This window comes from Lissotriton vulgaris, chromosome 6 (genome assembly GCF_964263255.1).
Source record: "Lissotriton vulgaris chromosome 6, aLisVul1.2, whole genome shotgun sequence".
Taxonomy (NCBI): Eukaryota; Metazoa; Chordata; class Amphibia; order Caudata; family Salamandridae; genus Lissotriton; species Lissotriton vulgaris.
The window spans coordinates 1,749,315,117-1,749,387,205 of record NC_141694.1 but is presented as its reverse complement, the minus strand read 5'-3'; the positions used below and the strand labels follow the sequence as shown (position 1 = coordinate 1,749,387,205).

The following is a 72,089-nucleotide window of genomic DNA, read 5'->3' as shown; positions in this document are numbered from 1 at the left end:
GCTCATGACGAGCTCAGCTCGTCACGGCCACACCCATTCCTGTGGAACGCTCAGCACAGCAGGGGAATTATCCCCCCATGCGAGCGTTCCATGGCTAATGACGAGATGAGCTCATCATGAGCACCGGAGCGCCATGGCTCATGACGAGCTTAGCTAGTCATGACCACACCCGTTCCCGTGGAACGTTCAGCACATCAGTGGAATTATCCTCAAGTGTGAGCGTTCCACGGCTCATGACGAGCTGAGCTCGTCATGAGCACCGGAACGCCGTGGCTCATGACGAGCTCAGCTCGTCGTGAGCATTCAAGGGGTTAAAGGCTCAATCCCGCCCTGCTGTAGGATTTGGACATGACGCAATTAATGTACTCTGGCTTATAATAGAGCTAACTTGTGAGTATCGTGGCAATGGGGGTGCTCTCAGGGCTCATTTCTGCAGAAGCCCCATTAAATTACTGTAAGCAAAATAAACAGCGTCTCTCTGTACAGACGCCATTAAGGCTAAGATTCCCAGACAGCTTATGCTGTGCCAGTGAAATCGCAGGCCTTTATGCCAGCTTGTCAGCTATTGACATGTTCAGAGATAAGGGACACGTGTTGCCTATTGTGATCAGAGGTAGCCGCTTCATCTGGGGCGGGTAGAAAGAGCAGCCATTTTAGATTGGGCACAAGGTCACCATTGCAGCTTCTTTTTACAACCACCAAAAAACAAGCTCAAATGCCTATTGAAGCAACCACAATCTGTTGTCAACTAAACAATGCTACTCTAGGGAACAGAAGATACAGTTAACAATAATTCACAATTTCTTTTTAAATAGAAGACGTTGGATAAAAACACAAGTGGACAAAATAATTGGGGAGAGGCAGAGCTGATTGTCGAAGACAATAGCTGAGTTAAGATAAAGAAAAGCGGGAGAGGACATATAAAACTGTAGAAGGCAGCCATGCATGAGGGTCACCAGAAACTGCCCCTTTCTTTAGGCAGCAGAGCATGCAAGTGGGGGAGACTGTTAAGGGGATGGCTTAACTTGCCTAATTTGATGTAGGTGAATTATCTGAAATTACAGAAAAATTACACAAGATTACGTGGAACTACGTGAGGAGCGTCAACCTGCATTTAGCGCAATTTCCTTTGTAGAACATGCACCCTTGAATCCAAAAGTAATCAAGGATGCATTTTGTGCTAAGAAATTTCACTAAATGAAACACAACAGGAAAAGACGCAACTGGAAGCCACTTGTGCTCCGTTCATGTGCTCATGAATATGCACTTTTGACCAAAATATTCCAAAATACATGAACGTGCATAATTTATGGTGCAACCCCAAATTATTGTAATTAATTTAATTACTCTGGCATAATTGACATTTCGCCCTGGTCTTCTCTTAAGATAAATGCAACATATCAAATCCACCATTAGGGGTCTTATAACAGTGAATTTCCCACACTAGAATGCCCTAGAACCTTGCTGCTATCCTCAGCTCCATTTGGTTAATCTTACACAGGAACTACCCCTTGACGTCTAGAGAGGGCACGACCATTCTGCTGCTCATCGATTTATTTCCGATTGGGCACCTTCTGCCTACACTACCTGGCCTTCAGGGGACTTCACTAGAAGGCAAGTAGCACTGGCATAGTAAGGGTGTCATGGGCCCTATTGCAAGCAAGAACAATTGGTTCTCTTGCTCCCTTGGGTCAATATGAAGAGATACTCATAAGTGGGCTGTACTGGACCCCTTGCATCCTTTGGTCCCAGTGCACCGGGTCTGTGGCACTAATGACAGCCATGGCCCTGCTCCCATCGCTTTTATATCTCCATTCCTCCATCCTCTCATCCCTTCTTCCTTTCACTTCCTCTCCCTTTCCACTTCCACTCTCTTTCTCCAACCCATTCTTATCTACCTCACCAATTTCAAACTTTTGCTTCTCTTCAACGTAATATCCATTGCCCTCTCCTCTTCTGTTTCCTACACTTCTCCCTCCCCGGCCTCCCTCTCATCGTGCAATCCTCTGAGTCTCTTTCTTCCCTTTCTCTTTCATACCTGCACCTTATCTTCCATCCTCTCCACAGCCTCCCTCTCATTTTGCAGTCCTCCTAATCTCTAACCTCCCTTTCTTTTTCATAGCTCTATCTTGTCTTCCAATCTCTCCTCATCCCCCCTCTCATCTGGCAGCCCTCCTAATCTCTAACCTCCCTTTCTTTTTCATAGCCCTATCTTGTCTTCCAATCGCTCCTCAGCCTCCCTCTCATTTTGCAGTCCTCCTAATCTCTAACCTCCCTTTCTTTTTCATAGCTCTATCTTGTCTTCCAATCTCTCCTCATCCTCCCTCTCATCTGGCAGTCCTCCTAATCTCTAACCTCCCTTTCTTTTTCATAGCTCTATCTTGTCTTCCAATATCTCCCCAGCCTCCCTCTCATCGTGCAGTCCTCTCATTTTCCTCCTCATTCCTCCATTTCTGTTTCCCACCTGTATCTTGTCTTCCATTATTTCTATCTCTATCTCTGTCGTTGTAAATGTAAATGTAGTGCTTTTATATAGAGCACAAATCACCCCCGAAGGGGTCTCAAGGCGCTGTGCACATACCGCTGTGGAACCCTTCCTGGCCTTTCCCTGTGAAGTGCCCACTCCTGGGCACCCCTAAAGTGAAGCCAAGCATCCTAGCGCTGTTGGGGCCGTTGTGGAGATTAAGCAAGAGTTGCAGAGTGGGACCCATGATTAGAATAGGCACCGAGGCGAAAATGATCAGGTCCGGGGAAATTGAGCCCAAGAGCCGCCGAGGCGGGAATTGAACCCTGGTCCGGGCCAGACCTCTGTATCAGGGTCGGCCATTCTAACCATTGAGCCACACTTCCGCCCTCTCTGACGTCCTTATGTCTGGATCATCTCTCACCCCATTCTCCTTTTGCTCTTTATCACCTTTCTTGCCCTTATCTTCACACCTTCCACTGACTTTTCCCTCCTCATACTCCTGTTCACCCTCTCCTTTTATCCCCCCCTTGTCTCTCTTCTTCATATATTATTTATTATCTCCTCAACACTCAAATCTCCCCTCTCCCTCACTGTCCATGACAGTGACTCTCGCCTACAGCCTCCCCTGGAGAAGGAGTAATACGAGCTTGGCTTCAGGGGCTAGCAACAAAATTCTAAAACAGCACCGGACTTCTGTTAAATATATTGTAACTGGTGCTGGGCAGGCTGGGCCTCCCACTAGGTCCCGGTGCCACTGCACCAGCTGCACTGATAGTTAAGCCTCTGTCCAGTGGAAACTGTAACAGTGGACGAGGGTTTGGCTGTCCTCCTGCAAATGAGCTTCACTAACCACATGGAATGCACTTACCCTTCCTGTAATATCCAAATCTGCTGGGGATAGAAATACCAATGCGAAGGGGCAATGTGCGGGTTTCTGCACTCAGCACAAAACACGTCAGAGGCACTGCCCACTGCTTTGTGCCCACCTCTTCTCTTATTTAGGCATCCATATTTACCAACAAGAATTTCTAATGACTTACCCTTGTGTACATGTTTTCCATTTGTGCCTAGCATTACCCTAGCCAAGTATTGCATGTGAATCTCAGGACCAATATTAAAGAAGTGTTAGTGTCACCTATCCATATTTGTTTCAGAATCCAGACATGTTTTATGGTATGTGCAAAGTGGTTACTGGTCCAGGGCTTTAACGTTTCAGGGGGTCCCTTGATAGAGCCAGCTCTGTTCTGCAGAAAGACTTGCCCTGATCACCTTGAACAATTCTTAAACAGATGGTTTAAATACTGTCTGGGGGGTGCGTGTCTGAAAAGTTTCAGCGCTCCTTTCATCATTTCCTTGTGTTTGCTTTGTTCACCCTAAGATGGCCGGGTATGCCCAGACGTGGATCACTTGCTCACTTTGCCACTGGATTCAAGCTTGCCTGGCCGATGAGGGGTGTTACCCCGAAACTAGTCTCAGGATGCTTGTTTCCGGTCCAGGGAAGACATAGCTTGGTAGTTCGAGCCGGATTGTTCCCATGAGGCACGGGGTCAAGACTGATTTGCATATAGCTGGGTCTGAACTGAGGTGGTGAAGTGAGCTAAAGAACGATGATGGATTCAACCCAGATCTGTGACTGGGGGTGAGTGTCTGGAAAGTTTCAGTGCTCTGCCATCATCTCTTTGTGTTTGCTTTAAATACTGTCTTGAATTTATTTTTAATGTAAGTGGTTTGTGAGTCAATTACAGACATTTTGCAGAGAAATGCTTTGCTTATGATTCATACAATATTCATGAAAAAGTTTCTCTTAAAACAAAACAGGACCTCACTTATGAGAAATGGGAGGGTGTCACAGAGATTATTTGCAGTAATATCGGTGAGATGCTACTATGTTACAATATTGAAAGCCCACATCACTATCCCTGAATATTAGATTAAACAACTGTAGAATTTGGGCAAGTGTACTTGTGCACTGTCAGTGACCTAGCCAATGACGGTATAAAACAGCTGAAATTGGATCATAAATTGAAATATGTTCCGAACAGGGGCCCCCAAAATACCTTTGTATTCGGGCCCCCAAAATCCTTACGATATCCCTGCGAGAATCCTGCTTCATAGTAAGCAGTGCTGAACTCTCACTGTTTCCTATGATCGTAGCTTGGTCGCCAGATGTTTTCCTTAGAATCTTACGCAGAGCTACTGTGCTGTGTTGGGGCACGTCTGAAGTTGAAGTCGTGCCATCACCCCAGGCTGCTGTCAGCTGTTGTCATGCTTGACTTTTGCAAAGGCGTAAATGCTCAGAGTTTCCCCTATCATCCCCTTCCTTGGAAAGCAGACCATATAATGGAACAGGGCTCTGCACTGTGTATTCAAGTGTGTATACTTCCCAAAGGGGGCGGAGACAGGTGAAAGGGTTTACTTCACTGGAAAGACTGTGATGTAACTGCCAAGCACGTGGAATGTGATGGGTGTACACCTACACATATATAAATAATCCAAACAGTCACAGAGCATCAAACAGTTGGCTGAAGCGTGAGCCGGGATTACAGCATAAAGGAATACTCTGCCTGGTTCCAGCAGTTGGACTCTTCCAAGGTTGGTCTGTTTATTTCTAAGTGTCTTCTGGACTGTTTAACCTGACATGGGGTGCTTTGTTGGACATGGATGGATTGTTTCTACTAGTGATGCTTAATAATAAGCGACACAATGTATGTTTCTCATATTTACCCAACAGAGAAGTCTAGTGACAAAGATGTGACTATATTTCAGTGCTTAGTGCACTTGATTAGAGTGCAGTGTAAAACTTTTCTGGGAGTTCCTAGTTGGTGAGAATGTGAGGTTCCCCCTAGCCTGGTCTACCTGTGTTAACACAGCGCTGAGCTATTAGAGTTCATGTGAGACAATTGAGAATGCCTTCATCAATTTATTTTTTACGTTTATTTATTTTATGTATTTATTTAGAATAAGCCTTATGCATGGGCATCGGGGTGCTTTACGCATCAAGGTGCTTTATATTGTAACAGGTTATTAATTGCTAACAGGCAGGAATCTAACATAGGGATAGGTGAACTGAGCAGGGTGAATAACGGTGCTAGCAGTGTTGGCGAGGGCTTGTTGTAAGACTCTTCTGAAAGAAATGAAGGATGGGGCAAGCCTTGCAGACTCTTGAAAAGTATTGGAAAGTCTAGAATCCTAGAAGTCAAATGCTTAGTTAGATGTGTTCACTTTTTCCACTTTCTGAATATCGAATATTCCTTTGATAAGCTTCACGTGTTGTGTGAGGACTTGAGGTACAAAGTTTGTTGTTGAGTTGTGTAGGTTGCTGTCAGTGTCATTTTAAGGACATTGGGGGCCCCTGGCAAAACATATTTTGGGGGCTTCTGTATAAAACAAATTTAAAATATAGTATTCATTTTTTGCCAAGATATAGTCAAACAGTACTAAATCATATGTTAAAATGTAAAAGATTTACACAAAATCAGTTGAAATATGTCTTTCCAGGAATAACAAAAATCCGTAAAGCGGCGCTGGTTTTTAGACACAGAGTTGGAGGTAACTATAGGCAGAGAAGGAGAGAGTTATATAGGAAAATAGAATAGAAAGAGTTCCAATTGAGAGAAAGGTCAAATTTCCATTTGGGGGGACGGGTGGGCTTGGAAAGTGGGACCCTGGCCAATTGGTCCCTTTTCCTATGCCTTGGGGATATTGTGCTTTGTACACACTGCAGCAACCACTGAGGTGCTTTCTATGGCACTGTAGTCTTTGAAGACAATTCAGTGTAGAGGTCATGTGACCGCTCTTCTTGTCGCCTACAACATATGTTAATGCTGCCTGTAATTTTGCATGTCATACTGTTGATTGTCAGTTCCAGGTGCCTAGAAGCTCACATTGCTAATATGTTGTGTGATGCAGTCATCCCAGTAACAGAGAGGCTAGTATGACCATCAGTGTGAGAATATGTTGTCAAATAAAATATATATATATATTAGAGGTCTAATGTAGAGAGAATTGCAACAAATTCAATATGAATGGCACGTGCTTCTGTGTAAATTTGTAAATATTTGTCCTTTTCTATGAGTACTTGTTTGGCGCTTTAATAATGATGCGTGGCTGCTGAATAATACTCAAGAAAAGTATACTGTAATTGGAAAATTCTCGTTTTTGAGTAGCAGACAGGACACTTCACTTGTTTTTTTATATGCTTCTGGTCTGCAATATCTCAGAGTCGAAATCAGGTGCGCATGTTTAACCTGTGTAACATTCAAAATAGCAGGAGAGGATGCAATCCTCGTCAGTTGCAAATTGATATCAAATTCATGTATCCCTGGGACTCTAGCGGGATCTGCATCCCTGTGCATTAAAGGCTGGGGATGGATGTGTGTGTGGGGGTCTGTCGGCAGATACTGAATGCAAATGTAACCCGCTGTGGCGTGTACTTCCCACACGTGGGCAGGCGCCGCCATTGTTTAACCAATGGAATTCGATGAGTCACGATCTAGTTGTCAAGCAATCCCACGTGCCACGCGACGGGCCTGGCCTTTGATGGAAGTGCCAAGCAGGGCGTTCCTGAGATGTCTTCATGTTTTGGAAGGCTCGCTCCCTTTCGAAATCGATCCTTCTCATGTTTGGACCGGCAAAAAAATCAAAAGGTTTGCCGTGCCGGTATCTGCTGCAGAGAATGGATAATGCGGCTTGTTTTTCAAGCGTTAGATTGCCCGCCGTTGAGTGCCCTAGGAATGCAAATTGGCACCGGTCTGCTGTTACAATAATACAGCCATTACTGGGTGCAGGGTGTCCCTAAAGAAGGGTCGGACCAGGGCATAAATAGGCCGGGGAAACAAATTAAAAGTGCGCCCTCCCACCTCTCCCCCAATAAGCGCCCCATGTTTGCAAATTGGGACTGTTTTGTTCTTGTAAAAGACACGCTGTAAAAGTGTTTTGCAAGGTATGGAAGACTGCATGAATTTGAGCTTGCTGAAGGTTTGTTTTATAATTTCTGGGATATTAACCGTCCATAGACCATAAAACAGGCCCATAAGCAGCCAAAAAAATGACCCACACACTGTCCGTTAGACCAGCTTATGGGCCACTGCCTGATTGCCCTATAGGCCAGTCCAACTCTGCCCTAAATGCCTGGGACTCTAAAAGGAATCAAAACCTGGTGCAACTGAACCTGCTGCAGAATTGACAGCCACACCCCTGTGTGATTTACCTGATTGCGAATTATGATAATCATTAGATTAATGTTTGCCATTTTTAGTGTGTGTAAAACGATCTGGTTCATTATACACCTGAGAAGTTATCCTGATTGTGATGCATATTTGCTAGCAGAAAAAACTCCTATTGTTAGCAGTGTGCATCTTACAAGTGTCATTCATTCAAATACTTGTGATAGGGATATCAATGGTGTATATTAACAGTGACGTATATTTTCTTAGGTGCAAGGTATCCTCTACAAAGATACACCGTGATTAAGCTATTTTCTATGTATTTTTGAATGGTGCATTTGTGTTTGGGTTAGAGAGCTACATGGGTGGTTTTTGCAAGTATGTAATAATAACCTTTCACCTAGATGACTGTCCACTCCAAGCAATTTCTCGAGCTCTTTCGTTTTTGAGTCTCCACAGGGAGAAACTGGGTGTGCTCAAGTTTGCATAACTTCATTCCAACTGGAAAACGTGCCATGCCAAGCAAAGCGGCTTGGAGAGGTGTGCCAGGCAGGTGAGGGAAACCGTGCGTTCACGTTCACGAGTGATGAGTAACCACTCACTGGCAGGATCCTGCTGGTGGACCCAGCTTTTACTTCCTTCAAAGGAGCAGCAGCGATGAACCCGAGTCTCGTGATGGACGAGGCATTGCGACAGTCAGCCGGTACTGTATCAATGGGCGAGGAAAACAGGCTTGGCGACTAATCCGCCGATGTTGCATGGATCCTGAGTGTAAACCTTAGGTGCATTTCTGTGGTAGCCGAATCCACATCAGGTCTAAAGAGATCATTTCAAGAGGGGGTTCTTCCTGTGTGGTTTAGTCGATAAAGAAATGACGTCACTCCTCATCTGAACATCATGACATTGATAGACGCTACACAGGGTGGCCCATTAACAGATCCAGTCTGTGTATACTCATCATTTTTTTTAAATGATGAAGAAAAGAAAGTTGTGACAATAACAATGCGATAAAGATAGTTTATTGGAGAATATTGCAAAGATTACTCAGCTTAATATAGCTTGCAGTCACCCATCACTTTTAATGGAGGAGACACTCTTAAAACTGAGCCCAGCCTTGTTAAATGCTTCCTTATAGACACTTATGCGACTCTAATTTTTTTTAACCTTAAAATATACTATTTTATATACTGAATCATCATGAGGAGTTCTAATATATAGTGCTGGATCCCCACCCTAACCTATGGAGATGCCAGACAGTATGCTGTCCAAAACCCTTGGCTGAGGGGATTTGCTCCCCAGTCCCTCCTGCAGGCTGCTCAGAACCTGGATCTGTGCTGCAGTTTCAACAATCTAATGACTGGCACCGGGCCTGCCTCACTTTCCAGCATGGGCAAGTGGAAAAACAACTCATCTGTGTATCTTTAGACTACTGTAGGCAAGTTGTAAGGTTTTAGTGATAAGCAGACTATTTACTCTATTGCTTAGCTGTGTTTAGAGTTGAAGCGAAAGTTTGACCGCCCTATTGGTATGGGATAAGGGGGTGATAATATCTTTTTGAATAAATGAAGTAAAATGTTGGCAAACATACATGTAGCAGTTCTAAGACCCTCAAAATATTCTTATTTGTGGAGGCGCCTTAAAGTGCATGTATGAACATGTTATATTTCCTGTATTGGTTCAGTTAGTGGAAGTCATCGCCTCTACGTAGTCTGGTGTTAGTGTTGTAAAAATAGAATATGCAAGTAGATTTCTGCTTTGCAGCATGGTAATCAGAGCTGCACATGGCTGAATCAATTGATCTGCCAATCTCCTTTGCTAATCCCACCTATTGCCTGTAGAGTTTACTATCAAAGGGAACTTCACGGTCACGACCTTGACCTTATGTACTCTACTAAATTATGCAGAAACTGAGATACGACATCAATATTTAGATCTGGAGATGCATGATTAACTTTCCCAATTACTTATTAGTAAAGTCAGCAACAACAATGTAGTTTTTGTGATGTGAAAAATGATGTCACTGGTGATGTAATTGGTACCCTCATCAGCAAGGTCTTCAGCGATTAAATTATTTATGTTATTTGGGAACTTGTATGTGATGTCATACTTGGCAGCAACCTCCTAATTCTTTCGGTAAATTACAGGGTTGTGATTTCCCAATAGATTCATTTCATGACTTTTGTGACTTATAATGGTAAATCCTCCTTTTGGTTAAAGATACTTAAAAGCATCAATAACAGTTAATCAAACACATTGACAATATAGATGTATTAAGCAGATTGTGGTCACTGTGATATTCCTGTTTTCAGAGAGATATGCACATATAATCAACGTCTGAAATTAATGAGTACTTAAGTTGTATATGTTTCAGTTGTGTCACTTACAATGACATCATACAGAGAAAGGGAGCTTCTTCAGGTGATATTAGATCTGATATCTAAAAACGAATTTTACCCTGTCTCATCCCTCAGTCTCCTATCCGTAATATAACTTGGCAAGTGTCTGATATTCGTTTACAACGGGGTTGGCATCTTACACTGGCAGGCACAGAGTATTCACAAAGTTAAAATCCATCTAGTGGGAACAATGTGGTTAAAGAGAACCCCACACCTAAAAAAATTAATATTCTGATTAAAAACCATTCACTGAGCATGCAGATAGAACAGTAGACTTCGGTGACTTGATCCTCAGCTACTATAGTTTTATGATCTACCAATGAACATGCCAACAATTAATCACTTATAATTCATTCGATTTTCATAGAGCCCCGAGACCATGCCGGTCGCTGCATTTAGAGGTCATACCCTCATCTTCAAAGGCCATGCCCTAGCCAGGAACTATGCCCCTCAGAAATGATCTGAGTCCATCCCTTCAATGGACTTAGGAGAATATGCCATCTGCTGCCACTAGGACCCTGCCTATCTACTATCCATGTATCATGTACCTTCAAAGTCCAAGCCCAGCCACTTTCTGAGCCCATGCCTCTTAAAGTTTATCTCAGATCATGCCCTCAAATGTTCTCTGAGATGATGCTCTCTTTCATCTTCGGAGACAATATTCTCAAAGTTACCCTTGGACTATGCGCCAAGTCACTTGCGGAGACGACATCCTCACAGGTATCCAGAGTCATTTCTCTGTGTCACTCTCTGAGTTAATGTACTCAAAGTTCATCTGAGATAGTGCACTCTGGCATCCTCTTTAAGGTCTCCCAAGACCCTGCAATCAGCAGAGTTCCATATCTTTATAACTGTATCCTTGGTTTTCCGAGACAATGGTATCCGCAGCCATATCCATCTTATGCAATGTCCCGACAAGTCTTCAAAGACTGTGCTGTCTCCTATCCTCTAAGATCATGTCCTTATGGTCCTCCTAGATAATGCCCTCTGTTAGTTGCTGCAACTATGCCCTCAGCTGTCCTACCAGGCGATCGCCTCAGGCACCTCTTAAAACCAGCCCTTCTGCTGTCCTCTGTGATATTGTCCTCAGCCAAGGCCTGATACCATGCCTTCAAAGATACCTGAGAAAATGCCCTCAGCCATCCCCTGAAACCATGCCCGAGCCTCTAAAACATGTCCCCATTTATCATCAATGTCCACACCCCCGGCCTAGATCTGAGGTCATGTCTTCCACTTCCCTCAGCCGTCTTCTGAGACCTCCCCTTACTTCCCTCCCTGAGGCAATTCCGTCAGCCATTCAGTGAGTTATTGACCCACGCTGGTATGAGACCCTGTTTTCAATCATCCTCCAACAATCTACCCTCAGCCCCCCTTCAAATCAACACCTTCACTTGGCCTCTCAATCATTCCAGGGTAAATGATGATTATGGTTTAGTTGTCTAACAGCAAGGCATGTTATTCACAGTGCAATGAGATCACCATAAGTAACAGGAAGTGTTATATAAAAACACCTTCCTTATGTCATTCTAGAATGCCAATGTTTAAGGCCTACTTGAAGAATGTACAACATTAAGCTCTAAATAGGAAATACCCCTCCTACAGTTTTTTAAAATTTAGTTATGTCTAACTTTGGGGAAGTAGTTAGCGCCTTATGGGTCATGAATATCTAGAAGAAAAAGCTTTTAAACAGGTGTCTGGTAAACTATCCATCCATGTCAGCAAATACATTTTTTATGTAATAACTTATAGAGCCACCATTTCTCCAAGAGCACGAGGCGCACGAGAGACACAATAGAAAGGCGCGCCCGACATGGAAAGTCATTTCTCACAATACGAAGCAGCCACCGCCATTCGTTCCCTTTTCTCTTACCATGGGATGTACCCTATGGAAGGAGACTGCCAGAAAGCAAATGGCCTACTTGTTTCCAGGAATACAACCTGGTGTTCGATCCATAAGACGGACATCAAGTATTTGACTTGGTGCCCCTGCTGGTTACTCCAGGAAACAACCATTGGTTGTCCTCCTGCTTTCCAATGTACAGATTCCTTTGTAAAAGAAAGTATAACCGACAAATGTCCGCGAGTTTTCCACTAGGTGCTGCCAAGTGAGAAAGTTAAATCAACATCTCACTTTATGAGCAAAACTAGTTGGTCCTGTCCCGTGGGGGCCACGGTGTTATTTCTAGGGTGCCACCATTTCCACATAAAAGAAACTCTTAACATTTTCACTATTTTTGTGAACTACCAAAAACTACCTAAGGAAAACCGCCCAAAGCCTGCCTAACCTTAACAATGAGAGTGAAACCTTGTTAGTAGAATTTATCATGCTTTTCTATTAGAAGCAAATGTAGTCCATGTGCCACAATTCCATTAAACGCAGTAGGTTAATGTAGAAGCTCATAGTAACTGGCCAAAAGAAAATGTCCTTATGAAATATTGCTTTTTCTGTCACTTTATTGGCATTTCTACTGACAAAAATGCAGAGATAAACGTCACCAGAATCAGGTTGATTGAATCACTTATCCCCCTGCGGACTGATATCAAACACCTTTTTACCCTTAAAGAATCCATGCCATCATGTTTAAGCACCTGGGACTGGGTACGTGTGAGTGGAGGGAAGAGGGGGAGAGGGCAGCGTCATCTCCGCAGTAACCCCTCAGGGTCACCAAATATTTTGATATTTTTGAGGACGACTTCTACCTTCATACACTAACTTTTCTGCTAACATACATCAATTTATGTTAATTTAAAACTGAATGAATGCTCATCTTATAGAGCACAAACTTTGCCCAAGGGCCTCAAGGCGCTAGGGATAGAACCAGTGGCCAAGAGTGGTAGGAATAAGCCTTTCGGATACTAAAGTGCGAAGAGCCATGAAACTGCCTGTGTACCAAGGTCAGGATTTCAGGCTACCCCTTTGCCTGGCTATGACTCATTGTGCACTCATGTGCCTTAGATTATAAAATATTTAGTTGTATTTCTCCCAGCGCATGCCTTTTGACAAAGACGATTACACAGACTATATTTTTTATCATATTTTAAGAAATTGTTTTAAATGTAGTGAATGTACCGGTTTTAATTAACTATACATAATAAATTTACTTACTTAGTTGTATTTTTGGAACGTGGTATCCCTTCATATTCCCATATTTCTGTCGGTATTTTCAAGATTCATATTGAGTTCGTCAGGCATTTAAAAATGTCCTCCCTGTAGGAATGACGGTTTATTGTTATGTAGGGCATCACAGCTGCACAAATAAATCACTCACATTTACTTCTGGTTCAACTGATGTAATATCCAAACATGACACGATTAACAAATATCATTTCTGAATTATTACCAAACAGTTGGGTAATGAAGGGAGGTGAGAGCCAGTAAAGGTATGTTAAAGTGCAGGGTGGTGTTTTCTCACGCCGCCCGCACGTGCTGTAATAGTGTTGTCTTAGAGGACGTGGGTGGGAAACAGAAGACGGACTGGGCGCTCTGCGTGCACCGGCCGAGGCCCCGTTTCCTGGTAAAGGGGTGCAGGAGACGTGCCTGCCTTGGGCTGCCTGGAGTGTCTTGCCCCACTTAGCGCTGTGTCGGTGCCAGCTACTGGCGTGCCAGGGGCAGCCGGCCCGACACGTGCTGGCATTGATGACTACACAGGCCCAATTCCTCGTCACTGAGTCAGGGGCCTGCTGGGAGCTGACACGTGTCTTTCCTCGTTCGAGAAGTTTCAGCCGGAAATTATTTCTGTGAACAATTGTGTCTGTTCGATGTCGGCGCTGGAATTATGTCACTCAAGCTGAGAGTGGTGCTGCGGCCCCGCCTTTTCACAAGAGACTGACATGAATGGGGGGGGGGGGGGGGGGGGGCGTGCAGTGGGGTAGGGGACTACTTTCTCTCTTGGTGATTGCAACAAGAACGCTTTGTAAATGTGTTTTTTTTAGTCCAATGATTGGCCACGTCGAAAATAGATTTAGAAATGGCATTCTAGTTTACATGCTGTGAACATTCAGCAGAAGTGCAAGCTTCTGTCACTCAGGCAGAGCAGCAAGGCACTAGCAGTGCAAGCTTCCCGAGTGCACAGAACAGGCACTGCATGGAGTGCTGCAGGGGAACTTTCTTCACACAGGAGTGTGGCAAGAGGTAAGGGTAGGGGGCACGTGCAAGAGGAGGCAAGGGAAGGCATCACGGGGGGGGGGGGCATATGCTAAATGAGGGGTGCAGTGGGAAGAAGGAAGCAGTCAGGGGTTCAGACAGAAGAAAGGGGGCACAAGCAGAATAGGGGTGCAGGCAGAGAGAGGTGTTGGGAGTGGCGAACAGCTCCACTCCTACCACCCTACAGATCTGCTGTCAGCTGCTACTCCTGCTACTTACAGACATGCTATCCGCTGCCACTCCCACCTCTTATTGATATATTGTCAGCTGTCACTCCCACCTCTTGCAGATATGCTATCCGCTGTCACTGTTACCTCTTTACAGACATGCTAGCCACTGTCTCTCCTGCCTCTTACAGATATGCTGTCAACTGTCACTCCTATCAGTTTACAGATATGCTATCAGCTGTCACTCCTACCACTTTACAGATATTCTGTCAGCTGTCACTCCCATCTTTTACAGATATGTTGTCAGCTGTCACTCCCACCTCTTACAGATATGGTATCAGCTATTACTTCTACCAGTTTACAGATATATTGTCAGCAGTAACTCCTACCAGTTTACAGATATGCTGTCAGCTGTCACTCCTACCACTTTACAGATATGCTATCAGCTGCCACTCCTACCACTTTACAGATATGCTATCCGCTGTCACTCCTACCAGTTTACAGATATGCTAGCCGCTGTCACTCCTACTAGTTTACAGATATGCTATCCGCTGTCACTCCTACCACTTTACAGATATGCTATCCGCTGTCATTCCTACCACTTTACAGATATGCTAGCCGTTGTCACTCCTACCAGTTTACAGATATGCTATCAGCTGTCACTCCTACCAGTTTACAGATATGCTATCCGCTGTCACTCCTACCACTTTACAGATATGCTATCAGCTGTCACTCCTACCAGTTTACAGATATACTGTCAGCAGCCACTCCTACCAGTTTACAGATATGCTATCCGCTGTCACTCCTACCAGTTTACAGATATGCTAGCCGCTGTCACTCCTACCAGTTTACAGATATGCTATCCGCTGTCACTCCTACCACTTTGCAGATATGCCAGCCGCTGTCACTCCTACCAGTTTACAGATATGCTAGCCGCTGTCACTCCTACCAGTTTACAGATATGCTATCCGCTGTCACTCCTACCAGTTTACAGATATGCTAGCCGCTGTCACTCCTACCAGTTTACAGATATGCTAGCCGCTGTCACTCCTACCAGTTTACAGATATGCTATCCGCTGTCACTCCTACCACTTTGCAGATATGCTAGCTGCTGTCACTCCTATCAGTTTACAGATATGCTATCAGCTGTCACTCCTACCACTTTACAGATATTCTGTCAGCTGTCACTCCCACCTTTTACAGATATGTTGTCAGCTGTCACTCCCACCTCTTACAGATATGGTATCAGCTATTACTTCTACCAGTTTACAGATATATTGTCAGCAGTAACTCCTACCAGTTTACAGATATGCTGTCAGCTGTCACTCCCACCTCTTGTAGATATGCTGTCACTCCTACCAGTTTACAGATATGCTATCAGCTGTCACTCCTACCAGTTTACAGATATGCTAGCTGCTGTCACTCCTACCAGTTTACAGATATGCTATCAGCTGTCACTCCTACCAGTTTACAGATATGCTATCCGCTCTCACTCCTACCAGTTTACAGATATGCTATCCGCTGTCACTCCTACCACTTTACAGATATGCTATCCGCTGTCACTCCTACCAGTTTACAGATATGCTATCCGCTGTCACTCCTACCAGTTTACAGATATACTGTCAGCTGCCACTCCGACCACAGTATTGTGAGGAATATTCCTACACCGGAAGGAATGTTGCCCCCAACATAACAGCCGGTGCCAGTTACACAATCAGCAGTTACCCCACCTGCAGTTTCAAGCAGCATTTATCCTGAATGGAGGTCGCCAGCTTGGTACGGTCGTTCCAGCTTTCACTGCTGCAAAAAGTACATTGACTCATAGAGAGGGGGAAACTCACTTCTTGGACAGGGAAATGTACACACTGGGGCAGGAAACTAACTGAGACTGGTAGAGGAAGGCCAAAGAGGCTCCATAGATTATATTGGCATATAACTCTAGGACAGGCGGACAAGGGCCTGGTCGCAGAAATGCAGACCAGTACTGGGAGAGGAAGACACCAGCACACACACTAGAACAGGCAGTTTGTAAGCGCGCTCAATGACGAGCCCTCTCTACCGAGGGCACATCACCTCTACACAGGGAAACCCACATGCGGCAAACCACAGCCTACCCAAAGATTCACTCAACAGTGCAAAGATGTCATTTAAATAGCGAATGTTTGAAATCTGTAACACAACATACTCTTCACAAAAGGGAGGTTCGACTGGGCCTTTTGTGAGGAAATGCCGAGTTGGTCAGCAGGCCATAGAGACCCTTTTGTTTTGGAAACATCCAAACACAAAAAATCAGATATAGAGCAGAACACTACACTCAACATTGAAGGCATTAGCAGGAAATTGACTTTAATATTTCTGCAAAGAAGACCCATTGGTGGGAACAGGTCCTGTCACCAGACAAAGGTTGTCTTACAGGAATTTCAAGGAGCACAGAGCTCACCCCCATGAGCCTCTGGTCTTATAAATTGATACTAATGCTGAATTCACACACATCTATCCCATCAGCCCTTTGGTGAGCTGCTTTGACGGTAGGAATGTGATTGGGTGATAAACTGTCAGGGTGTGGCGTGTTGCTGTACGACTCATGCCCTGTCACGCCTTCATCTTAGCATGAACCATTACTCGTGCTGGCTTGTATTTGTGCCAGCTGTTGTTGTGTCTGTAGTCATTAAGGCGAAGAGTGTCTGCCCTGCTGCATCAGATAGAGGTTCGCTCTACAATCACAGCGGGTGATTGCTGGTCCTAGCTTCACATAGCTGGTTATTGGTGCTGTGTGAGGAGCTGAAGGACAGAACACTTCTTCAAGCATTAGGAAATACAAATCTCTTTTGCCCTGAGCCCATGTCAAGAGATGCCAGAGGGCATAAACAGCGAATTAACAGTAGAATGCCGCTTACTCTTTTCCAGAGACTTCGAAAAAAGGACTATATTCTGACAGTGCCTGGGCGGGCGGCTCACCTGCCCTCAAAGTCCTACTTCACCATGCCGTTCAGGGGCTTCAGGAGCGCCGACAAGAAGGCCAAGCAGCTGGTGAGGACTGGGACCTTCCGCAAACCGCGAAAGCTGCTCAGTCAAGACTACCGAACCCTACTTGAAGTGTGCGTGCGCACCAAGAAACTCTTTGTGGATGAGACGTTCCCCGCTGAGCTCCGCTCCATTGGATTTGGGGATCTCCTGAAGAAGATGCCGGCGAACATTCAGTGGAAAAGGCCACATGTAAGTCAATGGGGGGGTGATCCAAGTGGGGGGATAGAGTCAATGTGTTGTGCATGTCCCTGGTGTCACAGGTTACAGATCCAGCAGCAAGCCCTGATGTCTCAGTGAATTGTACTCTTTCTCTCTCTTATTGTCATTGAATAGATTCACAACCTTTGTGATGGCTTTGCAATTGAATGTCTTTTCTTGATTTAATAATGGATACAACAAATGGGCCTAGTGTATAGAAAAGCAATCTATCTATCTATCTATCTATCTATCTATCTATCTATCTATCTATCTATCTATCTATCTATCTATCTATCTATCTATCTATCTGTCTGTCTGTCTGTCTGTCTGTCTGTCTGTCTGTCTGTCTGTCTGTCTGTCTGTCTGTCTGTCTGTCTGTCTGTCTGTCTATCTATCTATCTATCTGTCTGTCTGTCTGTCTGTCTGTCTGTCTGTCATCTGTCTATCTATCTATCTATCTATCTATCTATCTATCTGTCTGTCTGTCTGTCTGTCTGTCTGTCTGTCTGTCTGTCTGTCTATCTATCTTTCTATCTATCTATCTATCTATCTGTCTGTCTGTCTGTCTGTCTATCATCTGTCTATCTATCTATCTATCTATCTATCTATCTATCTATCTATCTATCTATCTATCTATCTATCTATCTGTCTGTCTGTCTGTCTGTCTGTCTGTCTGTCTGTCTGTCTGTCTGTCTGTCTATCTTTCTATCTATCTTTCTATCAATCCATCTAAACGGTCTGTCTATCTGTCTAATCTACAGATCCATCCACCCACTCATCCATCCATCCCACACACTAACACACATACCCTCACACAAACTTGCTGTGTCTTTATCTATATAGTCACCGTCCCTAACAATCCATCTGTTACTGTATCTGTGATTTTACTTTAAACGCGCCTTTCCCCAGGTTCTTTAGGCCCCTTAAACCTTGGGTTTTCGATGTGTATGCCTTGATGTTTACTTCCCCGGCTCCACGTGCCCAGCGCCGTCACTGGCTTGCTCACGTTTGTATCTAGATGCCAATTACAGCTGGTATGAGGCGTCGCCACTTCCTGCCGCTGGTTAAGTGATACATTGCATTGTGCTGTTTCATAGCTTTGGGACTCAGAAATATGAGCCTGGCGGGCCGGCATGAAGCTGGCTGTGGAGAAAAAGTCAAGCCGTGTGCCGTTTGAGTGGGGGCGTCAGTGTGATCGGGGCGCACGGGGAGTGTGGTGGTCCTTGAAGAGTGGACACCTGCTCTAGTGGTCACTGGTCTTAGAAGAGAGGCAGGCGCTCTGGCTTCCTGGCTCGGCCCCTGTCAAGGTGTGTGATTCACTGCACTGTGAAGAAAGCGCTGCGTGGTGTTAACGCTTTGGCAATATGGTGTGATGTAAGGGGGAGATACGCTGTCTAAGAAGTACGGCAATGGCACGTGGCGTTGTCAAGGGTGCAGTGTGACATTGTTCAGAAGTAAGGCGCTGACGGCTGTAATATTAGGAGGTGTCATGGTGGTTGAGGAATAACTAGGGTTTGGAGCCTATGGATTAATGATCTAGGGCTAGGCTCTGTAATGTGGCGTGGCTTCGCTGTGTAGGCACTAGGAAGGGGTATGGTCTAGTGTTTAAGGTATGGTGCCCTCGTGTGTTACACAATATCACACAGTCACCCTTCCTTGACAAGCTGATCTCACATGGTCTGGCAAAGCAGTGTCTTGTGGTTGAGGCACTCAGAAAGCGTTCGTTGTTAATCATTTATGAATATCAATCACTACCTACCGTGCGTTGACGTCAGGGGTGTAATGCAGGCGCATGCAGCCCCTGTGGGAGCAGCGGACCCCCAACCCTTTACAATGCTCCCCCATTCAGGCCGAGGCCGGTGATTCTCTGAGAATTTGGAGGCTCAGGACCCCTCATCATATTCTGTAGGGAGGGGGCAGCAGCTTTTGTTATGCCGCCGTTAGACAGCATGCAGTATGTAAATGCAGTCACTGGCTCGCCGTGCTTTTATGAACAAACGCCCTCACGCTCACGTTCGGCGCATCTGAGGCGCACGCTGCTTCCGCCAGCGCACATGAGCTATTGAGACATCCGTGCATTTCACCCTCCGGCCACTAGATGCTGCTGCAGCATCGTATTTTAATGCTATTAATGGAGCCATCGTTGCTGTTTAACTATTTGGCAAGGAAGCGGAGAGGTGTCTAGCTCAACATAATAAATACGAGAACAATTACATTTTGTCAGCAGAGCTTTTATTGAAAAGGCACTAAGCTGTTAATTAAAGCAAATTGGACTCCTCCTACATCATTTACAGGTGACCCATTTTTGAAATGGGATTTTTGAGATTGTTGCTATCAGCCAATTAATTCTTCGGCCTTCACACGGAGCTGCTTGTTTTTCACTACTGCACGGTCTAATAAGTGTTTCTCACCTGGAATAAGGGAGCGCAAATAAACACTGTTAGAGAGAGGGACAATGGTAGTGATTATTTTGAGCAGACCTATGATTGATTGGGTGTGAAGAGTAGCTTCAGGATTCAGGAAAAAGGTCTGCAGTGCACACATGGTGTAATGTGATTGAGCAGTCCGCCATTTTGTCTTAGCCCATCCATTCATCCAGGGGGAGGGGGTTACTACAGTCCTGGGAGCTGCAGCAGAGACCTAGGCCCAGATTCACTATGATTTTGGAAGGGGGGTGCATCATTTTTTTTGTTGAGCAGCCCAGACGCAAATTCATTTTTCACATTTACTAAGCAATTCAATGTCACTTTGTGTGGTTTGGTAAATACAGAGGGGCAGATTTACAAGGCCCTTGCGCCTCTTTTGCGCCGCCGTTGCGTCACTTTTGTGACGCAGCGGCGGCGCAAAAGATGTGCCATGGTGCAGGGTAATAACAACGTGAAGCATCTGGGAGAGTCCTCACGTTGTAAAGCCCTGCGCCATAAGGAGGCGTTCCTACGCAGGAACGCCTCCTGCACAGGAACGCCTCCTACATGTGGCTGAGTGAAATCTCCAAGATTTTACTCCGTCACTTTTAGGCCAATGCTGCGTCAAAACACTGTGCCTGCTTGAAGCAGGCGTAAGGCTTGAGGCAGGATTGAAAGAATAGGCCCCCCAGAGCATTGCTGGAGCTGCGTCGCGCTTGCGACGCAACTCCAGCAATGCGCTGCCTTTACTGCACAGATGCGTGATGCATCTGTGCCGTTTTTGTCCCATGGTGCGCTGCATTGTAAATGTGGCGCACTAGGGGTGGCGGAGCTGCGGCGCACAATTACTGGCGCATCCCTGCTAATTTTCAGGGATGCGCCAGTAATTAAAAATCTGCCCCAGAGTAAAGCAGGGCAGTGCATAGTGCTGCGTTGCGTTACCATGCCCCAGATAGGCATTACATGGGTAATTACATTGTATTTCTTCTCGTTAATTCCTCTTTCAATGTCTGCTGCATTGTACAGCACACATAGATAGAGGAATATGTCTCTAAGGATTATTTTTGTCAGGGAGGTGTCCTTTCATGCAACACATCAATACTGCCTGCAACGTAGGCACCCTTGCACAACTGTGCAAGAGTGCCTCCGTTGGTGCCACGAGGCACACTGTGCACCAGCGCCAGCAGAGAGAAGAAATGCTCCATGTCTTTGAAAATGGAGTATTTCTACTCGCTCCCTTTCATGCAACGCAGCACAGAAGCTCGCATCTTCCGACCTAAACTAACTATACACACGTGGCATTCTGCCATCCTCCCCGCCACATGCTGGGCCTCTCATCTGGCTTATGCTTGCCTGCATTCCATTGAGCCATCTTTGCTTTTTTCCACTTTTAAACCTTTTATGTCTTATGCATATGCTTGCAAGAAGAATACGCAGAAAGAACTATGGCATGCTTATCAAGGTCAGACCTATTGTATTTGCAAATGCTTGTTTGGCTAGCTTCCAGATATGGCTGAAGCCATTTACAATGCAGGCAAGCATACGTTTGCAAGGGACAATAAGTGATAAATGTTCTCCTGTTTAGGCGGCTGGGCATATGTGACCCATTGCCTCACGCTTTATACTGTAGAAGGCGGAAATAAAACATGAATGACACTGGAAAATAGAGAGGGCCTCTGTGTAGGATATATATGCATGCATTTTTATTATGATTTTTTTAAAACATGACGCTGGCGCAAGAGCAAGACCTGTGTCTATGCAGACGTGAAAAGGATACTTGTCAGACATAAATGGTTTTTACTACAATGTGTTATTCTCTACCATGAGTGCAAAGAATGACACTGTAGTAAACTCCATTCAAGGGATGCATAGTGGGGGATGAAGGTGCAGTTTGCCTTGAAAGCTTGTGGCCATTCACAAACTCCTATCCTACCCTTTCCCACTCTGGAAATTGTCAGAGTTTTACTGTGGCCAAGGGGAAGAGGTTTCTCCATTGGAAACATGTTTTTCCTGTGGTGAAGAAAGACACATTATAACATTGTGCATTTGCATATCAGGCTCTGTTTGTACAGGGTGTAGTTGTCCACTCTGCAGTTATGTATGGGGAAATAGCAGTCTTTGAAAAAACACATGGCTGGAAAGACGAAAAATGTCCATGCTTTTAGTCACCCTTCATCTTGAGCATCACACGTTAAAAGCAGAAAGTGAACTATTGAGTGAATCAAAGACATTGTTTATTCCATTCCACCTGCCCCCCACCTGACATCTCTCCCTCTTTCCCTTCCGCAGGAGCTCGAGAAGAACCCGCAGTTCTATGCCACAAACGCGAGCAGGTTCGATCTCCACCAAGGGCTCTCAGGTATGTCAGCTGTGGGAGGGCTGTGATGTGTGTGCAGTTCTGAGAGGCCCGTGAGCTGGCACTTAGCAGAAAGGCAGGGCGGGGACTCCAGCTCACTGCTTGTGAATAAAGAGCTCAGCGGAAATTGCAACACTCAGCAGTTAAGAGCCGCCTGAGCCCGTGACTGCACCGAGAAGCATGCACCAATTAACCCTGCTCTCGTGTTCGGCAGTCACTTGTCTTTGCCATTCACTTTCCCATTTTACAGGAAATAATTGAAAAATAATATCCTGCTTGCATAAGTCTCACAGGGCACGGCTTCAGATTTGTAGTGGCAGCAGACACACAGTCACGAGCCACGTTTCTGCACTTTGTGCCCATTTACCTCAACACTTGTTCCCCCTGTCCCTTCTGCAAATATGTAAAAGCATAGACAGGCCGGCCAGATGCAGAGTGATTGTGTGTGGGGCATGTAATGGACACATGTTCGCTACACAGAAGTCAGTGCATCTAAAGCCAGCGCAGAACCATATGGTGGTGTATGTGTGATCTTGAACAAACACACTTTGCTGTTGTAAAGCCAGATTGTGTGATCCCTGACAGCAGGGCAGGAACTGGAATGTTACATTCTTTCAGCAAAAATGCACGCACCACCGCACTTCTGTAGGTTATCAGCCGCCCTTCCCATCACAAGACCTGCTGCCTGCAGCCTGCCCTGTCCTGGAGGCAGCCACTTCAATGCAGCACCAAAGACTTTATAGCAAAACGACACATAAGGTAACAAGACATAGCAGCACACCATAGCTTGACATAGCAGGGCATTGCAGCATTTCAAAGCATAGTATGCCATGGCATGACAGAGCATAGCACAGCATGCAGTTCAGAGCATAACACCACAGTATAATATAACATAATGAAATATAAAAATACATTAATCTCAAGTCAATCCTGACCATAAATCAATGTTTGAATGCTGTTGTACCATTATCTTTCACAGAAAACTGCTGGTTTTTGGCTGCTCTTGCATCGCTGACGTTTCATAAAGACATCCTGGCCAACGTTGTGCCTCAGAATCAAAGCTTCGACAAAAACTATGCTGGCATCTTCCACTTCCGGGTGAGTGTCTTTGGAGAGTGATGAACAGACATGATGATGGGTAGTCTAGGCTCAGAATGACACTGGTTTCCTGATGTACTAGGGTACCAAAGAGAGCACAAAAAGAATGTTTCTTTCTCTATGCCATGATGATCATTGGCAGAGATGCCCCAGTATGGCTGCCCCCAGACCCTTTTGAAAAGGCCCTTCCATGAATTCTAGGAAAGTGTAGAATAGGCAGGGAAATAATTCAACACTGTTTCCCTAAGAGTTTCAGGCAAGAGAACATCACAACAAGAAGATCGTCTGACATAAAGATCGCGTCCTAAATACTACAAAAATATTGTTTCATTTGAGATAATAATAGAAAATCTACATCCAATGGGACGATATTTTTGTACACAATATTTAGATGTCAGGTGATTTTTCTGACTGTGATATTCTGACATGCCACCTCGATGGCGTCATTTCCTGATTAGTCAGTTGCCAGAAGGGTTGGTAGCACTTGCTGAGCCGGATTAGAACAGTGTTACTCTAACATTTCTCCAGATCCGAACAGACAACAGCCCTGTGTTTCCTGTGGTCCAAGAAGCTCAGCCCACTCTTTGGATGAAACCCAGCAGTTTTGGAACCTGATTCCCTGGCCCTTCTGGCTTCAGTGCCGCAAACTCCATTTTCTTAGAAAGCAGAACCCCCCTCACGCCCCCCCCTCCTCCCCAGTTCAGTATACTTGGCCATGCTGCTATAAGGTAAAATTGAATCCAAGACCAAAATGTTGCACTTGAATTGTAAATCATGGTAATGTACTATATTCACTGCCAAGTCCAGGTGCACTTCGCTATGGCCACTAGGAACACCTCACTCCTGCCTCCTTCGAGCTAGGTTAATTACTTCCACTTTGTGAACCTGACGATGACGTCCAGATACAGGAGGCAGCACAAAAGCATTTTAGGGAGTGGACAGACCTACTTGTCAGACAAGCACCACATTCTGACTGCGTCATCGGGGGTCATGTGATTCAAATCTATTACACTCCGACCTGCAAAACATGAAACCTGAGCCCCTCACCCTACGACTTAATTTGGATCCTATAATATAAAAAATGTATTCTAGTCTGTGATTGGTTGATGCTTAAAGCCAATCAGATACATGACCAGCATACTGCTATGAGCTCTGCTTCAGACTATGCCAGGTGGATACACAGTTCTGACCTGTTTCTCTCTCCATTCTATATTGTCGTTTCCCAGTTCTGGCGTTTTGGAGAGTGGGTGGATGTGGTGGTCGACGACCAGCTGCCAGTCACCGAGGACGGGAGGCTGATCTTCGTTTCTTCCATTCACAAGAACTTGTTTTGGGGAGCGCTCCTCGAGAAAGCCTACGCCAAGTAAGTGCACCCCAGTGTCTACAAATAACAGATTGGTCAGAAGAAATGTATAGGATTTAGACATGAGCAGTCACACAGCAGCGGTGAGAAATATATCTAGAACAGTGGGTATCTCAAAAATAGTTTTGGGCATTTTATGTTTTCGGATTCTGCAATTAAGGAATGTGTCTTCCCAGGAATGAGCAAATGATAGGAAGAGGTAGAAAAAATAAAGAGTGAAGGAAAGATAAGCAAAAAGAGGCAGACCATGATAGTATGAGTGAAAGAGAAATAGCCAGAGAGTGACAGAAAAAGAGAACTGGAGAGAAAAAGAGAAAGCTTCAACTGTAGAGCAACTGAAATGGGAAGGGAGGGAGGGAAAATATGTAAGAGAGAGCGAGAGAAAGACAGAAAGAACAAGAAAGAGAGAGAGGCAGATGGAGAGAGAGAGACATGATGAGAAAGGATCGAGAGATAGGTGGGAGAGCACAAGAGGTGCATAGAGGGAGATGGATAGACAGAGGGAGGCGAGAAATACAGAAAATGTAAGAGAGAGGGCCATAGAAAGAGAAACAGAGATATTGAGGAGGAGAGATGGCTTTAGGGAAAAACCAAATGTTGATGTTCTGCTTCATGGTTCTGTGGGATGCTTTGCGTGTGTACCTGTGTCTTACATGCCTACCCGTGTTCATCACACTTCTATTCACACTCTTTTCTTGCATCTTTCCTCCTCAGGGTCTGCGGCTCCTATGAGGACATGCAGATCGGCCAGGTGTCTGAAGCCCTGGTGGACTTCACGGGTGGCGTCAACCTCTCCATCAAGCTGGAAGACTCCCCGCCCGGCCTGTGGGACATCCTGGTCCGCGCGGCCTACAGCGGCTCGCTCATGGGCTGCCAGACGCTCTCAGGGGTAAGGAACATCTGGTTGGCCTGGCAACCAATGGAAATGAATGATGCATCCACTGTCCTGGTCAGTGCAACTACCACTGAAGCCTCCAAGAGGTCAAAATACAAAGATCCCGTTGGGGTTTCAGAACCAACAAATATGTAAACAATCTCCATCGAAATATATTTAATATTAGGTTCCTGATGCACATGCGCCATGTATAGAATAAAAGCCTGACTGGTTTGCACTAGTCAGAGGGTTGACAAGCCCAGCCTAAGAAGTAATAGATGGTAAAGTGCAGGTCTGTGCAGTATTAAGGGTTTTATAGAGGGCAGGTCTGCTTCGTGTCCTTGAAGCTTGCACCCAGGGGTAGTCTCAGGGAACCTCTTAGTGATGGCACCAAACTGAAATTAAAGGCTAGATAGGCTGCCTGAATTTCATTGGACGGGGAGCACCCCAGAGGCAAAATGTTATTAGGATGTAATTGGACCACTCATAGTTGTACATTTACATTTACCAAAATCAGGGATGTTTGCCCAGGAACCACCTGGGTGAGGCACGTTTTCACCTGTTTTATTAATATCACTGTATTTCAGACACATATTTCCCTCCCAGAAGTAGCAGTGTATACACATATCCCTAAATCTGAAATGCCTGTGATTCCATTTATAAGTTCTTTTTGGCTTGGGGACGCCATCTTGTATCTGCTCTTCGGCTAAAAATTCCTGGCACAGATTTTGTAATGGGCCTCTGTGCCTTTAAGACAATCCTCACGTTTCCTACGAAGATACATTAGATGACGAATGCCGCAGGCATCTGGAACGATTATGCTAGCACGCTGCTCTTTGTTTTCAGCAGGCACACCTATAATTAATGACTGCTCACTGCATGTGCAGTGGGTGGAGCTATTACCTCATCTACAATGGCACAATGACGCGCTAGCGCACTATATACGGGATAACACTAAACCAGCACAAAACTCCCTATAGCAGATTTTAGTGTTGCCCAAAGAAAGCCTTCTATATAATATACAAATATAGCACCGATGCCATAAAGAAGTCAAGATTTGGGGGCGTCAGAGCGTTGCTATGTTTCACCCGAAAGCAGCAATGTGTGCAGGTATATCGAAATTTGTTTAACCTAATGATCAAAACACAAGGAAAAGCTCTGTGTAAACAGGGTATCATTGAAACACACCCACGATCAGCTTTAATAATTTCAAATGCAGGTATAGAATAATTTCAGACTGTAAAGACAGTATCACTTTGAGGGTGTCTGACACAGAATGCAGATGTCTGCCATTGCTGTTCTATCTAAAGTGAATCAAGGGTGTTCAGATGTGTCAAAACTCGGAGTGGGTTAAGGAATATTGCTGATACACACAAAACATCCCTTTGCCTGAGTCCAGCATGCTGCTGTCTGCTGCCCTCTGCTGGTGACGCCTTGCAGCTGCTATCTTACTTCATCTTACGGACCTGTGGACCTTGGGCTAAGTTTATGTATCATCCCCCAAAAGCTGTTGTGGTATCACACATTGTGTAATGTTGAAGAGCGATTTGGCCCCACGTGTAGAGAACAATGCAGATGACTGGCTATGTTTTGTGCATGTGGTGACATGTTTTTCATATGTCCCTTCCCTCTCTCACTCCAGGAAGAAAGGATTCTAGAGAATGGACTGGTGGCGGGCCACGCGTACACTCTCACCGGCATCCGAAAGGTAAGTCCACCGAGACCACCTACCTTGTTTTGTTACACAACTTAAACATCAAACACAGTTGTACCACCTGCTTTAGTAACAACACCAATGACAGGCAGCGGCCCGGCAAAGGTCGACATTCCCTTGATAAAACCTCAAGAATAGGAGAAATCCCCACACATTTTGTAAGTCAGAATAACATCTAAATTACAAAAAAAGATTTTGTACATTTCAGCGTCTGCAATTTTGAGTTTATTTATTGGAGTTATTAAGAAAGATCAAAGGAGGGGTGGGGAAACAGTAATAATTGGGAGAGGTGTGGCGCAGCAGCCAGAGTGTCTGACTCGGGAGCGCAGGGCTCGTGGCTCGATCGCCAGCGGCAGCTCAGCTCAGCATCCTGTGACTCTGGGCAATAGCTCACTTAATCTCCCCAATGGCCCCCAGTGCCTTGAAACCCTTGAGGGGATGATATGTTCACACTCTAGCCTCTTTAGTGCGTTAGACGGCACCCGACCGTCTGACGTCACGGTGGGCGTGTGCAGAAGATGGCTGGGGGCCGTCTGTTTCCGCACGCGTGGAATTCTTCCGCACAGCAGCAGAATTCGCGCCGCAGCGAAGCGATTACAAATAGCAATTATTATTAATATTAAAAGGAGTAGGGGAGCACTGGGGCCTCTCTTCTTCTGAGGACTTACGTTACAGTTTGCTTACCATCATTTAAAGGGGATATTCAGTGTACAGAACAAAACAGTTGTCTTCTCCCGATCCTGCTTCTCTAACAATCCTCAACAAGTGGTATTCTAGAATGTTTCTTTGTTTGATGATGTCAGCTGGGGTTTTGAGATATATTATGACGCCATTCGATGAATTCCCCATTAACAGAAACCAACTACATAGGCTGTTAAATATGTAAGAGCACCCTGGAACAAGAACAGCTGCTTCAAACTCTTGTCATGTATCTAGTTAAATTGTGTTTCATTCGAAAGTTCGTAGATGCTTCCTTTGTTAAAGTATTACCTTTTTAATAAATATATCTGCGTCACATTTTACAGGTGAGCAGCAAAAGCGGGTCAGAACTTCTAGTCCGGCTGCGGAATCCATGGGGCAAGATCGAATGGAAAGGAGACTGGAGTGACTGGTGAGTCTATACATATCCCAGAATACAATGCCAACGCACACTTGTGTATCCATGACACTGACCGGGCAGGCTGAAGACTGCCTCCATGGGCATCACTCCTTATATGGAGACACGTCCTGGGTGTTCATGTAGGGTGGTCAGTACGCCCCGCGCAGCTTTTTAGCATATGTGCCAAAGTGATGGGGAGCATAACCTGGTGTCCCGCCACCCTTACTGTAGAAATCTGAAGAGCAGTCAAAAGATTCTTGTTGAGCGAGAAATAATTCCTCAGGTGGTAAAACCGTGTGAGAGCAGCCGAAAACTGGCATTGGTGTGTGCATGTGTGCATGCATGTGTATAAGGGTACACTCAAGCATGTGTATTCAATATAGATATATATATATATATATATATATATATATGTATATATATATATATATATATATATATATATATATATATATATATATATATATATATATATATAGAGAGAGAGAGAGAGAGAGCGAAAGCTATGAAGCTGACCAATACCTTTCCAGATAACTGCATCGCTTTACAATATTTATGTTTTCCTTCTAGTTCCTCGAAATGGGATCAGCTGAGTTTAAAGGAGAGGGTTCTACTGCGGCGAACCAGAGAAGATGGCGAATTTTGGTGAGTGAATCGTAGCTAACACTATTGTTCAAAACATGGCAGGTGCTGCTTCACATTTACACCCACAGTGTACTTGCGCGGGGTGTGCAGCCGTAACTCCTCCTTTAATACAATACATCCTGTTTTAGTTACAAACAACATTCGTTTTCCTAAATTTCTTACATTCGTCCCTCTCTGCAAAACCACTATTTATGATGTCTCAATATGGCATCCAGAAAGCACCTCAACTCTTCCAAATTGCATTCTGTAGGAGTGCAGTGCAACAGTGGAGTGTAGCAGTGGTACGCTGTAGTTGTGTTTATACGTGATTGATACTCATTTATTTATTGAGCGTAAAGAACATCGAAACAATTACATTTTCCGTAAATTGAGATATAAGCTCCTTTTATCCTGCAGTGACTTCTGCAACTGTAATCAGATGATACAGATCTCTGAAATTGTCCCATTTTGGTGTTCCTCACAGGATGTCACTGGAAGACTTCAAGACTCATTTTGTAGAGTTGGTCATTTGCAAATTGACTCCGGATCTGATGAGCTTAGAGAACGGCAAGAAGTGGACGCTCTCCATGCAGACCGGCAGCTGGGTCTCCGGAGAGTCGGCGGGAGGACGGATGAGCTTCAGAGGTACTTATTGTTACTTGCCTGCTAGCGACAGTGTTGCATGGCTTTGAGTCGACCTACATAAAGGTGACATGTTCGAGCCATTAAAAGAGTCTAGTGAGTCTTATGATTCTTTGTCCATGGTTCACGGGAAGGGCCAGTTTCAATCTTTTGTAAGCCGCAATGCAGGAGTTATATGTGGATTGGGATCCAGACTTCCTAAAAGTCAGAGCAAATGAGACTGTAAGAGTTATGGATACTGGATCTTCATTAATATGACCCATCATTCCTAAGTGGATTTTCAGAACATCCATTATAATATTGAACTCATTTTATGTAAATTAGTCCTTCACTAAATCATTCTCCGCACAAAAAACATAATAACTATTGTCAAACACAAAGTCAACCTTTGAAATAGGGTTAGAACTGCCCAAAGTGTCCTTCTGCGTTATTAAATTATGCTATCTTATTTTCAGAAACATTTTCGAAGAATCCACAATTCCGACTGAAAATTAAGGCAGGCGATTCCTTGGAAAAGTTCAAGAATACCTGCAATGTGCTGGTGTCTCTCCTTCAGAAACAAACCCACAAGCACCGCAACCAGTCTCCTCCGCTGTACATTGGATTCTCTGTGTTCAAGGTGGGTGGAACCTTTAAATATATACATAAAAAATCAGAGCGCATAATCTAAACAGCATAAGGGGTAAAGTGCATGCAACAAGGGTAAAGTGCATTCTTAGATCAGTTGGCTCCTCTAAGTGTGATTGGTTATGGGTACCGGACGTAATGCTGCTTCATAGTTTTTAAAAATATTCCTTAACAGTTACCATGTTCAGCCCTGGATCGCCGTAATACCTGCAGTAGCTAATCTGAATATTTTGATATCCAAATAAATATTGCTTAGTCGAACAATCTAATAACACAACAGCAATATTTGACGATTGAAATTATGAAATATCTTTCTATTTTAAAAAAAAGAAGGTTTTCGTATTTTTTTTTTTAGGGTTCGTAAATGTGGGATAAGATTTATCAGAAACGAAAGTGCTGTTTTTATGTTGTTCTTCAAAGTTCATAGTTTAACACATGTTTTTTCTATTTTTTCTGTAGGTGCCACATGAGGTGAGTGTTTTCATCTGGATGTTTCTTGTGCCCAAGACCTGCAGTATTGTGCCTGGTATTGTGACAAAAAAATGTGTGATTGCAAGTGAAGCTTGTTTGACATTGAGAGTGGCATAACAATCTCATACTTTATTATGACCCATTTGGAGGTTTAAGAGATCATTTATGAAATTAATTCTCTGCCTTTATTATAAATTACGTAATTTAATTATTGCTTACCTCAAAAACCTTGATGGACTAAACAAATCCCAAATTTCCCCTCATTCTTACCACTTTATAAGTCATTACAGAAACCATGTCAAACCTCAGTGAATAAGGTATAATCCTTGATAATATTTTGCACAATAAAAGGCCGATTACTTACTGGTAATCTTCATTACTCTACATAAAGTTCAGGTCTTCCTCATTAGGACCTTTATTCATCGAGGTAATGCCTCACCTCGTTAATTAAAGACAGTGATGAGGAGATTGACAAGGCGTTAATGTCGATTAAATTGGCATGCATTGAAGTGAATAGCAAACCACGCAGAAATAATTCTTATGTCCATTTCAGAGGATTAAAGTGTTCACAAATTTTTTAAAATGTAGGACTTTGAACGGCTGAAGTACCAGAAAAATCCTGAGTGTTGATTTGAATTCATAATGTGTATGAAGAAATCCATATGTTCAAATACTTTCATCACTGAGTTCAGGGTTTCAACCATGGCCAGACATTCAAAAGATGTCTTTTTGTGTAAAAGTCCACCCGTTTCCCATTCAAAGGCCAGCCCCTGATTACCCTCACGGGTGACAAGAAGCGCTCTACAAATCTACTGACTGATTGATACAAAACTAGCTGGTTCTCAGAGCACCTGCAATAATGTGAAAATCAATAAAGTGCATTGCAGCAGTAATTGAATAGCATTGAAATGCGCCACCAATGCTGTATTCACACATGGGATGCTCGTTAGACACTTTTGGGAAATGTGCAGAGCGTGGCCTGAGCCCATTTTCAATTTTACCTCTATCCTATATATTTGTAGTAATTAGTATAGGTCGCAGGTGAGGTGCAAAAATCATAGGCGTCTGTAATGTAACGGATGCGGCTTATCACGCAATGAATTAGTGCGCTTGGGTTACCGGGAGGTCATCTCCAGGACTACCAGTCTTATTGAACACTAACTGTAATTAGAACCGAAGGATATCAATGTGGCTGTGAAAAAGAGCACATCTTCATATTGACTGACACTGCATAATCTATAGCAACATTAGAGAAGGTAGTATTCCTAGAAGCTGCAAGGGAAAGGAGCAATGGCGTCAGAGAACTGATATTTTACTCACAATCGACCTTTCTTCATGTGGAAAAAAGTGTTCATACATATTCAGTAAGCTTTCGTTCACAGTTTCAGTCATGACGCGATTGCCTGTTAGGACTGTATCGAAAGTTGAACATGATAATGTGTGTATCAGGCTGCGAAGAATCGTTGGTTGACTTAAATGTTTATGTTTGTATCTCTTTTTTTTTGTTTCTCTTCTCCCCCACCACCAGTACCAAAATGAGAAATCAAAGCTCCCCAAGAAGTTCTTTGACACACAGTCTCCAGTCAACATGAAGTGTGTCTTCATAAATGAGCGTGAAGTGACCCAGGATTTCCGTCTGACACCGGGTGACTACGTCATTGTTCCATCTACCGCTGACCCGGGCCAGGAGTGCGAGTTCATCTTGCGCGTCTTCTCCCGGAAGCACACGCTCTAGTAAGGCCCCGTTCCTCCTTCCTTGACATTTCAGTCTTTTGTAATACATTGCTTGAGTCACATTTACTGTATCCCATCACCTGTAAGTCTTCCCTCCGAAATGTATATGTTGCTCAAAACCCATTGCAAACTCCTGTTTGTTGTGGTTTCTGTGCACACCTCACATCTCTTCATTATACAAGGAGCTTCATTCAAGCCTGACTATTCAGGCACATAAAGAATCCCTCATTTGCATAGTGGTGTTTCTCATCCAAATGAGGGAAGACCTAATGTAACATGCACATGCCACTTTCCAGAACAAGGGTTGGAGGTTGTATTTCTGTAGAATACCATGTAACAGATGATGATTCTTCTTCTTCTTCTTCTTCTTCTTCTTCTTCTTCTTCTTCTTCTTCTTCTTCTTCTTCTTCTTCTTCTTCTTCTTCTTCTTCTTCTCCTTCTTCTTCTTCTTCGTCTTCTTCTTCTTCTTCTTCTTCTTCTTCTTCTTCTTCTTCTTCTTCCCTCTGCCAAGTGAACATCTCCCTAAATGGCGAATTCTGTTTTGCTGGGGTCACAAGGTTAGGTAGATGGCTAATTGAGAAAAGGAAGGGGCCTTCAGTCCAAACATTTTTAAATTAAGTATTAAGGCATATTTGCTAAGTTGGAAACAAAAATACTATAAGTGATGTAAAAAAACCTCAAACAATGTAGCACATCTGCAATGATTAGAAGAACAAAGTTACAGAGTGTCCTCGTGCATTTCTTTCTCTGTTGAATTTCTGCTTAGAAAGAGAACAAAAGATATCATTAAAATGATGAACTGAATAAACACATATGTGATCTAAACCTTTATTACAAATTGTAAAGGGGTCACCGTGAAGAGTTGTAACGTTTTGTTTATTCTTTTCAGTGCGCATGGGGACCAGATTCTGTGTCAAAAGGTAAGCTTTCCCTCAAACCTCATAAATTGAATGTGTGTCCCAACAAGTTGTGAATGTCAATGAGGAGAACAAAATGCTGTAGAATTAGATCGAATTAAAGCAATTGTATCTATTAGCTAATTCTACAATCAATAACCTGTATTGCCAATCTGTGCTTTGTTGCTTTAAAAACTGGAGCACATTAGATTTGCATTTAATGATCACATGAGTTGTTCCCACCCATGATCTAATGTCTATCTTTTCTTTCCATGAAGGAAATTTTTGACAAACAGGATGAGAAGATTTGGGAACATTACATTGTAGATTTCTTCCAGAATGTAAGTGACTAAAACATGATTCTCCCTCTAAATGCCTTTTGTTTTTTGTGATAATACTACACCGTTAATAGAATGATACAATACTGAACAACTCCTATATAGGATAGAAGACTCAAATTTACTACAGTGCTTTTTCTAGAGTAACACTAATCCTCAATGCTGCCACATTATAATCCTCATACAAATAGACACTGAGCTGGGGCAATGAGATTTGCCTGCATATTGTCTGTGTAATACACTTTATGTTTTTTGGTCCAATAATCATTTTCTACCTTCTGAAAACTTTGAGACCATTCTAGTGTAGAGCCTGCTGTAGCGGGCTCTACCGGCCATTTAATGGCCCCCTCCAGCATTAAAGGCCCGAGCCGAAGGACAGAGCCTTTAACAGGGGAGCGGGCCTTTAATGGCCGGTAGAGACCACAATGGGGGCTCTAAGACTATTAGAACATTCCTCTCCTAGATGACAGAAGGTTCTAATTTGTAAAACGAAGATCTCACAGAGCCCGAGGGAGTTGAAATCCCCTCGGGCTCCATGAGGCCTTTGTTAAACTTTGGAATGCTGATGCTCCGGGATTCTACTGTCAGAAGAAGCCCGGAGCACTCTATTGTTTTCAATGGAGCACTCAATTTTCCATTGTTCAAATTATTGTTCAATTATGTGAAAAGGAGAGGGACAGCAGAGTCCTCATTTAGATTAAGCCATCACTAATTTTTACTCCATCTTTGTGTCCGACTATAAATACAAAATCAAGGACACATGTAAAACTAAGAACTGTCCTGCATATAAACAACTTGAAATTTCATTTTCTAAAATTTTACTAAAGCTAAATGTATGTCTTAGGAGTTTGTTTTAGGGTGGCAATAGAAGTAGCAAATACAAACTAGAATGTTTCATTACAATTTTTTAAAAGATAGTATTTTCCCCCCTTCATTTAGCATCCAGAAATCAACATTGGACAACTACAGACACTCCTGAACAAAAAGAACTGGTCAAGTGAGTATCCTAAGAGCAAGTTTTTTGTACTGTTTATATGCACCATTATAAGCCATTCATTACTCCCTTGCATGGATGTCTGTGCTTTGTAACTAGGGTATCACAATAAAGATACAAATATCTTACACTCCAGATACCTTTATTGCACAAAGGCCATAGTATAATACTTGCAGAAACAAGAGGTAACAGTGTATTACTCCTAAAAAGATGTAATGCAGAATGCATTAAAGGTTATACTTAAAATGCAACATAAAACAATACATTTGAATTTTCCAAGCCTCATATTTGCATCTGGGACTTAAAGGTGGAATTATTATTCAATTGATGAACAGTGTATAATCATACACAGACTGTATAGTGAATGTAGTGTTGGTGCAGAAATAAAAGAATGTCAGACCATCTGCTCTAAATAGGGCAATCAGATGAATGTTTTAACACCAATAGCCCTTAATCTGTCAGGCTGTCAATGTAGGTTTTTGACGGCTGAGCCTGTGGAGGCAGCACCATCGAAAACCTTATGGTCTGCCCGACCGGGTGGAATGAGGGTTTGACGGACAGGCTAGTCTTCAATATTTGTGGCAAAGCACCCTATCTGCCAAACTCTAAATTGGACATTATGATTTCAATTATTATTTCAATATAGACAACGTTACTTGGTTGTTCAAATTGTAATATTTAATGGAAGGTTTGCACTTCGAGGTTATATTTATTTCTAATAAAATGTATTTAATAAAAAATAGACAAATAAAAGGAGGCACAGTGCCCTGAGTGAGCCACAAGAAGTATGATACTTTTATCAGCAAATGGAATACATCTTAGAAATTATTATGATAGTGACACAATAGCCAGGTTTCCTAGGTTTTTTATCTTAATGATGGCCTGCTTGTCTTGCTTACTGTGCTCTGAACTGAAAGTATAATTTTTAATACAGAGTGTTAGAGCAAAGGTGCACACAGAAATTCAAACTGCATATTATTATTTAATGTTTATGTTAAGAAAGGCAATTAGTTAGATGTAAGGAGAAATATGGAACCATAGCATTTAATAATCTTTAATCTTTTTTGTTCCCCCAGATTCAAGACAGACCCCAGTGAAATTTAGCCTGGATGGTTGCAAAGTAATCATGGCACAACTGGATGTATCCTTTCATTATATGTGGAATACATTTCTGAAATGATCTGAATAAGTATATTGCCAAAATATCGTGGCCTAAATATCATCTCACAAAATTATTATGTCCTAAATATTGTTTACAAAATTATTGCCCCTTTAGAGTTAATACATAGAAAATCTATATTTAATGGATCAATATTTTTGCAAAAGATATTTAAGCCATGATATTTATAATAGATAATGCATTTGTTATCAATATTCCGACAATCAACCATTTGAGTATTTACATATTTAAACGATTTTCAGCAATTAGCAATACATAAAGCAAATTTATGTTGAAAAACTACTTCTATACCAAGAAGCAAAATTCATTCTCACTTTATATTTAGCAAATTCTGCCGATAAAGTATTTAGCTGTATCAGTGTTGTTGCTGCAGTATCTTTCTTAACTAATTGCTTAGCTTGATACGTCTGGCACCTTAAGTTTGCAAGAATTCCGGAGTCTGTGGAAGCGGTTGATTACCTATCAGGTATGTAGGTTTCATTTTATGGATAGTTGATTAAGGATGGGGAGTCTAGTGTGGTCTGTTTAAACCACACTGACATTATTACCAGAACAACAGCCACTAATTTGGGCAGTAGGGATGTAATACCACCCCTATGTAAATACTCCTCACAAATAATCAATGTCACCTGGTACTCATGTTGTCAAGTCAATTGATTACCTGAGAGGAACATGATTGCATTGATCCCATCTGGGCAACTGGAAAAATTGGATTGAAAATAAGGGTGGTGAGGAGAAGCCCACTAACTCAAGCAGAAATATGTGTATTTCTCTCAAAAATGGCATTGTGACTAGTGAAATGGCTGCAATCACATATCCTTCTACAATGCATCATTATATGTTCAAATTTAGTTTGTGAGTTTCTAAAAATCTTAATAATTCAAAGGCTGTATTGCAAATCTAAAAAGTCAGAACCAAATGTCATTTTCAGCCTTGTTTTTGATTCTGTCACAAATAGCACTTGGACTGTGATGCTGAACATGTGATTTATTCTTGGTATAACCTACCCATTCTGACTCTTGAATTTTGTTAATGAGAACAACCACTGGCTATTTCACATTCTGACATGCAGGAGAGGGAGCAGGGAGATAAAACCGCTACATGTGGGCATGGGTTTTTCCGAGGTGCTGTTACTGGGTGCAAAAAACACAACTCTCAGACTGAGGCTGAACACTGTATCCAAGTCACAAACAGTACCACCACCTAGTATTCCAATTTTAAGACTCAAATAAAACAGGTCCTATTGAATTAGTGCCTGATATGTGGCCATGCAAGATACACTGTATGTGAAGCACTAACCTTTAAATGTCTTTCTAATTACAGGAAATGTTTCAGAAAAGAGACGTCAACAAATCTGGACACATTAACTTGAAAGACCTGCAGGCTATTGCTGAGACAAAAGGTAGTTACCAATTTTATATTTCCTGATTTTTAATATTGAGTAAAACAAAAATGTTGCAAATATATTCTAATGGCAATATAAATACTTCAAAAAAACTTGGCTGCTCGACCAGGTCTCGATTGAACTCTGAATAGATTATTCCATATAATGGCCCTGTTGCAGCTTGAATACAGTACCCCCTCATTGTGTATAGGATATGGCTTGCTGAATAACTATGTGAAAAGATGGTGAGATGGGTCTAGTAAAAGATCTGGGCCACCTTGTATCCTGCTGCAAATTCTAAAAATCTGTGAGAGCAGAGACAGAGAAACAGGGGCAAATAGTTAATTATAATTTTCAGCCATAGGATTGACATGTGTCTTCTTTTTAAATGCTCTGTAAATAGGTCTAAAGGGCACCCATCAGCACTGGTAAAAGTGTTGGAAAATAGAACTATCAAATTGCAGAGAAAATGAGGATAAAGTTAAAAATGGTGCAAGTATGGGGTACCAACTCCTTTTCTTTAGTTGAGCTTGTTTACTGTTCAGAAAACCATGCGGGGTCAAAACATATAACTCATTCTGGAGTTCTCAGAATCATGAAAACTGTTGTACTTGCAAAGGTGCTTTATAGATTGTTTCTTCAGTCTGTCAGCGTTATTCTTTTTGGGTGGGCTTAAAATCAGCGAGCAGAGCTGTTAGGTATATGCTCAAATCATGGTACTCCTGACTCAGCCTTTCATTCTTTCAAGGTTGCTAAAATCAGTACTGTTAAGTTAGGTGGTAATGGCAGCTGTGTTAAAGCACTAAGACAAGCATCATGTTATGCTTTACACTAAATGGAAAGTTATTATTATTATTATGTATTTCCTAGTGCACTATCAATAAATTCATCTTTTCTGTTTTGTCACAAGGAATAAAACTTAGCAATCGGTTCTCTAATTTGATGGCCACAAGATACGGCGATTCCTCTCTAAAACTGACCTTTGAGAATTTTGTCTGTTTCATGCTGCGGCTGGAGATCAATGGAGGTAAGGAAAAAACTTTACTTTTGCAAAATATCTAACTATCAAAATAAAGACTAGGCTTTGTAGATCAGTAGCACATATATAACAATAGGCTTGTATTTAACGCCATGGATTAACACACCTACATACCTGTTATCAATATCTAAAACAAACTCCTGCCCCACTGGCAAACTTGACCGGTGGATTCTTCAATGGTATATGAGTTAAGATATTGAACCAAATTAAAAAATATATATTTTCTTGGATTTTATTTAGAAAAAAAAATACAGATGCCTGTTTTGCAAATTGTGTAAGGGATAAAAAATGCCTATTTTTAATTTGAAGTGAAGTTGTATGCCGCAATGCTGCCTTTGATCTAGGGAAAAATATAATAGCTCATTTTCATGAAAAAAGCTCAGCTTTTTCACTAGTTATTGGATTGTGATTGTTTGCATTCACGATTCACATTAGATCTCCAAATATTATCACAACTCATCTACCAAACGTGTCTGGATTGCAGATGGTTGGAGTGAAGTGGACACTTCACTCCAACCAGAGATAATCTTAGGGTATAATATTAATAATTATTGCTCCATTCTAGGCAGATAGGATTGCTAAAGCACTCTCTAAGATCTCAAGCACTTTTCAGGAATACATTGACCTCTGTCCCTTATGCTTAGCATTCGTCTTCTACGAGTAAACTAAGCTTTCTGCTTCACTTTGTTGGCGTATTGGGGTCCGTACTTTGAATCCATCCCATGCTCACTTTTTAAGGGGTGTTGCCATAAAAGAGGTTCTTTGGAAGTAGGGGTTGAACTTAATTTTGATGCATGTAGAGAAGTTTGGTAAAGGAACCCACACTATAGATTCTCTACGGATCTCTATGCTGGGCCCTATACACAAAGATTGGTGTATGAGTAGGTGAGAGGTAACTATAGCAATACTCCTGGAGTATTTCTCCCTTACACATAGAATTCATGAGTACTACACAACAAAGGCACAGTTAAATGTATGTTCCAATTTCTTCTGTGGCCTCCCTATTCTCATTCTTCCTTTTGAAATTTACCACTTTAAAAGAAAGAGTCCATGGGTCCAAGATGAAGTGACCGCAGATAACGTGCGCTGAATGCCAATGCCCATTGCACCCTCCCTATAAAAAGAAAACCAAACAACTTACCAGTAGATTTAATGTTCTTTTTCTAGGGGGGAGGTGCATGCGGTCATCTTCACAGAGGCAGTACCGGGGTATATATCTTGCATCAATCCCACGAACTCCTGCCCGGCACCCTCTCTTCCCCGCCAGAGTAGAATGGGTGGGAGATGAAGTCCAACAGAGGCTGGAGCGACAGGCCTGGAGGAGGCATTCCTGCCTTGTAATGAGGCAAGTAAACCTTTTTAAGACTCATCAGCAGCAGCAGATTTCAAAGATTGGAGTGCTCCATTTTGAATCTGATTGGCAGTTGAGCCGCAAACATTCCATTGCATGGGATGTCATGGTCACTGTTGCATGGGATGCCAGGGTCACTGTATCACCGAGTGATGGATTGGTTTCTGGGACTGGAGTCAAGGGGGAGGGCCTGACACCCTATCTGACACTCTATCTTTTCTAAGGTGGAATTCCCCCCATTTCTCAAATGTGAACCACAAAAGTGAACATAGAGAGAACTTGCTGTTTGGCAGTGCGGATATGATTGACACGCATTCACTGTTTGGATAATAACCTTTCTGCATGGGCTCTGCTTTCTAAACCCACTAACGCTTCACTGTTTTCAATCTTTGCAGAAGTGTTTCACAACTTAAGTAGAGATGGAAAAGGGATTTACCTTCAAGAGTCTGAGGTAAGCTACATTTCTTTATTGCTGTATAAATAACTGCTGACATAAAGCCATCCACCAGCACTGGGGTCCAGGGGGAATATGCAGCAATATGTAGAGCTCTTGGAAAACATATTTCTAGCCTTGCTTGGAGACGGCAATTCAGCATATGTCCCCTGACAATAACAGCACAGATTCACAGCATCTACCGATAGCAAATTAAAGGCTGGACTGGGGAGCAATTCCTTTAGATATAAAGTGCTGATTTTGAAAATATTATGGAAATGAATTTGAAAAAAATACTTCTGCGTTACAAAGTAATGGTGTCTGTCTATCTATCTATCTATCTATCTATCTATCTATCTATCTATCTATCTATCTATCTATCTATCTATCTATCTATCTATCTATCTATCTATCTATCTATCTATCTGTCTGTCTGTCTGTCTGTCTGTCTGTCTGTCTGTCTGTCTGTCTGTCTGTCTGTCTGTCTGTCTGTCTATCTATCTATCGATCTGTTTATCAGTCTGTCTGTCGGACTGTCTCTGTCCTCCATCGATTGGTCCCATCCTCTTCACACTCTTGCCTTCTTTCATCCCACCCACTCTCAATTTCGTTCCCCACTTTTTAATTTCTCTCCAATTTGACTTTATTTCTTCCGTTTCTGCCTGTTCTCCTTTCTTCTCACCCCTTGCTTTATTCATACTGTGCCACCTTCCTTTTATTCTTCCTTCTTCCCAGCCTGTCTCCCTTCCTTCTCTCTTTACGTCTTGCCTCTTTTCATTTCTTCCTCCTGCCTCTCATCATTCTTACCCTCCCCTCTTTCCCTTTTACCCATATCATATCATAGCACTTTTACACATTCTATGCCTTCACCATGCATGCATTTACGTTGTAAAGGCATGCGTGGTAAAGTCATATGCAGAGTGAAAGTTTGCGGGGTAATGGTAATGCGGAGCAATTGCATTTGCGTTGTGAAAAATGCGGATTGATGGTATGCGGAATAACGTCATATATTCACCTTCCTTCTCATCATCCCTTCCATCCTCCTTCCCTTCTTATTTGTCTATATTTCTTCCTGCCATGCACATGTGTCTCGCTCATTCATTCTGATACAAATGGTCTACGCTGACACCATTTCGTGGGAGAACGCACAGTACAGCACTTGCCTAAATGTCTTGTATTTGTTTCGCTTGCTATTAACTTTTTGCTTTCCCAAGCATCCACCACCATAGAATTGCACACAATATTTCTATCTATGATCAGCTTCTTCTTTCATGTGTCCCAACCAACCAGTGTGATCTTCTTCTTTGCAGTGGATGATGCTCACGCTCTACTCCTAAAGGATGATCATGGACGACTCTTGCAGAATTCGGATGACCGTAGGCAATCTTTGGATATTTACCTCACACGGAATATTGGGCGGTGAATGATTGGACACAAGGCAGTGATGCAGCCCTGCCATGCAGGCCCTAATATTCCGCACTTAGCTGTTTTTACAGCAATTCTACACTCTCGACTGAAGAAGAAAGTGGCTTTATTTATTTGAGGCGTATTTCGTAATTTATATTGCGTGTCCTAAGGCATTTCATGAGCATGTACGTTGCACAAAGACTTCTGCGAATTAATCTGACAATCTGGAGAATTAAAGATATGGAGATAGAATTTTCAAGTGGAACGCCTTCACAAACCGCTGCAACCAATGGCACAGGTAACAGTCACTACAAGCTGCTGAAGTGCATACTTTTTAAACGTAAAGTGCCAAGAATCTGAATAGCTTTTTTTGCTCAATTGACCTAGTGAAACTGTTGTTTATAACCTTGCCAGTGTAACATATTGAGTCCTTTGGCCAATACTCCATCGATTCTTCTGGCCGGCCCTAATTTCACCATTGATGCTCCCCATGCAACTTTTTAGCACCAGATGGCAATTAATTAAATAGTTGATGTCAAATGATCTGTTCCCTCATTGATTTTGGGTCATTCCAATATAAGCAATCAATCCAGTCTAATGGTACTAGACTTTCTACTAGGCCAGAGATCCTCAAGAGATGTGTGGAGGAACACTCTTCAGGTCCTGCACTCCTATTAGGGAGCCTGATTTCTGCTCTAAGAATGCAGTTTAGCATGTAGTACTGGACAAATCATGGCAAATATTTGTGCTCTAAAGTCTCACTTATTGCAAGCACCTTTTAATAGCTGGGTGCCAAACCTCTGAAATTGATTTTGCAGAAACATTTCTAAAAGACTGTACAATATCAAAATGTAGAGATATGTTTACTTGGCCTGCTGGTTTTACTTTAGATAAATCCAGAAAATATTTAATTACTGAAGTAACCTACATAATTTCACAGAGTTAATGTTGCCATTTCTTTTTCAAAGGGCTACATTTGCCGGTTCTACTCCCAGGAAGGATATCAAAGACTTACGCAGTCTTCTGCAGCTTTTTCTGGACAGCAGATCTGACCTTGTAAGGAGTTCAATAAAACCATGCTGGTATCTAAGATAGTGAATTGGAGGTTAAAGGACTGATCGGAGAGATGATTGGACACACCACGTCTCAGTACCAGCTAGAAGCAGCGATCGCCACTTGTTCGCAGCTCCATCACACACCAAGATTGTCACCGAAAACCAACTGTGTTTACATTCTCCTATATTTGTTATGTTTAATATAATTTAATTGAAGGAATTCTCCTGTGATATGAAAGCACTGTGATATGATAGTGTGTACCTGATGCTTGCTAAATGCTGTTTACCTCAAACAGAGTACCACTGATAATTGTAAGGATTGTATGATGTACTAGTGGCAATGTCCCATTGTGCCTAGAGAAGTTTTGTGTTAATGGGATTGTTCTTTGCTGCAGTGTCACAAGTTGTTGCGATGAAGTTCTACAAACTAGTGACACATGCACAATATATAGCGGTTCTAAGTGTTACTATTACCCAGTGCCTATTTTGTATCGCTCACAAATGTCCCTTTGTCTGACCACACAAACTGTAGGGACAAATGTATAAGGATCCTGCTTAGATAAAAGTGTACACAACTAGAACGAACATTTTTGCAAATTTGAATTGTTAAGTGTCGCTAAAAATCTCTGAATTAGAGATTGTCCGCCTCGAACATTTTGCATCGCGCACTATATATCCGCTAATGGGAAATACACACAATGCAGTATTGTATATTTTAGGTTTTTGTCGAATGCCCTGGAACTAATATATTAGGTATTAGGGGTCTAAGTATTCTGTTGCTGCTGGTTGGTAACTTGTTAATTCTGTAGTCTATTTTGGTTATTGTTTAGTGGTTATGCAACTGCAGAGCCATTAAGGCTGATCATATATAACATAGTAGAATATTATGAAAGTAGATATTTATTTTTATTCCATAAAAATGTGATATTTGTTTTACGCTGCATGTAATACAGCAGCCTTAGAGCTTATTGAATGTCAAAAAGAGCCAAATATTTCCCTGTTTTGTATTGTAATAAAATATGTTTTCTATATCTGTTGACTCGTGCACCTCCATTCTTTCAAACCTGTGAAATGCCATTAGATTCCCAACTTTAAAATGGTTTTATGTGTTTGGAACAGCATGAACTGTATATGAATCCCATTCGAGAGTGTTTTTTTAAAAGAATGCTGATTTGGAAATAAAATCTTTCAAATCGAAGGTCATAAAAGATTATAGCACTGTAACCACTAGAGCACATTTATCACATTAGCATCACACTATTATGATTGTTATTGTTTGTGTCCCTGTGAAGCTCTTGGCTGTCGTTGGTGGGAAGTCTGCACTATTTTCTTAATATCTGACCAGCGTCAGATTGGTAAGTCGGGCACTCGGGCAATGACCGAGGAGCTGGTATCCTAGTTGGAGCTATGGGACTTTTTTGGGCAGCCTGGGGGCTGTCTGTGCTGTTTGGATGCCGCCAGCGGCCCAGTGGGTGCCTGAGTGGCCTTTCTAGTGGCTGATGGGCGGAGGTGTCACCCCTTTCTGTCGCTGGGCTGACCCATTAATGTATGCAGGCTGAGTGGGGGCTTGAGCAGACGTGGTTTCACTTACATTCATGTGTGGTTCAGTAGTGGGAACACATTTCTTTTTATCTAAGTGAAATTAAGAAAACATCCGCAAATGTGGGCCACGTTTTGTTAGCGTGCCCAGGCCTATTTTTGATCTCAATCCAACCCTGTATCTGGCTATTTTAGGGATATGGCAGAACTGTGAGAAATTGAGTTGTTGGTTGAGGGGCGGGGAAACCCTTCTCAAGCCACAGCCACAATCCTTGTCTTGGTGAAACATAAAAAGTCACTAAATTATCATGTGCCTAACACTCTGGTAGCTTGGCACAAAAGCAGTGAGGCTTAACTTAGAGGCAATGTATAAAGTATTTATGCAGCACTTAAACAGTAATAAGTTAAAACACAAAAAACTCACTCGAATTTAAAAAAAATAGAGTACACTGTAAAAAAATTATTTGACACCAAAATGACAAAAATCAAATCAGTAGAATTGGAGATATGCAAATTAACCCCTTCGCTGTGGCCGCGATTTTACCTCTGTGCGGTAAACAAAAGAACAGGGCGGGGCCGTGACGAACCCCAGCCGTCATCCGCACACGCCCACCGCGGGGCGTGACGGCTGGGGTTCGTCACCAGCATGGGAGGGGTTAAAAGATTTAAGGTAAGCATAGTGCCCAAAAGAACAAAGTGCCACGCAAAGTTAAGACCGCATGAAAGTCACAAGTTCAGGCCAACTGCAATTGAGCATGTGCCGGACACAGGGATGAGGTTAGTCCCGCTGAAAAAGTTACCTTCCAAAGTCCAGCACATAGAGTTCTGTTTACGGTGGAGGAAGCCGCAAGGAGCACGGAGAGGGTGGCGGATGGTCGTCACTGTAGCACGAAGGGCTGGTCGGACGTTGTGGTTGATCGCAAGCCACGACAAAGTAACAAGCAATGGGCGGAGTTTCAACACCCATATGGATTACCAGATGCCTCGGAGTGACAGCGCATGCGCGCTGCCTAGCGAGACCTAAAATCTATAATTTTGGTGATATTTAAAAACAGGCAATTTTTTAAAATATATTTGGCTAATGTATGATCTTTAAGGATATTTGAATGACATGGGTGACAATTTGTTAATTTTAAAACATGCTAGTCAAAAGTGAACATAATATAATAAAAGATATTGGAGCAATCACTTTAAACACATTCATCATTATAGGATATCATTTAAATATGGCTACACAGCTTAGTTGACCCACTAAGCAATGGTAGGCTAAAATATGTGTAAACTAGTAAATTCAAAATGACACTACATAGTGGAGCTGATAATTGCCAAAACTACCATTACAAATATAAGCAGTATCAATGGTTCTCGGTTTCACTGCCAGTGTACCAAGGTCTGCATATTAATGCACACCTTGTAGGTTTTGAAAATGCATTATATGTATATTGTTAAACAATCACATTAATAAAAGCCAGTACCATTTACAATGCCAATAGCTCACACTAGTGTAAATGCAATGCAATAGATGTCGCATTTAACATTTTTTTAGCTATTGCCATTTAAAATTATAAATTAATTTTATTTATGTTCTACAAAACAAAAAAACAATGTCATTTAGAATGTCAATAGCTCACCATAATGTCAGTGCGAGACCTATTGCATTGTAAATGCTTTTTATACCTGGGGCCCCATTTGAATAGGGAGAAGCTTCTGCAGCTTTCACCCTACAGAGGTGTCTGGAATTATCTGCCTCACTGCTCTAGTTCTAGTCTGTCTAGCGTCACAAAAGGCTAATGTGAAGTCCTTTGTGAGAATGCTGAGACAGTACCTTTGAAGAGCACGCGTGGTAGGTGACAGCTCTGCCTCCCCATTAGGTCAAGATGGCTCATCCTGCCAGCACCCAGACCCTGTATTGTAATACTGTCTAGGAGGAATACACTAAGGCCAACTGCCAGCTACACCTAGTCTTGTGACCCAGGATACATGCTGCAGGAACCAAGTGGTTAGGACAAGAAAATGGCAATTTTCTAAAGTGGCATTTTCAGAATTGTGACTTAAAATCCAACTTTAACTTTAAAGAGGTTTTTAAATTATGATTCCTCAGACATGAAACACAACATACTTACGGGTTCCCACACAAAAATGATCACTTTATTAAATGTAATAGTCTAACCCTACGTTATTCTATGGTAGAGGTGGGCCTCACAGCAGTGAAAAACAAATGTAGGAGTAATTCATTAGCAAGACGTGTGAAACCTGAAGTACAAGTCCAACTTTTGTAATACAACATACCCTGCTCTCCGAGCTGTTAAGTCCTACTTTAGGGGTGACTTACATGCAATAAAAAGAGTGTTTAAGGCCTAGTAAAAGGTTTATTTTGCCAGGTCGAAATCGCAGTTTAAAATTGCACACAGGCTGTAATGGCAGGCCTGAAACAGATTTTAGAGGGCTACTTAAGTGAGAGGCACAAAAAGTGTTGCAGGCCCACTAGTGGCATTTAATTTACAGATTTTGGGTACCTGTAATACCATTGTAGTAGGAACATACTAGTAAATTAAATGTGCCCATTGGTTGTAAGTCAGTTTTACCATGTTTAAGGGAGAGAGCACAACCACTTTAGCACTGGTTAGCAGTGGTAAAGCGTGCAGAGTCCTAAAGACCAACAAAAACAAATTCAGCGAAATAGGAGAAGAGAAGGCAACAAGTTTGGGGGTGACCTGCAGAGAAGGCCAGATCCAACAAGAACCATATAGGTGCTGATACTCTTAAAGGTAGTTCAATGTGACCTCACTATTTGGGTAACTGATGGATAAAAGGAGGGAAATCTTTGTGTCAGGATTTATCATGTGCTTTGGAATATGTATTCACATTTCTAAATAAAAACACAGCAAAAGCCTTGATAATAAACAAGGTAAAGAATGTAAATAAACACTATGAGAAAATGAACAGAGAGCCAAACCCATCCTCCAAAATCCTTCTTCGACCACATTTAGACTGAGGTATCCATGGTCTTCCTTAATGGGAACTCCACCAAACAACACATTTGCAAAACTCCCAGTTGTGGCCACCACTCTCAATTGCAGCTCTACGTCACTAAGTTAGCCTAAGTGGTTTTCTCTGCTTCACTAATTCTGTGCAAGATCACTTGACATCCAAGTGGACTCGCATCTGACCTTACAGTCCCTCAACAACAAAAAGCACAAAAACCTCAATACCAATGCAACTTCCTCAAGACCACAAAACACGTTTTACCTCTCCCAACTTCAAGATGGTATGGAGGCTCTAGCATACATATATAACACTGCTTTGTTGGGTAGCCAACTACATGCTGCTGGCTAATCAAAGGAGTAAGAGAGCTGGACCACTTCCAGGATTGGGTTACAACCCTAATCAGTCACAGAGGTGTGATACCAATAAACCAGACTATCTAGCAAAAAATTGCAATTTGGGGATGATCACACATCACTTACACATACCCTGGCTAGAGCAGGGTTTATAAATTTCACAAGGTTGACAGACCTGGACAAATGTTCTTCATCCATGCACGAGACCATTGAGATTTCCATCTGCCGCTCGCACTGGTTCCAATGCTCCTGCAATTGAAAAGAGAATACAAGTTTCACTTGTACAACGATGCCTGTCGCTCTTTCCCTAAAGCCTTTTAAATCCTTCCCATCATGTATCAACAGGCCTTCTTATAAATCCTCCACGCTGCAAACGTCTCATGCATTGTTTTGTAGCTCCACCGGGCCATTAATGAATATAAACATTGTATACTTGCACAAACAGGTGTGGCTTGTGCACTAATGTGTTCAAATTCATAATGCTAAATTAGGTACCTGGCTCTTCTATGAAAAGTACTCCTTGACTCCTTGGCGCTTGGTCCAATCCCTTGACATATATATGCATAGAAAAGTGGATATAAAGATTAATACCCATCCATGCTATCTACTCATACACTGCATTGAAATAGTTATAGGGGTGTAATCAAATGCCTCTTTTTGTATGGTCACTGCCAAGTTTTTGACTAATGCTGCTGGTTTTTCAACTTAGAGAGTGCACTGAGGCCTGTTAATTAGATCACAGTGCCAGTGTCCTGACCCTAAAATGTGTATGTGGACTTGTCTTATTCCAGACTGGCATAGGCTAACTTACATGTAAACATCTAGTATATAGCTCCCAGGGTACCCAGGGCAGGTAAGTTAGAGGATCACTCCAGGGACTGCAGCATTGAGTGTGCTACACTGGATGTGACCCACGTAAAACCTACCTCTTAGTCTGCCACTGAAGACTGGATGAGCAGTTTTCAACTGCAAGCCCGCCCATGGCGCCGCCAACAGTGGTAAAGCCAAACCACTCCCGGTAATGTGTGTAAGTCACCCCTATGGCAGGCCTATTAAACTCTAAGGAAGGGTGCATAATGTTTCACTGGCAGAACATGCACTTTACATGTTCTGACAGTAAAAACGTTTTTACTGTGGGTCTCCCCATTGGCAAATACAGGGTAATATGCTAATTCCTGAACAGTAACCCCAAAGTTGATACTGCAGGGTATCAAACAACTCAGAACATTAGGCCCGACTGGATTCTCCAGTTGAAATCAATGCAATGTGTTGTGTGCAACTTTTACAATGTTGGCACTTCTTTTCCTTCAATCTCATGTTCCCTTAACAGATTCACAAGGAGCTTTAACCCGAGAGCTTTCTGCCCTCCTAGGGGTCTGTGCTAATGACTCCCAGGAAAGGAGGCAATTGGGGCCTGCACTGGAAAGTAACCTTTTTTGACATGATAACCCCCGCTTTTTGCATGGAATTCGATACAATTTTGACAGAAAGTGCACTGGTTCCTGCTAACCAGATCCCCAGTGCCAGATATCTTTTCCTTAACTTTACAATTGTTTCCTGAATTGGGAAAACCTTTAGCTCCCCCTGCAAGTCCCTAGTAACTGGTACCCCTGGTACCTAGGTCATGAGGTACTAAAGAGGTTCCCTAAGTTTGCAGCATGCATTGTGCCACCCTAAGGGGTCCCCCACCAAACCCATGCAGACTGCCATTGCATTCTGCGTGTCTTGAGGCAGACAAAAGTGAAAACACAATATGGCACAAAGCCCTGTGTGCCATGCCTCCAGACACGGCATGCAGTATAGGTAAGTCCCTCCTTCATCATACGTGAGCCTCCAGGCTCTCTCTAGACCCTTACATCTGCTTTTTTTCAGCCTGAAGTTCCTCAGAAGACCATGGGGAGGATGATGAATCCTAACTGGATGGGTAATTTTAGATAGAAGGGCAATGTTCAGTGAATCCTGAAGCCAGGTGTCAATCCTGAGCTAATCATGATCGGCTACTTGAGCTAACTTGGGCATCGCATTCCTCAATTGGTAGTTGAGAGCTGAGATGTTCAGCCCCAACCAGGCCCTGGTGTTAAGCTGTGGTCTGCCCTTCTCTCTATGTGGAACTGGGCAGAATTAGGTACAGCATAGAGATCTGACCACAATAGGGGCACAGTAGGAGCAGTAGCAAGATTTTTTTAATTCGAAAAGATCGAATCCAGGAGGTGGCCTGCTTTATGGGTTTGGGTAGAATTAAGATACAAGTTCAGTGCTAAGTCCTCAATCATGTTCTAACCAGGGCTGCAAAGACTATCCTCTGGATGGACATTCAAGTCTCCTAAGAGAGTAAAAGTAGCAGATTTGAGAACAAGGGCAGAGTGTGCACCAATATCCTGCATATCCCAGAGGGTGGTATATTAAGACACTGGATATGGTAAATTTAGGAGTAAGTTCCAGCGAGAAGGTGACAGCTTCACAGGCTGCTATGGATACTGCCTGTATTCTGCATTTGTATATGTTTTTTAACATAATAGCAATCCCCCTCCTGGTTTGTTAGGCCTATTGCTCCTCAGCATAGAATAGTCTTGAGGTAGGGCAGCTATAACATCAGGCGTAGAGGCCTCATGGAGCCAGTTTTAGTAAGGAACATGGCATTCAAGTCATGATCCACCACAAAGTCATAAAAATATTGCTGATGACTAGGTAAAGATAGAACATTGAGGCTGTAAAAGAGGAACATGCTATTGGACCCAGAGGGGGATGATGGGACCTCACAGCTAGCTGGCAAATCTACAGAGGGTCCATAGCCTGTAGTGAGTAGCACCTGATTAGCTTGTCGGTGGAGTGAAATATAGCTGCCGGTGCATGTTTGTGCACTCTTAGATGAATCAAGTGAAGCTCGACAGGGTTCTGGGCAGATGGGTCAGAGTGCTCTCAGTTGTTTGTCAGAGAAAGTCCAAAAGGACCAGGTTCCCTGGCCCCTGGACCTGTTCGGGCACGGATGGGTGCAGATGGGCTTGCCTTTGGTGGACATTTGACGTGCCAGTGGCGAGCCCACTGCGCACGTCCGCTGCATGTCCGTGCTAAATAAGGTGGGGGAGAGGAGATAGACTAGCCCACTATTAGTGCATCATTGCTTAGTCTGGAATGTGCACCTGGTGATCAAATATTACACACTACTGGTATTCACCAAGTGCGCAAAATGACCCAAATTGTGCTTGAGAGGGAATGAAGACCACATTAAAAATGCACCTAAAGGACTCCTATTCAGAGCTAGTAAATACCATCCTGCTATTCCTCAAGTCTCCACACTTGCTCAGTATCCCAGCCACCGTTTTAAGACAACTTTACTCTCCACCTACAAAGTTGTGGCCTGCGATAGGTGTTTTACAAAAAGAACTATTGATGGACAGAATGCAGAACAATGTCATACATTCACCCCTCTTCAGCCAGGATAGCTTGATTCCAGCTCGAACTGTCAAGCCAGGTCCTCCATGGACGAGAAACAACCATCCTAGGACCGGTTTCGGGGTTTCACCTTTCTTCAGCCAGGATAGCTTGATTCCAGTGGCATGGAGAGCACAGGCCCCACGTCCGAGCATACCCGTCCCACTCGGGGTGACAAATGCAAAAAGAATGTGCACCTGGTAAATAAATATTACACACTATTGGTATTTACCAGGTGTGCAAAATGACCCAAATTGTGCTTGAGAGGGAATGAAGACCACATTAAAAATGCAACCAGAGGACTCAGAGGGCCCGATTCACAGAATGAACTTAAGACTCAATCCTAAACTTACTACTGTTTTGGTATTCACAGATTGCACTTACTACTTTTGGTATTCACAGAATGAACTTACTACTTTTGGTATTCACAGAATGAACTTACTCATTTCGGTATTCACAGAAGTTAGGACTCCTAACTTTAGGACTCCTAAATGCCTTCTGTGAATACCGAAAGTCTTAAAATTAGGATTTTTCTCAATTTAGTAGTAGTAAAGTTAGGACTTCTAACTTTAGGACTCCTAAATGCCTTCTGTGAATAACGAAAGTCCTAAAATTACGATTTTTCTCAATTTAGTAGTGGTAAAGTTAGGAATACTAACTTTGGGATGCCTAAATGCCTTCTGTGAATACCGAAAATCTTAAAATTAGGATTTTTCTCAATTTAGTAGTAGTAAAGTTAGGACTCCTAACTTTACTACTACTAAATTGAGAAACATCCTAATTTTAAGTCTTTCGGTATTCACAGAAGGCATTTAGGAGTCCAAAAGTTAGTAGTCCTACCTTCTGTGAATACCGAAATGAGTAAGTTCATTCTGTGAATACCAAAAGTAGTAAGTGCATTCTGTGAATGCCAAAAGTAGTAAGTTCATTCCGTGAATACCAAAAGTAGTAAGTGCAATCTGTGAATACCAAAACAGTAGTAAGTTTAGGATTGAGTCTTAAATTCATTCTGTGAATCGGGCCCAATGCTAGTAAATTCCATCCTACTATTCCTAGAGTCTCCACACTTGCTCAGTTTCTCAGCCACCGTTTTACGACTACTTTACTCTCCACCTACAAAGTTGTGGCCTGTGATAGGTGTTTTAAGCAGGAAATGTCAAAGGAGGTTTGCCCCGATAGCCCCTTTGGCCTGACAATGCCTACCTTAGAACCGACCTCAATTTAAAATCACTTCATGTTCTGAAAACATTTTAAAAGGTGTCTGGGTACAACTGCACCTATCCAGCTAAAAATAAAATAGTTTAAAATATTAGTGTTCTAATCTCTTCATTGAGGTCACTCAAAAAAGCTTCTATTAGGGTAATCGCCTGCAATAAAAAGGCATCATAGCGTAACAAAAAATAATTCTACATAACAGCAGTACAAAAAATATGTTTTCAAAATTTCGGGAAGAGGGACTCTAATGGGCTCATTGTGAGTCTTCTGGATTTGCCTGCAAGTAGGTATGTTTTTTCATAAGCACTTTTAATTACCACTTTTATAAGACTTTCTTCAGAATGAGGAATAACACGTGGCATTAGAGTTTGTGCACCTGATAATTGCTTTTTTTTCTCCAGTTTTATATAGCGTGAACTCGACCCAAGGTATTGGAGCTCTTTACATGAGCACCAGTTACATTACATGAGGACACATTCTTTTTTTGGGAAGCACGAGCAGGGCAGGACTGGCCGTAGCGGGCACAGGGCTTTTCACCCTTGGGCCGGAGGGGTGGGGAACAATTTTGTGGCCGCAGGCCGGTTATGGTACTGCAGCTCAGTTTTGCAGCAATGCTGCAATATCAGCTCCCTGTAACAAAGCGGGAGTGGTGCTTGTTCACAGCAACGCCAACCCCTCACCCCATCTCCCCCCACTCTTAGGGCCGGCCGAGAAGCTATCTGCCAGGGCTGGATTCTGTTCCCAGTCCGGCCCTGGGCATGAGGAGATTAAGGGCCTCCTTTATAAATGAATTGCCAAAGGTCAGCACTGCACGTCTTCTTGCTGTGCTGCCCTATGCCAAAGTGAAAGGGCAGGAATGCCCCATATCTATGAAATACGGTGCATTCCACTCCTTTCCCCCGCGCTGGTGCACAGTTGGCTGCCTGACCCAACATAGGCACGCTTACACCATGCTGCAAAGGTGCCTCCGTTGCAGGCAGGATTGTTTTTGTGCAAGAAGAGCATCTTCCTGCACAAAAACAATCCCAAGAGGGGGTTTCCTCTTTCTATGTGTGCTGCATTCTACAGCACACATGGAAAGAGGAAACAAGCATTGGCATAGCCAATAGGTCTCGCCTTTGGGACCTTATAAGTGTTTAGCCATGCGACAGTTAATGTTGTTGCAGTAAGGATATTGTGCTGCATAACTAAATACTTATAAGGTTCGAAAGGTGAGAACTATTGGCTATGCCAATGCTTGTTGTATATTTGCCACTGGAATGGTGCTGGGGGCCACGTACATTCACTTTAACTAAGATTACAACCAGTACGCTTTTAAAGGACTGGGGTTAGCGAAAAACTTTTGATTTTACAAAAACTAAATGTATAGCACACTTTCAGTCAACCCTCTTTGTCCATTTCTCTGTTGGTGTGTCATTTACATTTTTCTTTCACCACCTCAGCATGGGGTAGAGGGTAGGACCACTTCCGTCACTGAGTGTGATGGCATTCTGCCCTTTGACAAAGAGCACATCCATACATTAAGCAGATCCTTTAAGTGCCAATGGCAACCACTAGCAAATGGATGCTTTTTGAGACCCCAAAAATATTTTGGGTGTCAGCCTGTTTTCTTTTTTTTTTTTTAAGATTGAGTGCCCAGCTGCTTCGTCTGCAATCAGAGTTTGGAAAAACAATGACGAAGCATAGCAAGCATTGACAAAGGAAAAATGTTGATGGCCAATGACAGACATGTTGGCTTTGTCATAGCTTGTTTAATGTAGAATGGGATATCGTGTCTCCTACTGCACCGGCAGGAAGTGTGATCAGGACTACATCTGGTAACCCAAGGCACTGTGCTCACCTTTAGACAGTTTCTCTTAATGATAAAATCCAGTATCCCTTGTGGGAGTGGTGTTCCCTTCTCAACCAGTTCTGGAGTCTCGTCCTACTGGCGTGGCACACACACACAGCACTGGTATTCTCAAACAAAAGGTGCAAAAGTTATACAAGGCCGCTGCTGCAAATGGTCGGGAACACAATGTGCATGGCTTAAAATCAGACCCAGTGGCATTAGCTATCTGAGCAAGACAAAGTCGGATTGAAACAGAAACAAAAAAGAATAAAAGATTGACGTCAAAGTTAAACATTTGGAGCTCCGAGAGGTAGCCTTCAAACGCAGCTTCACCATTCTTGTAAATTGTTTGATTCTGGGAAAAGAACTTTATTTTCCTGTTGATCAGTACTTGGAGCAGATTTTGTTTGCGATGTGCACGATAAAAGTGTGCTCACTCATATGCCCCGTTTTATTTTATTCCTGCACCGTATGTTATTCTACACAACTTCAGTGCTGATTGCTCCAATTAATTGTGCTGCGAGTTCAGTTGCACCAGTGCCCGTGACAGTGATTGGCCCGCTGCTCCTCAATAGTGCCTTTCATTTACTGTTAAACCGGGGCGTCGGAAGACCCACTTTCCTTGTGTAAATTGACAACTGTTGTTCCTCTGGTTTCAAGTACTGCTGCATGGCAAAAGGATCGCTACTGAAAGTGATGATATACATGGAGAAGTGTGGCTCACCGGTTAGAGGAGGCAGTCCCTGATGCAGAGGTCAAACCCAGGACCAGGGTTCAATCCCCGACGCGGCAGGGCCTTGAGCTCAAAATGTCCACGGGCTCGATAATTCTCGCCTCAGTGCCTACTCGAATCGTGGGTTCACACTCTGCAACTCTGGGCAATAGCTTGCTTAATCTCCACTACGGCCCCACTGCGATGGGATGCCTGGTCTTCACCGTGCGGATGCCCAGCAGGGGTAATCTCGCAGGGAAAGGCCAGGACGGGTTCCCAAAGCAAGTGCCTTGAGACCTTACGGTGAAAGGCGTTGTAGCATCGGGCTAAAAATAACCACAGACACTGGATATGGTTTACTGGATCTTTATTCCACACGTCCAGCATACACCCTGTTCCTACTCTAACTGTCCTGGTTCCTGTTCCCGGCTCTTCCCGTTCCTGCTCCTCCCTTTAACTCCACCCCCAACCACTAGACTGCATCACACAATACTACATCTCCCCCTTTCTTAACAAAATGAGCTTAATGTCCTCAGCGTTCGCAATTCTTCAATCCACCACACGGGTCGGCGGACAGCCTGTTCTTCAAGCCTCAGCAGTGTCGAATCGGTGGTGGGCTTGGCTTTGGTCAATCTTTCGTTGTCTTAATCAGGGCATCTTTGACCACGTTGCGTGTGAACTGTTTACTCTCACATTCCGCAGTCATCATATTTCCTTCCTGTGGTGTGACTGCTGTTGGTTCAGATGCTCGATCTCTTTCATGAGTGGATAATGTTCTGGTCCTCTTCAGAGTACCTGCATCTACTTTTACTTCCTTTTGTCTTGTCCGGTCGAGGGCAACACTGCCCTCCAATTCAGGGTCATATATACCAGACAGTACGGTACTATCTGACGAGACTGTCTTGGTTTGGTTCGGTAACTCATTCGCAGCCTTGGGTTGTCTGGCGAACTCGTGGGCTATCTGTGCAGAGGCATGTTTCTCTCTCATCCGATGATGATCTCTCTCTACTGACACGTCCGGTTTTCCTTGCGGAGTGACTGGCTGGTCCCTTCCCATCCGGTGGCTAAGGTCCACTGTCTCTGTTTTCCTTTTGTAGGTCCTTTGAGTCAGCCTCGCGGACCCCTTCAGGGGTGACGGTGTATGATCTATGTCTGGATATACTTGTGACTGACATGACAGGTTGTCTTGTGGAGTGACTGAGTATTCAGAGACCTTAGTGTGTGACATGTTGCCCTTGACGGGAAGGATGTCCTTTGGTTCCATGGTGTGTTCTGGTGATTGACGCCATGGCTGTCGTCGGGACCATGACTCGGTCGACTCACGGGATTGAACAGACGTGCTTTCTGAGTCAGAGAAGTCTTTTGTCGACTTCCAGGATCGGGCAGACGCGCTCCCTGAATCAGAGGAGTTCCTGGCCATACCCCTTTTAAAGGATCGGACAGACGCGCTCTCTGAACCAGAGGAGTTCCTGGCCACACCCCTTTTAAAGCGTTCCTTTGAGAGTGTATCGAGTAATGGATTTCTGAAATGAGTAGGCCGTGACACGTTGTTCTTTGACTCAGGGTTGTCTTTAAGACGCTTCTCTGGGCGCCTTCGTCGACTTGTCTTTGACGTAGTTTCATTTGAGAAGTTGTTCAACAACCACGTGCTTGTTCTTTGTGTTTGATCTCGAGGTTTTTCATCTTTGCCTTTCTCACACATCAACGACTTCTTCTCTGTTTCTCCGTTGTCCCGGGTGCCATGGATGCGTTGGTCTTTTCCTGCTTATTGTTGGGGAGGATCAGTTTGTCTTATGCAAACTATTTCTTCTTCCCACTTATTTGGTGCTCGGACACCCATGATACGGGTGTGATGTGTTCTCCTGCTGGATGTTCCCTCAGATTCATCTTCACAACTTGGCGAAGAGTGTTCCTGCGCCGACTTCCAGTTTTGACCATTTTGATCTCTTCTTCTTACTCTCTTGTTGTGCAGGTTGCCATCTTGTCCAGGGGTGCGATCTGTCCCACTTGACGCTCCCTCCTCGTCAGACTTTGAATGACACCTTGAGGGTGAAGAACTCCTTGAGGTTGTCCTTTGACTGATTGACTCGGAGTACTCCTTGTCACTTTGTCTCTCCCGTTGTCTTTTCACTGGTCTGCCTTCCCTCTCTCTCCTTTTTGTTTTGTGTATTTTCCGAGTTTCATCAGTCCAGGCATTTTGATATTTTGCCTTCAGAGGCGGGTCCTTTGATCTGTCTCTTGCCTTGACGTGTATTCCAATTTCAGCCTTCCTAATGATTTCTTCTAACGACCAATTCCCTCGCAGGATCTCGAGCTTTGTGTCGGGGTTTGCGCAGCCTTCAATTATCCGGAGTCGAACTGCGTCCTCATTCGTAAAGGTGTTGAAATGGCAGCCTTGTACCAGGTTTTGCAACCAAATGATGAAAGTTGGCAATGGTTCGCTTGGTTCCTGCCGAGCTGTGTTGAAAACGATGCGATCATGATCCACCTCTGTTTGTGCGGAGATACGGGCACATAGCTTCTCTTGGAGTCTTTCATAGATTTCTGTGTCTTCTTTGGAAAATGTTTTGATTGGGCATCGGCCCTCAGGACCCACCAAATGGAGGGGCAGCATTAGACATTTTCTCTCTCTTTGTTTACCCATGGCGTCCAGGAAGTCACCCAATGTTGCCAGCCATTGGTTCCGTTTGAAACACAGACTCCAAGTATCCGTTTGCACCCCTGGGGGTGGTACTTCAATGCAGGGATTGAACCGTTGTGCTACTTCTTCCCCCGCCATGAGAGGAGGATTCTAATAGATTATGTTTGCAAGGCACGGGCTGTTCACTCGTCTTCTCGTCTTCTTAGCTGATCCTCTTTAGTCGAGGCCTTTGTTCTGGTCATTTGCTGGGACGTTGATAATCTTTGCAACCATCACAGTATGTGCCAGTGAATCAAACTTAGATTTCGTGCGTTCTGAAGTGTCCACCACCCAGCTGCACTGTGCTGGACACAGGGCTCCTTCTCTTTCGAGTCGCATGCTAGTGGCAGGTGGTTACCGACTCTTCCGCAGTGATGCTGGGCACGTTTGACATCTTTGTTCCTCGGGCGTTCCCTGTACACTAGCGCAAGTCCTCCAGTCACTTCAGTGTGTGTTGTGCTTGTTTCTGGGACTGTCTTTCGCAGTCTTGCCCTCTTCTGAACCTCGTGCGGTTCTGTCTAGCAGCTCCTCTCCTTTTTACGCTCTTCGGTATGTGTTCACCATCACCTTTACCCATTGCTTGCGTTTGATTATGCTTGTTTGCTTCTTCTCCCCAGCGCTTGTTTATGTTTCCTTATTACGCCCCTTGCGTTTGCTTGGGCTTGTTTTCTTATTATACTCCTTGCATTTGCTCATGATTATTGGTGTCCACTTGTCGTTTTTACCTGGCCCTCACATGCGTCTGTGCTTGTTTCTTTTCCTCACTTGCGTTGGCCAATGTTTGTTGCATCACCTTTGTAGGTGTTCGTGCTGGTTTGCTGTTTCTCGCCAATGCTTGTTTATTTGCTTTCCCAATGCTTGTTTGTTTCTTTTCGCCACTGCTTGTTGGTTTCTACTCGCCAATGCTTATTTGTTGGCTCTTGACAGTGCTTGTTTCTTTCTATTAGCCAATGCTTGTTTATTTGCTCTTATCAATGCTTGTTTGTTCTTCGCCAATGCTTGTTTGTTCTTCGCCAATGCTTGTTTGGTCTTCGCCAATGCTTGTTTCTATTATGTTCGCCAATGCTTGTTGCCAAACTCAGCTCGCCTGACCTTAAAATGGCCGCTTTCAGTTTGCACAGGGAGGATGTCCCAAAAGCTGCCTGACTCAAAGACGGCCGCCGTAGTTGTCTGCAGGCACTACGTTCTCTCTCTGCACTCGACCTGATTCTTCACACAGGACTCACAGGCAGTTGCTTCCAGGGTCAGCACACTCCAGATTTGGTTCCCTTTGGTCTTTGCTACTGTCAGGTGAGGTTGGGGTGGGCTCCCGCCTTACTTTGCAGGGTCCCGCACTTCTCCGGCAACAGCGTGCCAAAGCTCACGCATCGGGCGTGAGATTTCCCGACGTCGGATGGCACTTGCGCTCCGACTTCAGCGCACTCAGCAGCGCTCACCAGTAGATCATCGGGGAGCAGCGTCCTCCACCCTGGGGCACTTTTCCTTCGCTCTGGAGGCTTGGCAGAGTCGGAGTGGGCTCCCGACTTCTGTGCACGCAGCGCTCACCAGGTTTGCACGCTTCCCGCGTGAGTTGCGTTTCGGCGCGAACAGCGTCTCTTCCTTCGAGCGGTTTGGCGCTCGGTGTTTCGGCTCTCTCTTGGCTCCCTCTTAGTCTCTGGAGGGTAGGGTCACCTGCTGCTGGCCTCGGTCCTCATACGGCAGCTCCGTTTCACGCGGCAGCGTTCTCCTCACCTCGAGGCTGTTTGGGACAGGGTTCTCTCATCAGGAGTTCTCTCAGGGGGTTCTACGAATCGTGGGCTTGCTTGATCCCACCCTCGTCGCCAGTTGTAGCATCGGGCTACAAATAACCACAGACACTGGTTATGGTTTACTGGATCTTTATTCCACATGTCCAGCATACACCCTGTCCCTACTCTAACTGTCCTAAATCCTGTTCCCGGCTCCTCCCGTTCCTGCTCCTCCCTTTAACTCCACCCCCAACCACTAGACTGCATCACACAATACTACAGGCACTATATAAGAACGTATGATTTACTATTTATTCACGATTTACACACAAAATAATTGATAATAGATCAACAACAGAGCTAGTGTTTCCACTCCTCCTTTACTGTAGATTATGCAACAGGTGCAGCACCGCTCAAGACCAGCAGAGGGAACTGCCTCACCTTAGAATGTGTGGCTGGAGCTAAAAATGAAAACAAAGGTCATAGGCCAGATGTAGGTCGCTCAATAACAGTCGGTAACGGTCGAAATTACCTAATTTTGTCCGTTACTGACTGGTATTAGGCTACTGAGATGTAGGTGGCCTAAATTGCAAATTCAGTAATTTACCAATTCGGTATTTTAAGGAATCAGTAAATTCACGATTCCTTAAAATATCGAATCGGTAAATTACCGAATTTGCAATGTAGGGGGCACTCAAATGAATGCTTTTCCCATTTTAGGATTCGTTATAACTATAAGTTGGTGGTAAATAACGAATATCTTTGAAAATGCAAATCTGTGCATTTTCAACTGTGCCATGTGGCAGACCATATATGCCCTTAGGGCATGTATGTGAGCCATATCTGAACACAAGCACGATTCAGGGGTGCAACAGGGTGTCAAAGTGACACCCTTGCACCCTTGAATGTTTCCCCCATTTTACCAAATCGGTATTTACTGATTCAGTAATTGCCATTCATTCCTATGGGCCTCCCGGACCATAGGAATGAATGGCAATTACCGAATCGGTAAAAACCGATTCGGTAATGTTTACCGATTTTTTTGCTACATAGCATTTACCGATTCTAAAATACAGAATTGGTAAAATTCGGTATTTTAGAATCCGTAAATGTACTTTACCTACTTCTGGCCCTTAGTTTACTGCAGAATTTTCAATTGTTTTTCGTTAGCTGGAGCCTTCATCACCGCCGCCTTTCTCGAGTTCTCATCCTGCTTCCTTGAAAGCACTACTTCTGTTCACAGCTATATATGTACTACTATTCATAGCCCTGAAGTTTAACCTCATAGCTGCTATTACACATTCCTCCTAAGTGCTGCGCTGTCCATTAGAACTAGTGCTGAATGGACGTTCAATGGTCGTGCGCAGCACTGGGGAGGTAGCGCTGCTGACGACCATTGGCCGTCAGCAGCACTTAAGGGGTTAAAGCATCAGCCGAACTATAGTATACATTTAAAAACAAAAACAAGCGCGTGCACTGAAATTCAAACAAGCACTGCAGGCTTTAAACAGAGAGCACGTCATGGAACTGGAATAAAAAAAGGTGCCCGCGAGAGAGGCGCTTAATTACCCATGGCAACAAAGAAAAGGCAGATGGCGGCTCTGCGCGCGATTGTGCGAGTAATTGCAAGCTTGAGGCCAGCAAAAGCCTGGGTAGCACTTTGAAAGCCCACTAACTAAATGTCTTACCTGACCAGCGCATGCGCTGGCTCTAGCGAGACCTAAAAACGAGGAGAAATACAAATATTTTTCCTCGTTACACCAGCTCTGGGGAGGTGTAAGGTTTTGGCTCTGCCCAGCTTTATGTGATTAATTAAATCTGGGACAGCTTCAAAATCCATTGGTGTTGCGTGGGAACACCCGCCGCAACGCCCATAGATGCCATGCAGCAACTTTAGCCGCCTTGCCTTACTCCATATCTATGAGGCCATGCACAGTCACGCAGGGTGGCTTTGTGTTGCCTCATAGATATGATTGAAAGACTTTGCCGCCAGAGTGTTAAAAATAGGGAGGATCCAACGGCACAACGCCTCTCATAAATAAGCCCCTAAGTGGTTTGCCCAGAATCACCGGATGTTGAGCCTACGCCAAGACTCGAACCTGGCCTAGTGACAAAGTCTGCAGCTCTGGCTGTTATGCCACATCCCTTTCCTGCAGATTTTACGTACTTCTTTACATATTTCATCGCAATCTTTACCCCATGCACATTTTTACATTTGTTTTCTGGCCAAAGCTTCATGAGGAAAATTCTCGGACGTGTGGAAATTTCGCACATCTTGTAATGACGATTCATGCACAAAACTCTAATGACACTGGAGGAGGCTTTACCGGGCACCTGAGAACGAGTGCCTAGCACCGGACTCTCGAGGTCCTGAGCCGGACTGAGGTGTCTCTCGTAGAGTTAAACACACGCAATTACAGAAAACACGGCACGGACGGCGAGAGAGAGAGACAGAACATTAATATGCGCAGTAACACTCTGGAATTTCCCTGCCTGAGATGTGAGCTCGGAGTAACACGCCCACCACGAATGACAGGCAGCGGAAAGCGCTCCCTTTGAACAAGGATAACGTGGAGAGAAATATGTCTGCTGTCTGTGAAGGTTAATGAGCTGATGCTGAACATGTGTCTGGAATTAAAGTTGGTGCCTGGTACTCCGAGCTATAAAACTGTCAAGGAATGTTGTGCACAAAATGTAATGCTTACACCTGAAACACTCAGGCCTCCACAAAAAAATCCCTCCAGCAATTCTTTTTACCCCAGTGAGGTACCACACTCCGAACATACAGTGCTGAATAATAAAAAAGAAAAAATGAAAAACAATTTTGGGGGCAAATGTTTTTCTTATAGTCATAGCCAGCCATACTTATGTTGCCTGAATGCCGGGTTTCCCAATATTAAGGATGCCTAATTTTGATTCCACCTCATGCCTCTTTCATTGAACCTACCTACACTCCCTTTCTCTTTATCACTCTCTTGCAGGCTCTTTTTCTCTCTCTTCCTTTTCTCCTTTTTACTGTTTTGCTCTTTTCTCCTCCTCCTTCCTACTCCCTTTTCTTCCCTTCACTTTTTTGTTTTCAGTCAAACCAGTGGCGTAGCTAGGGCTTTTTTTGGCTCCCAGGGCGATCCCTTAGTATGCACCCGCGGCCGGTAGTAGGTGTATCTGCAGGGCGGCGACGTGGGGAGGGGGTGGGGCAGGGTGGGGGGTAGTAATTTATGGATTACAGACCTTAACCCCTTAGCTGCGGCGGCAATTCTGCCGCAGCGCTAAGGGGGAGGGGGGGCCGAGCGGCGCTCGCATGCTCGTGACGGAGCCGCTCCGTCACGAGCCGCGATTGAGCTGTGCTCATGACGAAGTGGTTCCGTCATGGCCCCGCCCGCTCAATAGAACGCGCCGCGCAGGCGCAAAATCAGCGTCGCGCAGGCGCGGCGGCCGGGCCATGACGGAACCGCTCCGTCATGAGCACAGCTCAACCGCGGCTCATGGCGGAGTGGCTCCGTCATGAGCATGGAAGAGGTTAACAGGTAAGTAAACATATAAAGAAATAAAACACATTTCGTTGTGTGCACTGCATCGCATTTGGTGATGCAGTGCGCGCAACGAAATTCGTTTTATTTATTTATATGTTTACTTACCTGTTAAGGTCCGTAATCCATAGATTACTACCACCCACCCTGCCCCTCCCCACGTCACCGCTCTGCAGATACACCTACTACCGGCCACGGCTGTTAGTATGCCTCCCAGTGCCCGTAAGAGTGGGGGGTGGGGGCGGCATTTAGCGATGCCGACAAGGGAGACCAAAGAAAAAACGAAACTTACCTGGCGCTCGTGTCTCGCCGCGGCCCCCCAACTAAGTGACACCCGGGGCAGACACCCCCCCCCCACCCCAGCTACACCACTGAGTCAAAGCCTCATCATGAAAAATAAGTCCTGGCCCCATAAAACAAGTGGTGAAGCACACCACTTGCATAACATAAACACTACACACACATCGAACTCTAAAAATGTGGTCTTGATTTCCGAAAGCACACATTCCCCCTCCATTAAAGACATCAGCATCTAGAAAATCTGCACTCTCGCGCTTCCGACAACAAAACAGTATTTGGTGATTCTTACACCTCCAAGTAAAGCTATTGTCCCTGTCACAGAACTGTAAGCTTTGCTTTTGAAAAGCACTGAAAAATGTCAAGGGTCATTGAATTACATTTTGCATAAACCGCAAATTACCAATGCTATAATGCTGGCAGTAACCATAGATTGCTCTACTAGTGGTGAAATGGTGGCATTGTAGTCCTCTGATGGGTTTCCGTCCACCTGGGTGGGCCGCGCTTCTAATTTTAACTCCCAAAGGATTATGTGTCCCTCCATGCAAAATAAAAATGAAAACAACAAAAAAACAGCTGAACATAATTACACCAAACTTAGGGCATTATTAGACGTTGGCAGATCTGGTCCTGCCATTGCTTTTTCAACTGTATTCCCACCTGCCGACTTGGTGGTCCGCTCGCTGTATTTAGATGTTGGTGGGTCTCTGGAGGGAAGACGTCGGAGTCCTGTCTGCCGCCTGAATAGGGTTCCTGTGTAGACGGCGCCAGAGGCCGAAGCGGTGTCAGAGGGAGTCCCACCAAGCATACCGTCATACTGATTATGATATGCCTGTCCATCAAGTCAACTGTGGTGTAAAAACCTCCAAACTCTTGTTGGTGGAATGGAAGAAAAAGAGGTGAACACATACCTTTTTCCAGTTTCACACTTCTATTTCCGTCTTGAAGCCCATTGTCTCAGCAACCCCGTTGTAGCTGGAATTTAAGGTAGGCTTCTGTGTCACTCATCTCCCTATAAATCATGTATTAACCTCTTCCATGCTCAGGACGAGCTAAGCTAAGCTCGTCATGAGGCACGGTGCTCCGTTGCTCATGACTCAGCTCGTCATGAGCTGAGGAACGATCGCATGCGGGGATAATTCCCCTGCTCTGCTGAGCGTTCCATGGAAACTGGTGTGGTCATGATGAGCTTAGCTCGTCATGAGCACACGAGCACTGAGCCTCATGACGAGCTGAGCTCGTCATGAGCAACAGGGCGCTGTGCGCGCCACCCGCCCCAGCACAGCAGGGGAATCACCCCCGGACGGAAGGGGTTAACATTTGCTATTGCAGTGGGTATTTTTACATTGCTCTCACATGCAAATTTTTATGTGTCATGCAAAAGTGTTCATCTTACAACTTATCACAGTAAAATGAACACACCTATATTGACACACAAAAAATATTTATTTGGTGGTGGTAGTTCTTGTGGTGCCTGTGGTTGTTCATTCAATAGTGTGTGCATGTTGTTGGTGTGCAATGCTGCATGTAAATAAAGGCCATGACACATTATCTACACATACTTGATGACACATTCACAACATATATGTGTAGCAAGATCATGATGAGTAGTACTTACCTGTCTCCACACCAACATGGCCTCACTCTGTCAGGACTCCGCCAGCACAATGGCAACATCTCAATCAGCCTGGCGCAAGCCCGCCGGCCAAATGGTGACAGAGTGCTGTTAGCCAGCAGAGAAGACCACCGCTGCGGCAGGGACCTGTCTATTGCTGCAGCATCTAAATATGGCGGTGGGGCCGCTGTCAGCTCGACGGAGTACTTGGAGCTACCTCCGTGGTGGTACATCTGTAGTACCGCCCAGATTTAAATCTGGCTTTTAGTATGAATGTAGACCTTCAATCAATGAAATGCCTTTGCTTGACTTGATGTAAATCGTTTCAGCCTTTTTTGATAAATTATTGCTTAAAAGTGTTCCGCTGCCTTTGGGCAGCTTGGGACGGCCGCCCAAAGGGGTTCGTCTCCAAGCCTGGACGTAGGCCAGCCCTGGCTGCTAACCCTCCTGCACACTGCTGAAGACCATGATGACCCTGAGCAGCAGGAGTTGACTGCCACACTGGGTTGGGCACGCCTTGTGGCCAACCCCTACTGCACACATCCAAATGCCGGGCGTAGCTGGGGTTGGCTACCTGAGGCGGGCTATCAGCCTTACACATGGACGTAATTTGGGAGTAGTCAAGGGTCGCAGTTACGCACTCTAGGTAGCCCGCTGCTACTCCTGGCACACTCTTTGCAGAGGGTTTACCCCCTCTGAGGCCAGGGGTCACGAAGGAAGTTCAGGAGTAGCAGGGAGCACGCTAGAGGTCACAGCTGTGACCCCTGATTGCTCCCAAATGATGCCCATGGCCCTACAGTCAACCTCTGCGGTGCCATTACTCGTATACAGTGGGGATTGGCTGCCCGCAGAAGGATGGGCGCAGTGTCTGTCCGCAGACCTGCTTTGTGGCCCGCTGCACACAGCTTTCAGCCTTGTGCAGAGGGTTATAGCACCTGCAACAGACACTTGGTGGGTAGCCAATCTCCGCTGCTTCCAGCTTTTGACTCTTTGCAGCAGGGGCTGACCATATACCTATATCTTGTGCCCACCCTTCTGAAGACAATGATCACATGCTGCACATGCCGCTTTCTTTCTTACTTAAAAAAATGTTTTTAGGGTTTTAGGAGCCCATGTGGGATATAGTCCAATACATTTGGACCATCAAGCAGAAAACAACCAATCATTTTCAGTTTTTGGTAAACACCTCACCCACTTGTAATCATGGCCAACATTTGCTTCCAAGCACATAATGCTAATCCCTTTTTACTGTATTTTCTCAGGATTTAGAGCCACAGTCCCAACGAGCCCTAAACTTTTTGATAAGGCAGTAAAGTTTCCTTAAAGACCATAGGTAGTCCACGAAGAGCTAAAATGACGAATAAAATATTCTCAATACATTTTTAGTCTGAGCAAAAACGTTATATTTGTTCACTTTGAGACCCAAAAGCAATGGAATTGATAATAATACATGTTTAGTGAACTATTCCAGAAACAGCATTGCAGAATCAAAATGGCGCTCATTAATTCCATATACCCTCTCTTCCTTTGTGTAATAACTGGTGTTGCTCCTATTGGTAAGCAAAGAACTGCGACAGAAGGTGGTGGGGTATATGTACATGAAAATGTCGCAGCGTGGTGTAACGCCAAATTTGGCAACGCCGCACTCTGACATTTTCAAAACGCAGGGAAGCGCTGTATTTACAAAAATACGGCTGGCGCTAAAAAAGCTGCCTAGTGCCAACACAGGCACCCTTCCACCATGTTGCAAAGGTGCCATCGCTGCAGGGGCGATTGCTTATGTGCAAGAAGCATCACCTTCCTGCACATAAATAATTTTTTTAAGGCGATTTGCTGTTTCTATGCGTGCTGCATAATGCAGCACACATAGAAAGAGCAAAATTAATAATTAATAATTCCACTCGTATCACTATCCTAAGACCAGATTTTACCTGGCTTTAGTTTTAGGCGCTGAACCATCCTTATAAATATGGGGCAGCCTCAAAAAGCAATGGGTGTGGTGGGATGCCCACTGCAACATCCATTACCCGCCTTGTGCTGCAGCAGACTGCTACGGAAAGGGCCTATTTACAAGCAAGGTGACATTAAGCCACGTTGAGTGATTTAACACCACCTTGTAAACACGGGGTATGGAGCAACGACACCGAAGAATCAAAAAAAGTGATGCTCCTGTGGCGTTAGGGGCTTGTAAATATGCCCCAAGGTATGAGAAGGACAGTGATTTGAGCTTGAATACTAGTGCCCCCAGAGCAATAACTGGTAATAATCACATCAGATAAAACCCGACTCACCGGATTGGGAATTGTTGAGAGCAGTAAAACGTACGTATTTCGATTCTTTTCTCTTTAATGGGGAATAACTGGTAGATTTTGGTGTTTAAAAATCTGCTTGCCCTGGTATTAAGTTGGTCTTGTTTCACTCACTAAAATTCATCAGGTTTGATCTGCCGAAACTTAAAAGAGTACGGGATCTTAATCAACTAGAATTACTAGGAGTGATATACATCACACAGCTTCCAACCCCTGCACAAACAGGCATTTGCACTGAAGCCAGAATTTTCAAAAGACATTTGTAATCAGGATTCACCTGATAAAATATTACTATTAAAACAGAGGGGAAGGACAAAGATGTGATAAACACCATAAATCATAGCAAAAGAATCACAGATGCCAAGCATACCTATTTGACCCTTAGCTTACACAGACAAGGGGAACATTACTGTATTTTTTGGGGTGCTTTGCTTCCAAATAAAGAGACTGCTTATTACCTGTTTGGTTTGTGCTTTTGATGAAGTGCTATGAAGTATTGGTTTTATTCACCATCCGTTGAAATGGTTGTATGTCAGAATATTGATTATAGATATATATCGTGCTACAAGAATATTGTGGCAAAAATGTCAACAACCAAAATATTGTGAAGGTAAGTGTATATTGGTAAGTACGATTTACTACTGTTAATTATACATTTACGTCCCTTCAAGTCATATGTAGCCAAGGTACTTGTTTGTGGAGTTAAGTATAATAATAACTGTGACCTTCTCGTTGGTGATATACAATTTGGGGCCGATTCACAGAACTGAAATGAGACAAATTTCTAAACTAACTACTTTTGGCATTTTCAGAAGGCATTTAGTAGTAGTAAAGTTAGTAGGGGCGTGGCTTGGACGCCGATCGGGATGGCGGCGTGAGCTCGCAGCTCCGCGCGGAATCCCGCTATTTCTCCTGTTTTTTGGGACCCTAGGCGACCCGGAGACGACGCTCCTGCCCTCTGAAGTGTAAGGGGACAGCTGGGCGTAATCGGAGAGTCGCTGGGGGACTGCTGGCCCCGAGGAGATCGAGAGAAGAGGCGGCCGAGGTGTAGCCCAGGGTGTGAAGAAAATGGCGGCGAGGTGGTCGGACGGTCCCGAACTTCAGCCCTGAGTCCGGATGTCGCCAAGTAGCAAGGGACCCTGCACCCGGCTGCCCGACACACTGAGATTGGCGGCGCGATATCCTGAGACCAGGGGACGCTGACCCGTTTCACCCAGAAGATCGGGGGCCCTCGTTGGCCGCCGCCCTAAGACTCATCCTTCCCCCCGCAGGCCACAGGGGGGTGACGGGACGGAGCCCGTCTGCCTGGCCATTGATCCTGAGAACGTCGGCGGGGACATAGCACTGCCCGGTGCCCGGTGGCCGGCACGGACCCACGGGCGTACTCGCAGCACGGGTGACCGGACTTGTGACGCAGCGCCCTGACATGGCGGCGATCGGAGGGCCGATGCCCGGGAGCCGCGAGGGGGACTCGGCGACATCGACTCAGCTGAGTGAGAGTCCCTTCCTGGAGCTTGATCAGGAACAGCGGCTGAACCGGCGTTTGGATGCCATCCTTGAGGCGATCACCTCCACTAAGGAGGCATTGCACAATGACATTGCCCAAGTTGCCACGGGCCTGGGGCTGCTACGCGCGGATCACGCGAAGCTGGCGGATCGGGTCAAGGATCATGACCAACTGTTGCTGGACCTGAAGCCATCGGTGGTGACCGCGGAGCACAGGATCACGGACATTTTGGCCCGACTGGACACACTGGAGCGGAGGGCGGAGGATGCCGAAGGCCGCAATAGGCGGAACAACGTGCGGGTCGTAGGCCTGTCGGAACGGATTGAGGGGGAGGATGCGGTGGCCTACATGGAGAACTGGTTTCGCACTGTGGTGGCGCCGGAGGGGCTTACTCCATTCTTCACTCTGGAGCGAGCTCACCGGGTGCCCGCTCGCCCGCCGGGGCTTGGCCGCCCCCCCCGACCGATGGTGGTGCGGCTCCTCCACTACAAGGACCGAGATCTCCTCATCCAGCGGGCCAGGATGTCGGGCCCTTATGAGGTGGAGAACAGCAAGGTAACAATCTTCCCGGATTATACGCAGGCGGTCCAGAAGGACAGGGCATCGTTCCTTGCTGTGAAGAAGGAGCTCAGGGAGGAAGGCATCCAGTACTCCTTGCTCTACCCGGCCAAGCTGCGGATTATTATGGATGGCTCCACGCACTTTTTCCAGACTCCGGACGAAGTTTGGCAATGGCTTGAGTCGTATAGAGCGGGGACGGACAGATCGCACCAAAGTCGGCGAGACCAACCCAAGCAGCCCCGGGTGCGGCAGTCACAACGCATCAGATCCCGCAACAGGCGCCAGCGGGAGAAGCGGGAGGCTCAAATGGCGGCGGAGAAGAGGGATGCACTTGCAGCGACGGCGGCCATCACAGGGTCGCAACAGAACAGTGAACGGGCCGAAACGGACTCGGGAGGGGAAGGCAGCAGAACAGGAGAGGAACTTTCGGAGGCAGAGAGCCAGAAGGGGCCGATAGTGACCCCACAGACTTCGGATGTTGTTTTCTGCGGCTGAGATAGAACTGGGACTAGATCGGGACTTCATGGTAGGGTGATATCCTGTTGCTGGGGGGCGGGTTGCCGGGAAGGGGAGCTGTGTGTTTTGGAGGGGATGAAGTGCGGGATGCGGGCTCCGCTAGCTGGGGTCGGCGGCGACTCACCCCCCTTAGGCCCTTAAGGTCGACTGTGGTGGAGACCACAGGGTAAGAGTGTGTGAAGTTGGATCAAGGTTTGGATGGGGGCGGCCATTGGGTTCGTGTGCTCTGTCCTGGGGAGTGGGGGTTGGGGAATGTTTCAGTTTTGGGACTGTTTGGGGGGGGGCAACTGCTTTGAGGGGGCCATGGACCGTTGTTATTTGATTCGGACTATACGGAGTTGGAATGGGGACATTACCTAACTTGAAATGCCTAACGTGGAATGTCCGGGGGCTGCGGACTATGGTGAAACGTCACAAAGTGCATGCATACCTGGTACGCAGGGGGGTTCAGATTGCTATGCTCCAGGAGACCCATCTCACTAAAAAAGAGTGCGCTGCCTTGCAGAAAAGATGGCGGGGCCAGGTCTTTGGCACCACTTACTCAGCGTATGCCAGGGGGGTCTTGATCTGGGTGAGGGCGGGGATACCCTTTCAAGTGCTGAATCAAGTAGTAGATCCGGATGGCAGGTTTGTAGCGGTGGAGGGGAGGTTATATGGACGGGATGTGGTTTTCTGTTGTGTTTATGCACCGAACACTGACCAAGGCCGATACTTTGATAGCCTCTCGGGGTCCTTGGCCTCTTTCCTGGCGGGTCCGATAGTGCTAGGGGGGGACTTCAACTCAATTACGGATGTTGCTCTGGATAGGTCCCATCCCCCCCTAGTAGACTCTCCTGTGCGCAGGCTGGCCGCGCACAGGAAGGACTGGCAAGAACGATGGGGGTTGCTGGATGTCTGGAGGGAGAGGCACAGGGGAACCAGGGACTATTCCTTCTATTCCGCTCTCCATGATCTACATGTCAGGATCGATTCGGTGCTTTGCGGGGGATCCCTAGCCCCATTGATTACCCATGCGGAGTACCTGGCTAGGACTATATCCGATCATAACCCCCTATTGGTGCATATTCAGTGGCAGAGGGAGCGCTCAGTGATACCAACATGGCGGCTTCGGCCGGAGACGCTAGAGGATTCTGTGTTTGACGATGCGGTCCGGCAAGGCATTGATAGTTATTTCGGTGTGAATGAAGGCACGGCTTCGAGTAGATCTACTGAGTGGGATGCAATGAAAGTGGTGGTGAGAGGGGTGTGTTTGGGCAGGTTCTCGAATGCTCGTACGACTGTGCTGAATGACCTAATGAAAGCGGAGGAAACTTTGAGGGACTTGGAGCGCCGCAGGCCGGCTAGGCCAGGCTTACAGGCCCAGTTGTTGGAGGCGAAAGAAGTGGTAGCCGCGGAGACGGAACGTTTGAGATGTTATGACTATAGGCAGTACATTATCAGGGCACACGCAGAAAGGGACAAGGTGGGTACCCTCCTGGCCAGACTAGCTAACCCGGAACTTAGGGGCTGCCCGATTCTCAGCATTAATAATGCGCAGGGAGAGATGGTGTACTCCCAGGCAGCTGTATTGGACCGCTTCAGGGGATATTATGAGGAACTGTACCGGAGTCAGCTGGGAGTGGGGGTTCAGGACATCGCGGAGTACCTTGGGGAGAGGCCGCTTCCGGTCCTGGACGAGGAAGACGCGAGGGAACTGGGTGGCCCGATCACGCTTACGGAAATTCGGGTGGCCATCAAACGTATGGCCCGTAACAAGACGCCCGGGGTGGACGGACTGCCAATCGAGTTCTATCAACACTATGTGGACATCCTGGCGCCCAGGCTGCTGGTGGTGTACACGGAAGCCTTCGAGAAGGGGGCATTGCCTGGGTCCATGAGGGAGGCCTTGATAGTACCGCTCCTCAAGCCTGGCCGGGATGCCGCGGACGTGAGGTCTTATCGCCCGCTATCCATGCTGACGGTGGACTATAAGATCCTGAGCCGTATCCTAGCCACCAGACTGGCCCCGCATATGACGGGCCTGGTGCACAGGGACCAGGCCGGGTTTATACCCACGAGGAGCACGGCGATGAATATCCGCCGCCTGGTGGGAATAATGGACGCCATCTTGGATGAGGAGGGAGTGCCAGCGGTTCTGTCCGTGGACATCGAGAAGGCCTTCGATAGCTTGGAATGGCCTTTCCTGGATGGAGTGCTGGAGAGGTTTGGCATGGGCGACGGGTTTCGAAGGTGGACGAGGGTCTTATATACCTCGGCGACGGCGAGAGTACGATTGGGCGGCCTGGTGTCTGCGGCGTACCCGGTGAGCAGGGGAACACAACAGGGATGCTCTCTCTCCCCTCTGTTGTTTGCTCTGGCGATGGAACCCTTGGCGGTCCATGCGAGGTCAGGCGACCGATACGCGGGGATTGTGAGTGATGGGCTATGGCATTATATATCGCTCTATGCGGATGACTTGCTCCTGTACCTAGCTGACACCTCGGGGGCATTGGTTGGAGCGATAGATCTGTTGACTGAGTTCGGCCGGCTGTCGGGCCTTAAGGTCAATTGGGCGAAGACTTGCGTGTTTCCGCTGAGTGCGGGATCGCCAACCCCTAGCAGCGATCTGGGTGTGGTATGGGAACCCTCTTGC

General features: G+C 44.7%; 1 protein-coding gene across 1 annotated transcript; it reads left to right on the top strand.

Moving 5' to 3' along the window:
- Window positions 1–17,024: 17,024 nt before the first annotated feature.
- Window positions 17,025–43,150, top strand: LOC147709411 (calpain-14-like). Its single transcript, XM_086925981.1, has 22 exons — window positions 17,025–17,555; window positions 22,259–22,328; window positions 23,305–23,423; window positions 24,650–24,786; window positions 25,501–25,675; window positions 27,303–27,368; window positions 28,400–28,485; window positions 29,044–29,118; window positions 29,582–29,742; window positions 30,195–30,358; window positions 30,826–30,837; window positions 32,366–32,571; window positions 33,461–33,491; window positions 33,746–33,808; window positions 34,745–34,802; window positions 35,876–35,940; window positions 36,377–36,445; window positions 37,303–37,381; window positions 38,274–38,390; window positions 40,149–40,204; window positions 41,497–41,891; window positions 42,562–43,150. Exons 1-21 carry the CDS (start codon window positions 17,181–17,183, stop codon window positions 41,521–41,523), a joined length of 2,211 nt encoding a protein of 736 aa, XP_086782107.1. The 5' UTR covers window positions 17,025–17,180; the 3' UTR covers window positions 41,524–41,891; window positions 42,562–43,150.
- Window positions 43,151–72,089: the final 28,939 nt, after the last annotated feature.

Bases quoted from the DNA above. Each gene is read 5' to 3' on its own strand.
- LOC147709411 (XM_086925981.1), top strand. From the start codon at position 17,181: ATGTCAAGAGATGCCAGAGGGCATAAACAGCGAATTAACAGTAGAATG. The intron at 25,676-27,302 runs GTAAGGAACATC...CTCTCACTCCAG, and splicing joins GCTGCCAGACGCTCTCAGGG to GAAGAAAGGATTCTAGAGAA. The intron at 33,809-34,744 runs GTAAGTGACTAA...CCCTTCATTTAG, and splicing joins TTGTAGATTTCTTCCAGAAT to CATCCAGAAATCAACATTGG.